Source organism: Rutidosis leptorrhynchoides, chromosome 4 (assembly GCF_046630445.1).
Source record: "Rutidosis leptorrhynchoides isolate AG116_Rl617_1_P2 chromosome 4, CSIRO_AGI_Rlap_v1, whole genome shotgun sequence".
In the NCBI taxonomy this organism is placed as follows: domain Eukaryota; kingdom Viridiplantae; phylum Streptophyta; class Magnoliopsida; order Asterales; family Asteraceae; genus Rutidosis; species Rutidosis leptorrhynchoides.
The window spans coordinates 121,412,230-121,484,318 of NC_092336.1; the positions used below are offsets into that span (position 1 = coordinate 121,412,230).

General features: G+C 33.2%; 2 protein-coding genes across 2 annotated transcripts; both read right to left on the reverse strand.

Moving 5' to 3' along the window:
* Positions 1-5,554: 5,554 nt before the first annotated feature.
* LOC139840959 (uncharacterized) lies at positions 5,555-7,382 on the reverse strand. The gene is made up of 4 exons (XM_071831199.1): positions 7,139-7,382; positions 6,539-7,069; positions 6,204-6,446; positions 5,555-6,129 (listed from the first exon to the last, which is right to left on the reverse strand). The coding sequence occupies exons 1-4, from the start codon at positions 7,380-7,382 to the stop codon at positions 5,555-5,557; spliced, it is 1,593 nt and encodes a 530-aa protein (XP_071687300.1).
* A 378-nt stretch (positions 7,383-7,760) lies between these two features.
* LOC139840960 (uncharacterized) lies at positions 7,761-52,402 on the reverse strand. The gene is made up of 9 exons (XM_071831200.1): positions 51,950-52,402; positions 51,759-51,855; positions 50,986-51,492; positions 33,474-33,605; positions 33,175-33,367; positions 32,616-33,004; positions 31,752-31,934; positions 31,524-31,688; positions 7,761-7,798 (listed from the first exon to the last, which is right to left on the reverse strand). Exons 1-9 carry the CDS (start codon positions 52,400-52,402, stop codon positions 7,761-7,763), a joined length of 2,157 nt encoding a protein of 718 aa, XP_071687301.1.
* Between the last annotated feature and the right edge of the window lie 19,687 nt (positions 52,403-72,089).

The window sequence follows — 72,089 nt, forward strand, 5'->3', positions numbered from 1 at the left end:
ACGAGAAAGGTGTATTGTATTTAAAAGATATCGCATGTACATTACAGGTGGGTGTAGGATTCGGGCTCATTTGTACCATGCAGCATTTAAATCTTGTGGTCTATCAAAATGATGAATTTTATTATTTTATGATAAACCTATGAACTCACCAACCTTTTGGTTGACACTTGAAAGCATGTTTATTCTCAGGTATGAAAGAAATCTTCCGCTGTGCATTTGCTCATTCTAGAGATATTACTTGGAGTCATTCATGACATATTTCAAAAGACGTTGCATTTGAGTCGTCGAATTTATCAAGATTATTATTAAGTCAATTATAGTTGGATATATTATGAAATGGTATGCATGCCGTCAACTTTCGATGCAAAGAAAGTTTGTCTTTTAAAAACGAATGCAATGTTTGTAAAATGTATCATATAGAGGTCAAATACCTCGCGTTGTAACCAAATGTAATGTATTCGTCCTGATGGATTAGGACGGGTCCTTTAAAGATATAACAAAATACACCGCTACGGTCGATGCCACGTTACCGGTGCCACAATAACGCGCCCATGAGACCTCCATGGATAGGTTACTCTTAGGCATATTTTATTAAAACGTTTTAACCGACATAGGATTATAAATTCCAAATATTTTCCCAAAATATTAAAGGAATTTAAAAAAAAATTATTAATAAAGTGAGCTTAAACATTCTACGTTCAAACAATTCTTAAAATATTTTATATATGAAAAAATGGTATGTCTTATTATTTAAAAGATCGCGTGTCATCCCCACCATTCGGTCTAACCTTTATCAAGAGTCATGATACATAATATTAATATTTTAGCCCTTCACGAATTATCAACTTAAACGGGACTTAATGGGACATGTAAAACCACATGGAATGAGGGACACTCGATATGAATCACCGTACCACTCGCCATACTCACACATGTTCTTTACCAGAATGTTTTCGACATTTTTCGAGGCTATTTCGAGGCAATAATGGGCTGTTTTCGGACTGAAAATAGCAGCTGTTCGGGACAGTTTCACAGCCGTTTTGGGCTGTTTTCGGGACTGATTTGGTGGGGTTTTCGAGACACGGTTTTGACACAATTTTCAAAGACCAAAATATTATGATTCCTCAACTATCATACACAATTAGTAACCTCGTTAGTACATCCAAAATGAGGAAAACATAACACATTTCAAAGGCTAATAGACAAACATTTTTAAACAAGCATCTCATACAATAATACTTATACAATTCGAAACAAAGTTTTGAGAGGAACGATTTACCGAAGCGATCCTAGAACCACCTAGAATATCCGTACCTTTTGTTGAGTGATGAAATTCCAAAGACAACAAAACACTACCAATGATGCGATCACCAAGCCAAATCTAAGGAACACACATGTATGAGCACAAAATGTATTCAAATAGGGAGTATGTAATATCCTTTATTTAATTAGTGTTACCATATGATTCTCATGTGTTTATTTCTAAATAAATAGTTTCATGGATATTATATTAATGATATAGTTATGTCATTATATATTACTAAGACTTCCATTTTCTAAATTATTAGTAACTTACATATTTTTAAGACTCAAAATTCCCGCTATCGTAATCGAAAACATAGATTCTACATCAATTTTATTTCCTTTCCATATTACACGTGAGTTTAAAATTCTCTATAAATTATAACACGTAACTACTCAATTTTGTGTAAGTTGTAGCAAGACTCCAATTAATTAACTCTTGTATATTCTTAAATTGTAGTTATGTATCATTAGATTCATAGTCATTTTAAGACACCTCAACTTTATTAGAATGAAATGTGTGACTAACTGACTTAATAAGTTTTTATAGTACTTCATAGTTCTTCGTATAATCACTTATTGCAAGTTTTATTACAAGTTTTATTACAAGTTGTATGTGAATTCACATATATTAACTGTATAGATAAGAGTTAAATATACCAAGCCATTTCTACAATATATCCATCTTATACTAAAATTTTAACATCTCAACTCTATAAAAAAATCCATGTGATATGTAGTCAATCTAGACTAGTAAGTTGATTAAGAAAACAATAAACAATTTATACATCTATAACAAAGATGGTAATTAGTAGTTACCTTTAAACCGTGTTCGTGTTAGAACCAAAACTAGACCCGCAAATACTCCGTATTCCTTCTTTGATTACTCTACCGTCTATATCTTCTTTCTCTTAATATTATGAGTAATATGACTATCAAGTTGGTGAGTATGAATATCTCATTTCATTTGATTTAGTTGTATTTCATTTGATCTAGCCAAGAAAGTGACAAATGAAACTTGTAAGATATATAACTTGATGAGACTATCCCTATCCCCTTTCAATAAATAAAAGGTCACACAAATTCCACTGATACATTGGCCGTCCATGTTAACATTGATTTTAGTCATTTACTTTTGAGTATTAATACAAGGTAGGTTACTAGTGTTTGTTAATCCCAATTAATGCATACCATTATATAAATTCAAGTTTGTATAAATCATGTTACGTTCTTAACCATACTAGATAAGAGGTCATGTTAATTAATTTACTAATTAACTTATTCACCACTAATTACTTATGTATTAATCTTACAAATTTTATTTACTTTAATTTGGGTTATTATAACACTAGTTATGAGTTTTATATTCTTTAAGTTTTATAGGATATTACAACTCCACCGACTTAAAAAAATTTCGTCCTCGAAATTGAAAGAAGTTATAGAATCGAAACGCACCAATTAGCAAACAAATGAGGGTGCTCGGCCCGCATGGTTTCCTCTAGTTCCCAAGTGGACTCGCTAGGTGAATGATTCTTCCATTGAACTTTAACGAAAGGGGTGGAGCTTTTACGAGTTACTCGCTCCTCGCATTCTATAATAGCCTCGGGCTCCTCAACATAAGAAAGATCGGCTCGAATTTCAGAAAAAGGATATTGCACCACGTGCAATGGATGATAGTTGTAACCCCGTAACTGAGATACGTGAAATACATTGTGAACATGAGATAACTGCGGCGATAATGCTAAACGATAAGATACTTCACAAACTCGATCCAATATCTCAAACGGGCCAATATATCGAGGACTGAGCTTTCCTTTCAAACCAAAACGCCGAATACCCTTCCAAGGTGACACCTTTAAAAACACCTTATCACCCAAAACAAACTCTAACGGGCGTCGGTGTTTATCGGCATACACTTTCTGTCTCGATTGGGCTTCCTTCAGTCGATTCGTAGCTATAGCGACTTTTTCATTAGTCACTCTAACCAACTCAGGTCCTTCAATCAGTTTTTCACCCATTTCATTCCAACAAACTGGCGCTCTACACTTTCGACCATAAAGCATCTCAAATGGAGCCATACGGATACTAGCCTGCCAACTATTATTAGAGGCAAATTCCACCAAACATAAGTACTCATCCCAATTTCCCTTCCAATCTAGGGCACACACTCGAAGCATATCTTCCAAGATCTGTATTGTACGCTCAGACTATCCATCAGTTTGTAGATGAAAAGCAGTACAAAGCTTCAATCGCGTACCCCAAGCTTTGTGTAACCCCTTCCAAAGTCCAGATGTAAACTGAGGATCACGATCGGATACGATGGAAGAAGGAACCCCATGTAATCTCACAATTTCCTGCTGAAAAAGTTCGGATAGCTTACTTACGGAATAATCCATGCAGATACGCAAGAAATGAGCCGATTTGGTTAATCTATCAATCACCACCCAAATAGCATCATGCCTTTTACTAGTTTTTGGTAAACCACAGATGAAATCCATTGAGATATCATCCCACTTCCACACAGGAATGTCCAACAGCTGCAGCAAACCACTAGCACGTTGGTGCTCGATCTTTACTTGTTGACAAGTAAGGCACTTCCCAACATATATAGCAACGTGTTTCTTCATGCCACTCCACCAAAAGTGCTGCTTTAAATCTTTATACATTTTGGTCGAACCAGGATGTACAGAAAAAGGTGAGCTGTGAGCCTCAGACAACAGAGCCTCACGAATAGCATCATCATTAGGAACACACAATCGACTCCCACACCAAATAACCCCATCATCATCTTCTATGAACTCTTTAACTTTACCCTCTTCCAAATTTTGAAACACTATCCACAAATCCCCATCATCCAATTGAGCCTCTTTTATTCTAGTAATTATATCAGACTCGAATTTTAGATTTGCCAACATCCCCGATGCTCCTCTTTTACTAAATCCCATACCAAGTCTTTCAAATTCTCGAATGTGAGTAACCAAACATGAGATACTACCGAATGACTTTCTACTCAATGCGTCGGCTACCACATTCGCTTTTCTAGGATGGTATTGAATGTTTGCATCATAATCCTTCAATAACTCAAGCCACCTTCGTTGTCTCATATTTATCTCTTTTTGCGTGAATATGTATTTGAGACTCTTGTGATCGGTGAAAATATCACAAGTTTCTCCATAAAGATAATGCCTCCATATTTTCAACGCAAAAATCACAGCAGCTAACTCCAAATCATGAGTAGGGTAATTAACCTCATAGGGTTTCAACTGCCTTGAGGCATAAGCAATTACCTTACCTTGTTGCATCAAAACACAACCCAAACCATGCGTAGAAGCGTCACTATAGATTTGAAAACCCCTACTCCCTGATGGCAATGCATGAATAGGAGCGGATACAAGTCTTTTCTTTAACTCACCGAAACTTTTTTGTCGTTCATCGGTCCACACAAAATTTTCCCCTTTCCTCAACAACTTGGTAAGCGGCAAAGCAATTGTCGAAAAACCTTCAACAAATCTTCGATAATAACCAGCTAAACCAAGAAAACTTCGAAACTCAATAACAGAAGTAGGTCTTGACCAATTTGTAATAGCCTCAACTTTCGCTGGATCCATCATTATACCCTCAGCCGATACAACATGACCCAAGAAGGCAACCTGTTGCAACCAGAATTCACATTTAGAGAATTTCGCAAACAATTTCTTACTTCAAAGGGTTTCAAGTACAACACGAAGATGATTCTCATGCTCTTCTTTACTCTTTGAGAATACCAAGATATCATCAATGAATACGATCACAAACTTATCCAAATACTCATGGAACACCCGGTTCATCAGATCCATGAAAACCGCGGGAGCATTAGTTAATTCAAAAGGCATCACTAAAAACTCATAGTGCCCATAACGAGTGCGGAAAGCAGTCTTAGGGATATCTTATTCTTTAACACGGAGCTGATGATATCCAGACCTAAGATCAATCTTAGAAAAATACTTCGAACCTTGCAGCTGATCAAACAAATTATTAATACGTGGAAGCGGATAACGGTTTTGAATAGTAATATGATTTAACTCGCGATAATCAATGCAAAGTCTCATGCTACCATCCTTCTTCTTGACAAACAAAATCGGCGCACCCCAAGGTGACACACTTGGCCGAATAAAACCATAATCTATCAATTCTTGCAATTGCTCCTTGAGTTCTTGCAACTCGAGTGGTGCCATACGACAAGGAGCTTTTGATATCGGTTGAGAACCAGGAATCAGATCAATCGAAAATTCAACTTCACGAACTGGAGGCAAGCCCCGCAATTCGTCAGGAAATACATCGGGAAACTCTCGAAATTTTCAAGCGAAGGACTCTCGATAGACAAATTCTGAATCAAAGTTAAATAACCAACACAACCATGTGAAATGAGCTTTTGCGCCTTAAGCGCTGAGATAACCTTAATAGATTTTACAGGAAGATCACCATTAAAGACACAATCGAGTATAGAATGATATCCAAACAAAATGCTCTTAGAATAACAATCGATAGTCGCGTGATGGCGAGATAACCAATCCATGCCAAGAATAATGTCAAAGTCATGCATGGTCATAGGAAAGAGATTTGCGGGAAACATGCAGTCATTGAATTCCAAACGGCAGTTTCGAAACACACGATCTATAATTTCAATACTACCCATTGGGGTGGAGATCGACAAAGGAGTAGGCAACCAAGTTGGAGACACTTTCAAATATTTCGAGCTCTTAATAGATACAATCGAGTGCGTAGAGCCAGAATCAAACAGAACTAAGAGGGCACGATGGTGTACAAATACATGACCAGTAATAGTACCTAATAATATCAAGAATGAATGAACAAATAACTCAAAGGAAATATTGTTAAAATGAACAGGGATCGAAATATACCTGACACGTCAACAGCCTGAGCAGCAGTCATAGCAAAGACGCGTCCACCAGGAGCTGGCGCCGGAACCCTCGGAACAAACCCAGGTTTAGGATTCTTGCAATCCTTAGCTAAGTGGCCAACCTCTCCACATGCAAAACATGAACCCGCACTACGATAACAAACTCTCCCCAGATGATTCTTTCCACAAGTCCCACATGGTGCATTGGCATTAACACCACCACTTCCATTACCCCTTTGCTGCCCTTGGGGACGGTACACTTTAATTGACCACGGTTATTATTATTTAGCCCGTTGTCAATCCTTAACTGATTTCCTCTATTATTCCAATTATTACCACAATACCCTTGGTTGCCAGATTGCTGACCATATTTGCTAGTCGGCGGAGGCACAAATCGTAGTGGTTGTGCAATCTTAACCCTCTTGTTTTTACCATCATCATTTTTAGTAGCCAAATACTTGGCTCGCTCCATCTCCAAATTCCGAGCATAATCGGCTGCCTCAGCGACATCGAAACATTTCAGATTAATCATTTTAGAGTGGTAGCACCCATGAACAGCCCATTTGTACTTACGAGATTGGTCCTCAGCAGACCCAGCCACAGCCCCAATCAAACCCACAAGCCTCAAAAACCTCTTAGTGAAATCATTAATAGACTCATCATTCCCTTGCTTAATATTCGCATACTCCCGAATCACAGCCTCTTTCTCCGCCTCAGAAAAGTACTGACGGAAAAACAACTCCTTGAAATCAACCCAATATAATGAATTCTCAAATTCGATACCCCCTTTCTCTTGTCTCAAAGCGATCCACCAACACTGAGCATCCCCCTCTAGCTTATAAACAGCCAATGGGACCCAAAATCTCTCTTCACAACCAAGCACTCAGTAAATCTTCTCGATGTGAGTGATCCAATTCTCAGCTTCAACAGGAGTACTAGCAGTACTGAATGACAAAGGACGTTGTTTTTGAAACCGTTCTAGCCAAACATGAATAGCATCTCCCATTACAGTTCTATCCTCCTTATATTCATCCTCTTCTTCATGCTTAAAAGTCTCGCCACCTTGCTTACGCATGGCGTCAATAGCTTGAGCTACAATGTTGGGTAACAAATTCGTGATAGTTTGGTTAATCTTGTTTTCTACTTCTTCCTCAGACATTCCTTTTCTTTTATGTGCCATCTATGAACGAGATGAGGATATAACGGTTATGATTAGTACGAAGAATAAAAGAGAATATTCAAAGTGGAAATAGAATACTATAGTGGAAAGAAAATCCTAACCAAAACGTCTACCCAAATCTCACAGGCCATAACTTAGGACTAAAGTTTCTACAGGAGGTAACCTAAGCTCTGATACCATCTGTAAAGACCCTAACCTTACGAATACCAATACTTATAAATAAAGGTAAATTAAAAGATAAATGAGCGTTATTCTTATTCGAATTCAACCATAGTCCAAACCAAAGTTGATAAACTTATTCAAAAGTACTACTAAACCAAAATATGCTACTAAATCTTGAAGGGAATCTCTAAGGCAAGGTGCTAAGTTCACTCCACTCTACACTCTTCCTTCGTTCCCAACACCCCCTTGATTACCTGTCGTATAAGAAGGAAAACAAAGAATACGACTGAGCCAAAGCCCAGTGAACGGATATAACGAATAATGGAGTATAGTATGACATGAAAAATTTATATTCAAAATGAACTTATTTTCAAAATAACTTAGTTGCAAAACAAAGCGCGAATATGTATAGATCCACAATACCATATATCATGATGCAAATTTCATAAAATAATGCACTAAGAGTCAAAACAAATATGTAACAAAGTATCAAAATGAAATCATAGGGTAGCTACTCCACTAATCATCCATATCGGTGACATTTCGTATGACACTACGATGAACGTACACCGTCAAAACAAAATCCTAGGATCGATCCATACGCCTCCTATCAAAATATAATAATAAAGAGCTCGTACCAACTACCGGGTAATCAAAAGGAGACGCCGTAGATATAACAAAATACACCGCTACATCGATGCCACGTTACCGGTGTCACAATAACGCACCCATGGGACCTCCATGGATAGGTTACTCTTAGGCATATTTTATTAAAACATTTTAACCGACATAGGATTATAAATTCCAAATATTTTCCCAAAAGATTAAAGGAATTTTTAAAAAAAAATTATTAATAAAGTGAGCTTAAACATTCTACGTTCAAACAATTCTTAAAATATTTTATATATAAAAAAATGGTATGTCTTATTATTTAAAAGATCGCGTGTCATTCCCACCATTCGGTCTAACCTTTATCAAGAGTCATGATACATAATATTAATATTTTAGCCCTTCACGAATTATCAACTTAAACGAGACTTAACGGGACATGTAAAGCCACATGGAATGAGGGACACTTGATACGAATCACCGTACCACTCGCCACACTCACACATGTTCTTTACCGGAATGTTTTCGACATTTTTCGGGGCTATTTCGAGGCGATTACGGGCTGTTTTCGGACTAAAAATAGCAGCTTTTCGGGACAGTTTCATAGCCGTTTTGGGCTGTTTTCGGGACTGATTTGGTGGGGTTTTCGAGACACGGTTTTAACACAATTTTCAAAGACCAAAATATTATGATTCCTCAACTATCATACACAATTAGCAACCTCGTTAGTACATCCAAAATGAGTTAAGCATAACACATTTCAAAGGCTAATAGACAAATAATTTTAAACAAGCATGTCATACAATAATACTTATACAATTCAAAATAAAGTTTTGAGAGGAACAATTTACCGAAGCGATCCTAGAACCACCTAGAATATCCGTACCTTTCATTGAGTGATGAAATTCCAAAGACAACAAAACACCACCAATGATGCGATCACCGAGCCAAATCTAAGGAACACACATGCATGAGCACAAAATGTATTCAAATAGGGAGTATGTAATATCCTTTATTTAATTAGTGTTACCATATGATTCTCATGTGTTTATTTCTAAATAAATAGTTTCATGGATATTATATTAATGATATAGTTATGTCACTATATATTACTAAGACTTCCATTTTCTAAATTGTTAGTAACTTACATATTTTTAAGACTCAAAATTCCCGCTATCGTAATCGAAAACATAGATTCTACATCAATTTTATTTCCTTTCCATATTACATGTGAGTTTAAAATTCTCTATAAATTATAACACGTAACTACTCAATTTTGTGTAAGTTGTAGCAAGACTCCAATTAATTAACTCTTATATATTCTTAAATTGTAGTTATGTATCATTAGATTCATAGTCATTTTAAGACACCTCAACTTTATTAAAATGAAATGTGTGACTAACTGAATTAATAAGTTTTTATAGTACTTCATACTTCTTCGTGTAATCACTTATTACAAGTTTTATTACAAGTTGTATGTAAATTCATATATATTAACTGTATAGATAAGAGTTAAATATACCAAGCCATTTCTACAGTATATCCATCTTATACTAAAATTTTAACATCTCAACTCTATAAAAAAATCCATGTGATATATAGTCAATCTAGACTAGTAAGTTGATTAAGAAAACAATAAACAATTTATACATCTATAACAAAGATGGTAATTAGTAGTTACCTTTAAATCGTGTTCGTGTTAGAACCAAAACTAGACCCGCAAATACTCCGTATTCCTTCTTTGATTACTCTACCGTCTATATCTTCTTTCTCTTAATATTATGAGTAATATGACTATCTAGTTGGTGAGTATAAATATCTCATTTCATTTGATTTAGTTGTATTTCATTTGATCTAGCCAAGAAAGTGACAAATGAAACTTGTAGGATATATAACTTGATGAGACTATCCCTATCCCCTTTCAATAAATAAAAGATCACACAAATTCCACTGATACATTGGCCATCCATGTTAACATTGATTTTAGTCATTTACTTTTGAGTATTAATACAAGGTAGGTTACTAGTGTTTGTTAATCCCAATTAATGCATACCATTATATAAATTCAAGTTTGTATAAATCATGTTACGTTCTTAACCATACTAGATAAGAGGTCATGTTAATTAATTTACTAATTAACTTATTCACCACTAATTACTTATGTATTAATCTTACAAATTTTATTTACTTTAATTTGGGTTATTATAACACTAGTTATGAGTTTTATATTCTTTAAGTTTTATAGGATATTACACAAAGGGTCAAACCCCATCCTCCTCCACTCATTCACCTCCCCAAACTTGATACTTCCATCTTTTTGCTCTCAACACCCAAATCAAAGAATCATCATCCGTTTCCAATTTAGCAAGCGTTCTTCAAAACAAATTACATATTTAGAATCCTTGCAACTTCCTCTTCGATTCTATACCAACTTCATCTCTTTTGAGTAACATTCTAAAAACTCTAGATTCCTCGTTCTTGATGTTTTTGACTTATAAAAGTGTGTTAATTAGTGTCTATGGCTCAAGTCTTACATTATTATGTGATTTAATTGCTTGTTCTTGCTATTTTGGTGTAACTAACTTAAACTTGAAAAGTGACTAGTTTGATCTTGAGATTTGGTTGTTAAAATGTTGTTAGATGTTAAAAGTTCATGTATTAAATGTGTTACTAGCATCACTAGCTTCATTTTGATGTGTAGGTTGACTAAGAAAACTTCACTAACATGATTATTGATTTTGTGATTTTGATTAGGGTTTGATAGACTTAAATATGAAGTTTTGATGCATTGAATGCTATAAAATGTTGTTGGTAAGTGTTTAGTTGCAATGTATGTTTAAATACCTTCGAAACGGCATGTCATATATGTAAATTGGTTGCCCGAATCATGAAACGTATTTAATGAACTTGGAGTAATTATGTTGAGCATAAATGTTGGACTTTGGTGTAATAAATGTTGGATTTAGTTGATGATATATGTTTAGTTATTTTCCTCATCAAAATACATTTTCAACGATATAAGATACATGTTTTGATTGTTTCCGGATCATAAATTGTGATTGTTTGAAGTTTGGTTCGTGCACTTGTGAAATTTCAGCAAGCAGAAATCTGTACATTTTTGGATGTCGTCCCATTCCTTGGACGCCATCCAGTCCTTCACTGCTGGACGCCGTCCAGCCTTTTTGGTCATTTTTCGTTTAATTCTAACTATGCTACGTACCTCCGATTAACATGTAACGTACCTCCGATTAACATGTAACTTGTTCTAACATGCTCACATATGATTATATAACTCAGAAAAATTGTTCGAGACCCGACCCGAACGTGTTGACTTTTTCGTTGACTTTGACTTGACCAAAGTTTGACTTTTAGTTAAACTTAACCAAATACTTATGCAATCGTTCTAACATGCTTTTATACTTATATTTTGCATGAAACTTGACAACGTGATTCACATGCTATATAATCGAGTCGTAACAAGCCATAGGACTAACTGAACAACTTTGACCGACTTCATACTTTACCGATATTGATACAACCTATTGTTTAGGTCGAGACTAGCATTCGTTCTTGCACACGTTACTTTGTGAAGTACATTTATATTCGTGCACTCAAGGTGAGATCATAGTTCCATCTTTTCCACAAATTTTTATGCTTTAAATCATGGGATGAGAAACATATACGTTTTATACTTTTATACTTTGAACACAAGTACGGAAACAAACATTCCACATGCGAGTTAGAATAAAAAACCTCAATTCAATTATCATTAGTTACACTTGTAGGTGTAAACGTGAACTTATGTTATGTGGATCCATACGGGCTTGACGCGCCCTCATTCGGACGGTTCGATACCGTTAGTGGATGAAATATATTTTTGAGTATAGTGTAGGTTCTAACACTATGATAACGGGGTTCGTAAAATAGTTAAGTCTTGATAATTGGGTGCTCGCGAACGTACAACAACTTTGGAATGAAAACGATTTGGATAATCAACTTTATATTAAATCTTGCGGTTCAATACAATACTTACTAAACCTATGATTTCACCAACGTTTTTCGTTGACAGTTTCTATATGTTTTCTCAGGTCCTTGAACGCTAAGTGATTCATGCTTTCGCACACTATTTTGATACTTGGTTGGATGTCGAGTATACATGCATACATGGAGCGTCTTTTGACTTTACTTTAAATTGTGTCGCATAGATTTCATTTGTACTTTAAATGTTGTAATGTAACTAGTTGTTAAACTACTTTGTAAACTTTAAAATATCTAAACATTTGAAATGAATGCGATATATTTTGGTCAAACTTGGTTTCAAAGACTTATGACCACGTTACGGGACCTAAGTTGACGACGCCGTCTGTAGTGACCCAAACTTTTCCATGTTTATATATATTAAATGAAGTTGATATTTACATGATTAAATGTTTCCAACATGTTAAGCAATCAAACTTGTTAAGACTTGATTAATTGAAATAGGTTTCATGTAGACAATTGACCACCCAAGTTGACCGGCGATTCACGAACGTTAAAACTTGTAAAAACTATATGATGATATATATATGGATATGTATATAGCTAACATGATATTATGAAAAGTAAGTATCTCACTAGGTATATTAATAATGAGTTATATACATAAAATGAGACTATTGAATTATGAAACTCGAAACGATATATATAACGATTATCGTTATAGCAACGCCTTACTAAATACATATGTATCATATTATGATATATTCATTGTTGGTGATTTGTGTCACCAATATGATTTAAGTGTAATGGGATTAATTTGTTAACCAAAATAACCTTGATAAATATCGAACAAGTTTGGGAAAGTGTGGAGTGCACACTTGTTTGAACTTATCTTGATTATGACGGGGGTTCGGGGGCAGCGCCCCTGATAGCAGGGTCCAAGGGGTGGCAACCCCTTGCGGGGTCCAAGGGGCAGAGCCCCTGGCTGGGATCGAGCTGCCAGGTCAGCTCGGAATTTTTTTTGTTTGGGTTAATATCGCTTTATTAAAAATGTGTTAAAATTTGATTTAAAGCTTTCAACAACATTAAATGAGATCGTTAACTTAAAACATTCAAAAACAACACTTACATGTAATGACTAACGATGACTTAACGACTCAGTTAAAATGAATATACATGTAGTGTATTAAGATGTATTAGTACACTTTTGAAAGACTTCAAGACACATATCAAAGTAATTCTACTTAGCAAAAATGCTTACAATTACATTTCCATTCATTTTCATCAACAATTCTACTCGTAGTCATTCAGTATTCGTATCCTTATTATACACAGCTTCTAGACGTACTTACTATGAGTATATACCAATAGAAACTAGCATGGGATTCCACTCTTGATTATGTCATGCATGACTAATCAAATTTAACTTCTACCATGAACTAGTCAACTAACTAGAACTCCTTTTAACCCCACTCACCACTCATCATTCACCACTCACCAATCAATCCATTTCACTTCCAATTCTCTTTCTAATTCTCTCTCAACACCTACACACACATATGAACGAATTTTTCCAGAAAACTAATCATCATCTTCATCAAAAATTACTTGAAGAATCAAGCTATAATCATCATAGGAAGAATAATTCAAGAACACTTCAAAAATCCTTTCAAGTTTACTAGTTTACTTCCAAGCTTTCTAATCCATTCCACATAATCATCTAAGATCAAGAAACCTTTGTTATTTACAGTAGGTTATCTTTATTATTCAAGGTAATATTCATATTCAAACTTTGATTCGATTTCTATAACTATAAACTATCTTAATTCGAGTAAAAATCTTACTTGAACTTGTTTTTGTGTCATGATCCTACTTCAAGAACTTTCAAGCCATCCAAGATCCTTTGAAGCTAGATCATTTCTTGTCACTTCTAGTAGGTTTACCTACTAAACTTGAGGTAGTAATGATGTTCATAACATCATTCGATTCATATATATATATATATATATATATATATATATATATATATATATATATATATATATATATAACTATCTTATTCGAAGATTTAAACTTGTAATCACTAGAACATAGTTTAGTATATTCTAAACTTGTTCGCAAACAAAGTAAATCCTTCTAACTTAACTTTTAAAATCAACTAAACACATGTTCTATATCTATATGATATGTTAACTTAATGATTTAAAACCTGGAAACACGAAGAACACCGTAAAACTGGATATACGCCGTCGTAGTAAAACCGGGGGCTGTTTTAGTTTGGATAATTAAAAACTATGATAAACTTTAATTTAAAAGCTATTCTTCTGGGAAAATGATTTTTATTATGAACATAAAACTATATCCAAAAATCATGGTTAAACTCAAAGTAGAAGTATGTTTTCCAAAATGGTCATCTAGACGTCGTTCTTTCGACTGAAATGACTACCTTTACAAAAATGACTTGTAACCTGTATTTCCGACTATAAACTTATACTTTTTCTGTTTAGATTCATAAACTTAAGTTCAATATAAAACCATAGCAACTTGAATCTCTCAAAACGGATTTAAAACGAAGAAGTTATGGGTAAAACAAGATTGGATAATTTTGCTTGTTGTAGCTACGTGAAATTTGTAACAAATCTATACAAATCATAACTTAACCAACTTATAATGTATTATACATGTATTCTAACATATATTATGTAATCTTGGGATATCATAGACACGTATACAATGTTTTGACATATCATATCGACCCATCTATATATATTATTTGGAACAACCATAGACACTCTATATGCAGTAATGTTTGAGTTAACTATACAGGGTTGAGGTTGATTCCAAAATAATATATATACTTTGAGTTGTGATCGAGTCTGAGACTTGTAGACACTGGGTCGTGGAATGATTCGAGATAATATATATTGATTTATTTTTGTACATCTAACTATGGACAACTAGTTGTAGGTTACTAACGAGGACTGCTGACTTAATAAACTTAAATCGTTAAAACGTAATAAAAAATGTTGTGAATGTATTTTAATCATACTTTGATATATATGTACATATTTGTTATAGTTTCGTGAATCGACCCGTGGCCAAGTCTTATTTTTCGACGAAGTAAAAAATCTGTGAAAGTGAGTTATAGTCCCATTTTTACTATCTAATATTTTTGGGATGAGAATACATGCAGTTTTGAAAATGATTTACAAAATAGACACAAGTATTGAAACTACATTCTATGTTGAATCTTTATACCGGATATCGCCCTTTTTGAACTTGGTAGCCTAAGAATTGTTGTTTATTATAATTGCCACCAATTGACGCGAATCCTAAAGATAGATCTATGGGCTTTGACACACCCCAGTCAGAGAATTTGAACTGCTTTAGTACTTTGATATTTATATATGGGGATATTCTAGATGCATTTGTTAATGTCGGTTACCAGGTGTTCAACCATATGAATGATTTTTATGCAGATTGCATGTTATTGAAAGATGAAATCTTGTGGTCTATTATTACAATTTGATATATAGGTTAAACCTATAACTAACCAACATTTTTGTTGACGTTTAAAGCATGTTTATTCTCAGGTAATTATTAAGAGCTTCCGCTGTTGCATGCTAATTTATGGACAAGAGTTGGAGTCAGCATGCTTGTATAATATTGTTTAAAAACTGCATTCGAAGACATATATATTGTTGTGTAATATTATTGTAAACCGTTATGTAATGGTCGTGTGAAAACGCTATATTTTAGATTATCATTATTTGATAATCGTCGTAATATTTTAAAGGTTATGGTTTGTTTTAAAAATCGAATGCAGTCTTTGAAAAACGTCTCATACAGAGGTCAAAACCTCGCAACGAAATCAATTAATATGGAATGTTTATAATCGATATGAACGGGACATTTCACCGTCAATGACGATTTTGTCGGGTCGTCACAAAAAACCTAATAAAAATCCATTTTTAACACAAATTCAAGTATGAAAACACACAAATCTTACCTTGTTAGATTCACAATGACACAAGGAACAGATTTCTAAATTAATTCAAACACAAAAACGAGATTGGATGATTTAGGGTTTCAAGAATGGGAGGAAGTTAGGTACGGGGTGTTAGGAGATATTTTTAGAGAGAAGGTGAGAAATGAGATAAAGGAGCAGCTCTTTGACACTTATTTGGGTTAAAAGCCATACCCCTCAACAAACGGGTATTTATCAGTTATATGAAATCTTACGTACCTCGTTAGGCGGCCCTAACGTATAGTGACCCGTCCTAATCCACCTGGACGAAGTCTTCAACAGCTGATCCCATTGCGAGGTACTGACCTCTATATGCCATGAATGACTCCATGTAATATCTTTAAAAATGAGCAAATGCACAGCAGAAGATTTCTTTCAGACCTGAGAATAAACATGTTTTAAAAGTGTCAACCAAAAGGTTGGTGAGTTCATAGGTTTATCATAAACAATAAAATTTATCATTTTGATAGACCACAAGATTTTAAATACAGTACACCTATCTCGTGTAGAGTAGGTTCGTATCGTTTTCTCCCCCGTAGGTTGCCTCGCGATTTTTAATAATCGTACACATATCTCGTGCACAAAACTAATACACATAACCTGTGTATAAAAATCATTCTCCCGATACATAACATTCATTTTGATTTCATTGCTCAACATGGTAACCGACCTTAACATATAATGCGCATCAATAATATCCCCAAAACATAACATCTCATCTGTATAATATATAAACTTCGAAGTACTAAACACCACGCCCACTAGCTCTTCCGTCTAGTGAACATTCTGGGTGGGGGTGTTAAACCCGGTAGCTACCTTTAGGATTCGCGTGAATTAGGGCTATATCCGTTTCTAATTCTTAGGTTACCAAGAAATAATAATCAGAGGAAATATTCGCAATAATTAGTGACAATTATAACGTCCAACTAATTCAATAATCATCCACATAACTTCTGTCTGCATAATAAGAATGTTTTGCTTGTGTCTATATCGTCAAACATTTATAAAAGCATCTCAGTCTAAAAATATAGATTTCAAAGGCATTTAATAAAGCAGTTGTAAAACCAGCGCATGTATTCTCAGTCCCAAAAATGTAAAGAGTAAAAAGGAGCAAATGAACTCACGATACGATATTTTGTTGTAAAAATATGCATATGACGATACTGAACAATGCAAGGTTGGCCTCAGATTCACGAACCTATATCATTTATATATATATTAACACATATAATTGAAATCGAAAGAATTTATATATTATTATTGATATACTTGTTATTTTAATAAATTATGTGTTTCATTAATAACTTAATTAAATGTATTTATTTTATATACATTAAATAAATAAAAATTTTAATATAGTTTAGTTAAGTATATTTCTATATGCCTAATTTTTATTGTAGTAATGATAATAATATTAGTAGTAATATTGATAATAATAATAATAATATGGTTTTTATAAAAATGATAACGATACTAGTAATAATAAAAATGATAATAATAATAATTATGATCTAAATTTTAATAATGATAATAAGTAATCTAACAATAATAATAATAATAATAATAATAATAATAATAATAATAATAATAATAATAATAATAATAATAATAATAATAATAATAATAATAATAATAATAATAATAATAATAATAATAATAATAATAATAATAATAATAATAATGATGATGTTGAAAACTACCTTCCAAAGCTTTTCTAAAAAAAATAATGCCCTAGTCCGGGCTCGAACCCGCAACCTCCCGCTAACCCGATAATACCCCAAACCACTCATCTATTTCTGGCTTTCTGATTTAATTCATGATCCTAAACTATATAACCCGTACAAACAACCCCTTCAATATTCAAGCCCAAAAGCAACTAGCCTAAGATGTTAGTCCATTTAAATTCGAGAAGCCCAATGATACGGCCCAACAAGGGAGTCCAACATATTGGAAGGAGATTTATCGAGCAACAGTAAACTAATCAAATAGGTGTCGTGGATTTGTGGGTTCTTGTTGTCAGGAATAAGGGAAACAGTTACGACATATATCATTATCATAATCGCTATACATTGCCTTCTTAATCATCATCTCATGTACATGATCATGATTATTATCATCATCACACTTCTCGACATCATGCATCATCTTTCATCACAACAAGTGGTTGTGTGTTGATGTCTTCGGGCCACCAGAAAGAAAAGAAACGGCATAATCAATAAAACTAAGTGGATGTTTATTAATCGAAAGTAAAGAATAGAAAAAGCATTATTATCATCATTCCTCATGACATTTCTCCTATTGTTCTTATCATCTTTTATATCAATATATCATCATCGATCCCATCTTAAACATAAACGAAAATGAAGAGAAATAGAGCAGCAGCGTGGTCTGCAGAAATAGTAAAAGAAGAAAAATAAATATGGCGGTACGGTGGTGGTAGGAGGGGCAGGAGATGGTGGTTACTTGTGGTGGCGAGGGTAAACAGTCGCAAACAGAAATGAAGTGCAGTTTTGATCGAATTATTATGGGTTTCGCATGTTAAACAGAAAAATAATAGATGTAGCAATTGCAGCGAATAAGCAGGATGATGGTGATGAACTTTAAATAGAAATAGATTACGAGTAGCAGGATTAGTGAATTATGGTGGTGGCATTTTGGGTTTGTTATGGATCGAATAGAAAACAGCAAAAACAGTTGCAGGTGTGTTTTGGTGGTTCACGGTGGTTGTTTGTGGCGACCAAAGACAGCAGCAGTAACGGTTATTTGGATGGGTTATCGAGTTGTTGAAGAAGATAGAAACATAGATGATGGCTTCGGTTTAGTTGCAGGTTATAGAGTGGTAGATTGTAGAGAAGTGAAGCAAGAGTGATGAAGGTGTAGGGGTTGTTTCACGGTGAAGGTGGTGAGGGTAACCAGTGGTGATTCGAGCAGTTACGATGGTGGTGGTCGATGAATGTGATGATCAAGTGGGTTTGATGATGATTCTTGGTGATAATTAAAGTTGTATCGAAAGTAGAGACACTGATGAGTAAAAGCTTATGAAGGTTGGTCATTGATGTTTGATTTTGTGTGGGTAGTATTCATAAATTATAAAATTAGTCTGGAACATATATAAAAGAAATCTCTATGAAATTTGTATGAGTTGGAAACTTGGAATTAAAGCCAAAAGTGGTTGACTCGATAAGTCGTTGTCCAATATCCCGTGAGTGAATAGTCAAAGTTGATTGGTACTTTCTTACAATAATGATTAATGATTGAAATAAAGAACGCGCTAATTAAAAAGGAAAAACAGTAAGGCCACAGTAACATTCACATTCATAAAGTTAATTACGGATTAAATAAGTCAGTTGTGTCCACATGCATGTATCAATATATATATATATATATATATATATATATATATATATATATATATATATATATATATGTATATTCGAAAGTGATTAGAATTACAACAATGAAAAGGAAATGAATATAATAATAATAAATGTAAATATCTTGACTCAATTAAACGCATGAAAATGAATCAACAGTCTCCATTTTATACTAACTGCCGACAGTTTTAACGCGAATGTTATATCGTACTCTTTTGTTAATCAGTGGCGGATAAAAGTCTTCTGAAAAAAATCCCAAATTAAATATCTTTGTTTATTCTAATTATTATTTTATAGAAACATTTATTAATTGTTTAAACTTATTAAATAAAATTAAATCAACTGTCCGCGCTCGATCCTGGGTAAAATATAAAAAGTGCTAAAATTAGATCTTAAATATACTTTTAATAAGCCTATAATTTATATAACCATTTTTGGATCACCGTTTATTTTAAAAATCACATAAGTTCGTATTAAACTTGTTTAATATTCATCGAATGGTAATTGAGTGTTACTGTCGTTTACTAAATAGATTCGAAATCACAAAATGTATATTTAATATACATTATTTATATATTTAGATATGTTTTAAATAATAATGATCATGATATCATATTTTTATTTTATTTTACATAATTAAATTTTAATAACAATAACATATAATATTTCAAATTATATTTTCAATTACTATATATATAAATATATACACACACACACATCTATTTACAATTACTTGTTCTGAATCGTCGAAACTGGTCGAGGTCAAATGAATTCATGAAATAGCTCAAAATTTTTGAGACTCAACCTAATAGACTTTTCTTATCGTGTCAAAAATATTAAATCGTATCGAGAGTTTGATTTAAAATTAGTCAAAATTTTCTGGGTCGTCACAGTACCTACCCGTTAAAGAAATTTCGTCCCCAAATTTGATCGAGGTCGTGATGGCTAACAATAAGAATGTTTTCATGATGAATATGAGTTGATAAATAGAGTTTTATCATCATTGAGTAATATAGATAAAACGATTTGATTATGTGAAGCGTACAAGTGAAGCTGTCACAAAAGATTGAGATAGAGATTTAACTTTTGACGTAGTCACGGTGGATTTCTGGAATTCACGGAATTTAGAGATAATCTTCGAAATCTATAAAAGATTTGATTTTTCGGTAATTAAGGAAATTAGTATCCTATATAATTAAATGTGGTAATCTGTCTTGATTGATATGTCTCATATCTTACTATAAATTCATCTCTTCCGTTCCATTATTTTCACCACTCCTCTACTTCCTTCTATTTTGAAGCTTCATGCTTTTGTTTATCTTCCCGACTTTAAGTAAAGTGATTAAGACATCTCGATTTGTAGGTATGAAGTTTGAAAGAACATAACTAAGATTCTAAGCAGAAAGGAAAGGTAATAGCACGATATGATTTTTAAATTACCAGAATCATGGAAGATAGAACTATCAAGAATATATTTTTTTGATATGTTTGGAGGTTAAGTAGAATGAAAGAGTTATGTAACATGGCACATGATGAGGGTATGATCTGTGAACCATCATCACGTTCCATTAGAACTTTAGCATGACTTACTGTAATATAATCACGTTGGCTGGGCGTCATTATATTATACTAACTCATGCTTCAATTCCCAACACTTCTCCAGAAACCATTAATAAATTAACTCGATTTTTTACAGAAAGATAGAAACTAAAACAGTTTCTTTTATGATGTAAGATAGATAACGCAAAAAGATAAATAATTTCGGACGAGGATATTTATGAAGATATCTTCAGAAATATCGAGGATATTTATAATGAAAGATACAATGATATCTTAGAATTTAAAATATTTAAGATCAGAAGATGATGAAGAAATTTGTCCGCAAGGATTTAGAATAAGTAGAAGCAGATATTTGTTTAAAGGTTTCAGCAGATACTGAATCATCTGGAATCTTTAAGTAGAGGTTTAATCCTTGTGATTTGTCCATAGTCTCCTTCAGGGTTTACTCAATTCATTTTTTCAGTTCCAAATTTGAGTTTTTTCAACACACCATTCTTATTATCAAGCTTTTGACCATTAAGACCATTTATAGCTTTTGCTGCTTCATCAGCATTCTCAAGGTTAACGAATCTGAATCATTGGTTATCGATCTGAGGTGTTTTCAAGAATTGCGAAGGGTTTGAGCGTAGGTTGAAATCGTCATGATATATATGATTGTTTAAGATGAAATCAAGTGGCAAACTCGAAGAAATTTTTAGTCTAATATGTTATAATCAATATTTTAATACTTTTTAATTGTCCAATGTTAGTAGTCCAATAGTTTAACCAAAACTAGTATATTATAAGGAAATAGTCATAACTGATATAGGGACAGTTAGCTAGGATATTGTTAGCGTGGATTCTTAACAAAATTTTTACATACGTAATTAGTTTGTTTCTAATAAATTTTATTTTGTCCAATATTTTCTTCATTATGCCACTTGTCAAATCTTGACTTGGATTCTGATTTGTCAAAATCAGAATATGTAATTGAATGAAAATGATTGTTCTTCGGTGAACGGATACATATATTTGCGGATGCAAATAGGATAATTAATGACCGTTGAATCAGAATTGAAGAATGTACTGTGTAATATATTAATGTGAAATCTAAATATTCCTCGGGTATTACCTACCCGTTAAAATATTTTTACCATTAACAGTTTGTACAAAAGAATTTTTAATTACAATCTTTATGAAAATATACTTACATATATATTTTCTTCAGATGTAATCATGGATTTAATGAGTTAATATGATATTAAACTCATTTGATTTACGATTAGAACTAGAATAAATAATCTCTAAAACATTAGAGATTACATAATCGACAGGTCGAACGGAGATAAATGATGTAGAACGATAAGTAGAACGAAGATAATCGATGTAGAACGATAGTTATGCTCGAGGTACGAATTGTGATGTTGAGGCGTATGATGTTGAGGCGTATGATGTTGAGGCTACTAGTGCTATTGATGCTGGTGGTACTGTTGATGCCGGTGATGTTGCTGGTGCTTGTAAGTTTTGCACCATATTCTCCAAAGTCATTACTCAAGCACGAAGTTTATTGACTTCTTCCATTACTCCGGGATGATTGGCGGTTGGAAAGAGCGGATGAATAAGGTTTTGAATTTGAGGTAGTATATAATCATGGTGAGATATTCGGAAGATGAGGGTGAAAATGGTGTTTCGGACTGGTTCGCCGGTAAGTGCTTCAGGTTCATGGCCAAGAGGTGAATTCGGTTGGTGGAAGGGATCGCCTTCTTCTCGTCTCCATTGATTAAGTCGACTACGAACCCATCCCCCAATTCATCCAGAATTGAAGATGACTAATTGGTTGATCCATTCTGGTTACACTGCTTTCGGAGCTCAGGTGAATATCCATGTCAGAATAACTATTAGAATCCAAGGAATTTGAACTAGATGCGAGTTTCATCTTGCACGGTCAGATAAAGTATTTTCGATATGAAATGATTTTCGGATATCGGATGATACTCTAATTACATAGAATACCTATATATAGTACAGAAGATCCCGTAGATTATGGAGGGAATTAAGGAAACGTGTCAGAAAAGGTCTAATGTGATGAAATATGAATTCGTCTGTACACCATCTATGCAATAATTGCAATAAGACGTGTCGAGACTGAAAATGATAGGTAGATATTTTTCGACAAGGAATGATATGCAAAAATTTTGACATGCAGACAAAGTCCAAGTCTAAACTCATTAATGTATCCTAACAACTACTAAGTCGAAGTCCATACTCACTAATGCAAGACCTGGTTCGCTAAGACCACCGCTCTGATACCACCTGTAGTGACCCGTCCTAATCCACCTGGACGAAGTCTTCAACAGTTGGTCCCATTGCGAGGTACTGACCTCTATATGCCATGAACGACTCCATGTAATATCTTTAAAAATGAGTAAATGCACAGCGGAAGATTTCTTTCAAGCCTGAGAATAAACATGTTTTAAAAGTGTCAACTAAAAGGTTGGTGAGTTCATAGGTTTATCATAAACAATAAAATTCATCATTTAGATAGACCACAAGATTTTAAATATAGTACACCTATCTCGTGTACTAAACCATTTTTCATAAAGCTTGGCAGAGTAGTTTCGTATCCTTTTCTCCCCCGTAGGTTGCCTCGTGATTTTTAATAATCGTTCACATATCTCGTGCATAAAACTAATACACATAACCTTGTATAAAAATCATTCTCTCGATACATAACATTCATTTTGATTTCATTGCTCAACATGGTAACCGACCTTAACATATAATGCGCATCAATAATATCCCCAAAACAGAACATCTCGTCTGTATAATATATAAAATTCGAAGTACTAAATACCACGCCCACTAGCTCTTCCGTCTAGTGAACATTCTGGGTGAGGGTGTTAAACCCGGTAGCTACCTTTAGGATTCGCGTGAATTAGGGCCATACCCGTTTCTAATTCTTAGGTTACCAAGCAATAATAATCAGGGGAAATATTCGCAATAATTTATGGCAATTATAACGTCCAAATAATTCAATAATAATCCACAGAACTTCTGTCTGCATAATAATTCATTCGAGGAATGTTTTGCTTGTGTCTATCTCGTCAAACATTTATAAAAGCATCTCAGTCCAAAAATATAGATTTCAAAGGCATTTAATAAAGCAGTTGTAAAAACAGCGCATGTATTCTCAGTCCCAAAAATGTAAAGAGTAAAAGGGAGCAAATGAACTCACGATACGATATTTTGTAGTAAAAATATGCATACGACGATACTGAACAATGCAAGGTTGGCCTCGGATTCACGAACCTATATCATTTATATATATATATATATATATATATATATATATATATATATATATATATATATATATATATATATATATATATATATATATATATATATATATATATATATATATATATATATATATATATATATATATATATTAACACATATAATTGAAATCGAACAAATTTATATATTATTATTGATATACTTGTTATTTTAATAAATTATGTATTTCATTAATAACTTAATTAAATGTATTTATTTTATATATATTAAATAAATAAAATTTTTAATATAGTTTAGTTAAGTATATTTCTATATGCCTAATTTTTATTGTAGTAATGATAATAATATTAGTAGTAATATTGATAATAATAATAATAATATGGTTTTTATAAAAATGATAACGATACTAGTAATAATAAAAAAGATAATAATAATAATTATGATCTAAATTTTAATAATAATAATAAGTAATATAATAATAATAATAATAATAATAATAATAATAATAATAATAATAATAATAATAATAATAATAATAATAATAATAATAATAATAATAATAATAATGTTGAAAACTACCTTCCAAAGCTTTTCTAAAAAAAAATAATGCCCTAGTCCGGGCTCGAACCGCAACCTCCCGCTAATCCGATAATACCCCAAACCACTCATCCATTTCTGTCTTTCTGATTTAATTCACGATCCTAAACTATATAACCCGTCCAAACAACCCCTTCAATATTCAAGCCCAAAAGTAACTAGCACAAGATGTTAGTCCATTTAAATTCGAGAAGCCCAATGATACGGCCCAACAAGGGAGTCTAACATATTGGAAGGAGATTTATCGAGCAATAGTAAACTAATTAAATAGGTGTCGTGAATTTGTGGGTTCTTGTTGTCAGGAATAAGGGAAACAGTTACGACATATATCATTATCATAATCGTTATACATTGCCTTCTTAATCATCATCTCATGTACATGATCGTGATTATTATCATCATCACACTTCTCGACATCATGCATCATCTTTCATCACAACAAGTGGTTGTGTGTTGATGTCTTAGGCCCACCAGAAAGAAAAGAAATGGCATAATCAATAAAACCAAGTGGATGTTTATTAATCGAAAGTAAAGAATAGAAAAAACATTATTATCATCATTCCTCATGACCTTTCTCCTATTGTTATTATCATCTTTTATATCAATATATCATCATCGATCCCATCTTAAACATAAACAAAAATGAAGAGAAATAGCAGCAGCAGCGTGGGCTGCAGAAACAGTAAAAGAAGAAAAATAAAGATGGCGGTACGGTGGTGGTAGGAGGGGCAGGAGATGGTGGTTACTTGTGGTGGCGAGGGTAAACAGTCACAAACAAAAACGAAGTGAAGTTTTGATAGAATTATTGTGGGTTTCGCATGTCAAACAGAAAAATAATAGATGTAGCAGTTGCAGCGAATAAGCAGGATGATGGTGATGAGATTTAAATAGAAACAGATTACGAGTATCAGGATTAGTGAATTATGGTGGTGGCGTTTTGGGTTTGTTATGGATCGAATAGAAAATAAAGAAAACAGTTGCAGGTGTGTTTTGGTGGTTCATGGTGGTTGTTTGTGGCGACTAAAGACAGCAGCAGTAATGGTTATTTGGATGGGTTGTCGAGTTGTTGAAGAAGATAGAAACATAGATGATGGCTTCGGTTTAGTTGCAGGTTGTAGAGTGGTAGATTGTAGAGAAATGAAGCAAGAGTGATGAAGGTGCAGGGGTTGTTTCACGGTGAAGGTGGTGAGGGTAACCAGTGGTGAATCGAGCAGGTTACGATGGTGGTGGTCGATGAAGGTGATGATTAAGTGGGTTTGATGATGATTCTTGGTGATGGTTGAAGTTGTACCGAAAGTAGAGACACTGATGAGTAAAAGCTTATGAAGGTTGGTCATTGATGTTTGATTTTGTGTGGGTAGTATTCATAAATTATAAAATTAGTCTGGAACCTATATAAAAGAAATCTCTATGAAATTTGTATGAGTTGGAAACTTGGGATTAAAGCCAAAAGTGGTTGACTCGGTAAGTCGTTGTCCAATATCCCGTGAGTGAATAGTCAAAGTTGATTGGTACTTTCTTACAATAATGATTAATGATTGAAATAAAGAATGTGCTAACTGAAAAGGAAAAACAGTAAGGCCACAGTAACATTCACATTCATAAAGTTAATCACGGATTAAATAAGTCAGTTGTGTCCACATGCATGTATCAATATATATATTCGAAAGTGATTAGAATTACAACAATGAAAAGGAAATGAATATAATAATAATAAATTTAAATATCTTGACTCAATTAAATGCATGAAAATGAATCAACAGTCTCTATTTTATACTAACTGCCGACAGTTTTAACACGAATGTTATATCGTACTCTTTTGTTAATCAGTGGCGGATAAAAGTCTTCTGAAAAAAAAATCCGAAATTAAATATCTTTATTTATTCTAATTATTATTATATAAAAATAGTTAATAATTGTTTAAACTTATTAAATAAAATTAAATCAACTGTCCGGGCTCGATCCTGGGTAAAATATAAAAAGTGTTAAAATTAGATCCTAAATATACTTTTAATAAGCCTATAATTTATATAACCATTTTTGGATCACCGTTTATTATAAAAATCACATAAGTTCGTATTAAACTTGTTTAATATTTATCGAATGGTAATTGAGTGTTACTGTCGTTTACTAAATAGATTAGAAATCACAAAATGTATATTTAATATACATTATTTATATATATAGATATGTTTTAAATAATAATGATCATAATATCATATTTTTATTTTATTTTACATAATTAAATTTTAATAGCAATAATGTGACGATCCGAGAATTTCCGACCAAATTTAAACTTAATCTTTATTTTATTTCGACACAATAAGCAAAATTTGTAATGATGAAGTCTCAAAAACTTTGAACTGTATTCATGTGTACATTTGACCTTTGACTATTCTAGACGATTCACGAACCATTGTTTGTAAATAAAAATATTTTTATATGTGAAAATAAATGTAAATGTATATATAATAATTGAAAGAAATAAAATAATTAAGTGTAGTTTAAAGTGAATCTATATATAAATATATATGATTTCATAATCATTACATGTATATTATAATTTTTAAATAATAATTAATCAATAAAAGTTATGATATAATATTATATGATTATTAAATACTACAAGTTAAAATATAGTTATTATAGTAATATTATTATTACTTTCATTATTATCAATATTAGTTATATTATTATAAATAATATGTGGATATGAAATTTAATGCATTTAATTTGTTATCTTTACTAATATTATTATTACTCTCATTACTATTATTAGAATAAATATTTAATATAAATATCAGTGTGATTATTATTATTATTATGTAAAATACTTAAATATGAAATTTGATACAATTGATTTGTTAAATTATTATGAATAATATTATTATCCATGTTATAATTAGAAGTAAAATTACAATTGTAATTATTATTAATGATTATTTATTATTATCTTTATCAATATTATTATTATTAATATCATGATAATTAATTAAAAAAATAATTATTATGATTATTATTATCATATTTATTTTTTTTAAAAGTATTATTACTAAAAAAAATTTGTTAGTTTGATTATAGTTATCATCATAATACGAATTATTATTTTCATATTATTATCATTATCATAAATACTATTATTATTATTATTAATTAGTTATTATTATTATAATTAGTAACAACAATATTATTATTAATAAGTTTATATTTATTATAAATAATAATAACAGATATATATATATATATATATATATATATATATATATATATATATATATATATATATATATATATATATATATATATATATATATATATATATATATATATATATATATATATATATATATATATATATATATATATATATATATATATATATATATGAATACAATCATATAAATACAACTAAATGGATAGATATATATACAAATATAAAAACCCAGTTATATATATATCTACAGAGATATAAAAATTCAGTTCAAGGATATATAATACAGATATATATACGCAATAATAATAGATTCTGTTCTTTATTTTTATTTTCTGTCTTTCTGTTATTCTCGTGAACTTGGTTTGACATCTTCTTCGCAGCTAAACAACAAATAAATCAATTATATATCTTACGTGATCCTTCAAACACTGAGAGATATCATCTGTTATTATTATTCAAGGATATTAAACCAAAAACTCAATTAAATAAAAAAAACCCTCGTTCCCTCTGTTCTTCAACTCAAACTATCATAATTCGATTTCAAACCTTTTTCAAAAATGTAAAAGTGCAGTTCTGTTAGGAATCATCCATTGAAACTATCTGGAAAGTTTCAATTTCTAATTTTTCGTATCGAATTCGAATTTTCGAGTCAAAGTTTTGAAGTCAAAAGTCAATCGAATTGTTCTTCGTAAAATTCAGGATTTTCTTGATGTTTCAAGATCAATTGTCGATTTCAAATGTTTCTAGGATTGATTTGCAAGGTATCTTGTGTTATAATCTTTGTCTAAAATATTATATAAAATGAAATCATTTTTTTTCCTCCTTTCAAACAGCGGCAGCAGGAACTTGTATTTTTTTTATTTTTTTTTCTTTCAATCCATTTAATCACTTATATTTGTTTCTGTGTTGATCATTAAATCCTAAACTAATTAATAAACTCATTGATTGAATGGTTTTGGGCTTTGGTCGATTTGTTGTGATGAAGAAGAAGGACGTATAAGTTTAAGGGATAAATATATTTAGTTATCATATAAATCAGAATAACAGATTAGACTGGATGGTTAAGCAGAGTGTCGGGTTTCGAGAGGTCACGGGTTCGAGCCCTGCAGTGGGCTATTTTTTTCAGAATTCGTTTTTAAGAAGGTAGTTTCCATTTTTAATAATTATTATTATCATTATTGTTATTGTTAGTATTACTATGATTGTTAGTAAAATTATGATTTTAAGTATTATTATGATAATAGGTACAAGTATGAATATTTTTATTATTATTATAATTATTATCATTATTAGTTGTGTTATTACTATAATTATTATGATTAGGATTACTATTATTATTGTTATCATAACACTAGTTACAATTATAATTATTATTATTATCATTGTTATTATTAATATTATTATCAAAATAGGTATTAGCATTAAATAATATGATTATTAATATTATCTTTATTAATCTCAAAAACTACCTTTTTAAACAGATAAATATTTTGTACCTAAAATGTACTTGTTACATATACTATAATTATATTAAAATTTCACATAACTATATATAACAAACCTATTAATATTATCATATGAATACATACAAATAATAAACTATCGACTTTTAAATATAACATTAAACAATTATGTATATAAATATGAATATATTAATATAACTATATAAATATTAACCATTATGAATATATACACCGATTAAACATACATAATATATAAATTAAAGATATAATAAATAAATTTATTCATTTACGATTATATGTTTTAATATATATACAAATGATATAGGTTCGTGAATGTGAGGCTAACCCTGCATTGTTCAATATAGTCATATGTATTTTTACTACAAAATACAATAGGTGAGTTTCATTTGCTCCCTTTTAAATGCTTTTGCAATATATATTTTTGGAACTGAGAATACATGAGCTGCTTTTATAACTGTTTTACGAAATAGACACAAGTAATCGAAACTACATTATATGGTTGAATGATCGAAGCCGAATATGCCCCTTTTGCTTGGTAACCTAAGAATTAGTAAACCGATCTACTAATTGACGCGAATCTTAAAGATAGATCTATTGGGCCTAACGAACCCCATCCAAAGTACCGGATGCTTTAGTACTTCAATGTTGTTTTTATCATGTCCGAAGGATTTCTCGGAATGATAGGGGATATTCTTATATGCATCTTGTTAATGTCGGTTACCAGGTGTTCAATCCATATGAATGATATTTTTTGTCTCTATGCATGGGACGTATATTTATGAGAACTGAAAATCTTGTGGTCTATTAAAATGATAGAAATGATTTTATGATAAACTAATGAACTCACCAACCTTTTGGTTGACACTTGAAAACATGTTTATTCTCAGGTATGAAAGAAATCTTCCGCTATGCATTTGCTCATATTAGAGATATTACTTGGAGTCATTCATGACATATTTCAAAAGACGTTGCATTCGAGTCATCGAGTTCATCAAGATTATTATTAAGTCGATTATAGTTGGATTTATTATGATATAGTATGCATGCCGTCAACTTTCGATGTAATGAAAGATTGTCTTTTCAAAAACGAATGCAATGTTTGTAAAATGTATCATATAGAGGTCAAGTACCTCGCGATGTAATCAACTATTGTGAATCGTTTTTAATCGATATGGACTTCGTCCAGATGGATTAGGACGGGTCATGAAAAATAACATATAATATTTCAAATTATATTTTCAATTACTATATATATATATATATATATATATATATATATATATATATATATATATATACACACACACACACACATACACACACACACACATATCTATTTACAATTACTTGTTCGTGAATCGTCGAAACTGGTCGAGGTCAAATGAATTCATGAAACAGCTCAAAATTTTTGAGACTCAACCTAACAGACTTTTCTTATCTTGTCAAAAATATTAAATCGTATCGAGAGTTTGATTTAAAATTAGTCAAAAATTTTCGGGTCATCACATAACGGAGTCCAAATTAAATAAGCAAACCTGTTCTGTGACCCTTGTCACAAACTAGTCTTAACCAAATAATAAAATAACAATAAACATTAACTTAAATTAAAAGTATATATAACTACACATATATGCCTAAGGGTAAAAAGGTCATCTTACATCTAGCCCAGATTTCTGTCTGTTAAAAATCCACCCCCTTAAAGAGATTCTGTCCTTGGAATCTGGTCTTGGTCAAACAAACGAGGGTAACAGTTTCTCATCAACTCTTCGGTTTTCCACGTAAGATTCGACCCCAAACTATGCTTCCACTCAATCAACACCATTGGAATCTGTTTCTTTCTTAACTTAGTTATCTTACGATCAACTATACGAATCGGCTCTTCCACCAACTTCTTACTCAAATCAACCTTTAAATCTTTTAACGGTAAAAGTTGCATCTCATCTTCTACCTTACGTTTACGTAGATAACACACATTAAAAGTATTATGAATACCGGCTAATTCTGGCGGTAGATCCAAAACCACTGTTTGATCATTCAAAATCTCACTGATCGGAAACGGCCCAATAAACCTTGGTGCAAGCTTACCCCGTTTACCAAATCTGATAACCCCTTTCCACGGTGAAACTTTTAGATACACATGATCACCTACACTAAAGGTTACTGGACGTCTACGTGGGTCAGCATACATTTTCTGCCTGTCTCTAGCGGCTTTCAATTTTTCTCGCGCAATAGCAACCTTTTCGGCAGTCATTTGAACAATTTTCGGACCTACAAATTATTTCTCCCCGGCTTCTAACCAACAAGTCAGAGTTTGGCAATGACAACCGTACAACATTTCATAAGGAGGCATCCCTATACTTGAATGATATGAGTTGTTATACGCGAATTCAACTAACGAAAGATGTGAATCTCACGAACCACCGTATTCTAGCACACAAGCCCTTAACATATCTCCTAGAGTCTGTATCGTTCTCTCACTCTGACCGTCTATCTGGGGATGATAAGGTGTACTCAAATTGACACGTGTACCCAAATTCTGTTGTAGACTATTCCAGAAGTTTGACACAAATCTAGAATCTCTGTCTGATACAATCGATAATGGCACACCATGTCGACTAACAATCTCTTTCACATACAACTGAGCGAGTTCACTTAATGACGCTGTTTCACGAGTAGCTAGAAAGTGAGCACTTTTGGTCAAATGGTCAACTATTACCCAAATCATATCGTGTCGTTTCTGAGTTCTTGGTAATTTTATCACAAAATCCATCGTAATATGCTCCCATTTCCACTCGGGAATTTCTAAATGACGTAACGAACCATAAGGTTTTTGATGTTCTGCCTTTACTTGTGCACAAATATGACATTTTTCAACAAAACTAGCGATCTCTGTTTTCATAGTCGGCCACCAATACACAGATTTCAAATCATGATACATTTTATTGCTACCTGGTTGGACTGTCAGTCTAGATTTATGCGCTTCTGTCAAGATTAAATCCCTTAAGTCTCTGAGCATAGGCACCCACATACGGTCATGAAAGGTCTTAAGTCCACTTGAGTCATCGTCTAGGTCAAATTTTCGTTTAGTCATAAGTTCAGATTTAACATGTTCATCTTCCAAAGCAACGACTTGAACAGTTTTCAATTGGTCGATTAAATCTGAAGTTATACTCAAACGCAGGAATTTAACATTCTCACTAGACTTTTTGCGACTTAAAGCATCTGCAACGACGTTTGCTTTACCCGGATGGTATTTAATTTCACAATTATAATCCTTAATCAATTCTTGCCACCGACTTTGACTATTTAATTCTTTATATACTGTAAACTCTTGTGATCTGTACATATAACACAATGGGTTCCATACAAATAGTGTCTCCACAGTTTCAAAGCAAACACTACTGCAGCCATTTCAAGATCATGCACTGGGTAATTCTTCTCATGAATTTTCAACTGACGCGAGGCGTAGGCAATTATTCTGTCTCTCTGCATCAATACACAACCCAACCTGGCAATTGAAACGTCACAGTATACCACAAAATCATTTGAACCCTTTGGTAAGGCTAACATTGGTGCCTGACACAACAATTGTTTCAACGTCTGAAAAGCCTTTTCTTGTTCATCATTCCATCGAAAGGCTATGTCTTTTCGAGTCAATTTAGTCAACGAACCCGCTATTTTTCGAGAAATCCTTGATAAATCTGCGATAATAACCGGCCAATCCCAGAAAACTCTTAATCTCAGTAGGAGCCCTCGAAGAATTCCAATTCATTACCGCTTCTATTTTAGATGGATCCACTTTGATACCCTCAGCAAAGATAGCATGACCCAAAAACTGAACCTCTCGCAACCAGAACTCACACTTTGAAAAATTAGCAAACAGTTGTTCTCGTTTCAACAGATTCAAAACCTGTCTCAAATGCTCAGCATGCTCAACCTCTATTTTTGAATACACCAATATGCCATCAATAAACACAATCACAAACTTGTCTAAAAAAGGACGGCACACTCTATTGATGTTCTGCGAGGTGTATATAAAATAGCTTATATTTTACAAGGAAATACTATTAAATACGATACAATTTTACTCAAGATATTTATTTATTTATTGAATGGATATACTTAAACCTTGCTGCAACACTTATAGGCAGTGTACCTAATCATACAGTAGTGTAGTTTTTAGTAAGTCCGGTTCGTTCCACAGGGAAAATCTTTTAATCAAAGCTTAAAGCTATATTAGTTTTATTTTATAAAAATACAAATATATATATATATAAGTAATATTATTATTATAAAGGGGGTTTTTACCGTTTAATGACCGGTTTGTCGATTTTAAAACTTTAGTCGCAGTTAAAATAAAATGTAAAATATTAAATAAATAAAAGACTTAATTTAAAGCGTAAAGTAAATAACGATAATAAAATTGCGATAAAAAAAAGTGCGATAAAATAAACTTGCGATAATTAAAAAGTACGATAATTAAAAGTGTAATTAAATACAATAACAATAAATAAAAGTGCTATAATTAGAAGTGCAATTAAATATAAAATAAAGGAAATTAAATATGAAATAAAAGAATTATGCTTATTTAAACTTTCGTAATCATGATGTTTGACGTGTTGATTTTAGTTTTATGCCCATGGGTTAATTGTCCTTTGTCTTGGATTATTTAATATGTCCGTCTGATTTTTGTCCATAACAGTCCATCAGTCATAAATATAAAGTGCGAGTATCCTCATCAAATTATCCTTATACCCGAAGTTAAATATTTCAACTAATTGGGGACTTAAACTTTAACAAGATTTTAATACTTTGTTTAATAATTACACCAGGATGTCGACTGAATGTAACCCAAGGTTTTAATACTTTGTTATCAATTATGCCAAGTGTCCTTGTACATAATTTCACCCCTATTTTAATAATTCTAGTGGTTATTAATCCATTCCCGTGTCCGGTTAAATGAACGATTATTCGTACATATAAATACCCCGCCCATCGTGTCCGATCGAGTGTATATGGTTATTTATAGGGACGTCCAATTGTAAATCTTTATATTAACATTAACAAATTATCATTTAGTTAAACAAATATAAAGCCCATTAATAGTCCATAGTCTAATTTTCACAAGTGTCGTTCTTTTGTCCAAACCCTAATTATAGTACAAAGCCCAATTACCCAATTTTAATAATTAGCCCAACATCATGATTACTTCGGATTAAATAAGCATAATAATAACTTAGCTACGAGACATTAATGTAAAAAGGTTGAACATAACTTACAATGATTAAAAATAGCGTAGCGTTACACGGACAGAATTTTGACTTACACCCTTACAATATTCGCTAACACACCCTTATTATTAGGATATAAAATTAAAATTAAAATATAAATATAAATTATATATACATATACTACGTTTGAGTGAAGAAGAAAAAGATGTGTTTTTGTGGTGCACCAAAGCTCGATTTTTATAGGCATGTGGGCTGGAACTGTGCACCATGCGATCGCATGGATTTATGCCTTCCAGGCCATGCGATCGCATGGCCAGCTGGGGAGAGCCACATTTGGTTGTTTTCTTCTGCCGACGTTTATTTAAATATAATATAATATATATATATTAATTTTAAGAATTAATTATATATTATATTATATTCATATGCATAGTTGACTTGTAATTTTTAGTCCGTTGCGTCGAGCGTTGAGAGTTGACTCTGGTCCCGGTTTCGGATTTTCGAACGTCCTTGCGTACAATTTAATATCTTGTACTTTTCGTTTTGAATCTTGTACTCTTGTAATTTTGAGACGTTTCTTATCAATAATTGGAACCTCATTGATTGTATTTTGTACTTTTGAGCTTTTTGGTGGTTTACGTCTTCAATTCGTCGAATCTGTCTTTTGTCTTCACCTTTTATTATTTAAACGAATATCACTTGTAAATAGGACAATTGCAACTAAAAGCTTGTCTTTCTTGAGGAATAATGCTATGAAATATATGTTCGTTTTTAGCATTATCAAATATTCCCACACTTGAGCGTTGCTTGTCCTCAAGCAATATAGTCTTGAAATACTAGAATCACTTCTTTATTCTTCACACTTTGTACATCAGTAATTTCTTTACGGCGGTATAAACAATGGTAGAAACGATGTGGTTTACAGTCCCACATGACTATAAAATTTAGATCCATTAAGGAAATTAGATCTTTATGAAAACATTTGATCTTTTGAAAATTAAATCTAGTTTTTACCCTAGATAAGTTTTCTGGAATAACCCTTCACCGGTGTTTGCAAAATATTTTTGTGGGCTTGGTGGGTTTCAGATTTGAAAATTTTAGCTCAAAACTTGTGGTTTTGTGTCACCCACTTGCTAACCTTGTATTAGAAAAGAAACACATCCAGTATACTTGCTCCGTATATTACCTTTCGGTAAACTACCGTCCGGTTATAAAGGAAAGCGTTGAACAAGCAATTGTTAAGGCAATGTCCCCTGACATGCTTTTAATTATGGTCTATAACGTGTCAGACGCAATTACTATCCTTTGTAGGAGCAATAGTAAAGCTCACCCTTATGATTTTTCGGTCTGGCACAAGGTCCTGTCTTCGACCATGCTATGCAACCACCGTTCTTACAGTTGACACCCGATTTGGTTCAGATGACCTAATGAATTCCAGGTGAATTGCTAGGATTTTACGTTCAATGGTAATGAACGCATTGAAAATGGGTTTTCAGAAAATAAATCGGTTTATAATTTGATCAAAATATTTTCTCGTTCAAGCTCGAGTTTAGATATCATTGAATTCCATGAGTTTGAATTCTCAATCTTTAAGGTCAATCTCTAGGATTGAGTAATATCAGGCTTAAAAGCTGATTTTTGATCTTTTAAGGAGATTATCCTTTCTGGGGATCTGATTTATTAGTCTTATCAAGCTAATTTGCACGGTGCCCCCCATTGTACGAGATAAATCCTTCTCATGGTTAGGATAAATCTGACCACTTGGCGTCCCTGTTTTATGATGAGGTCTGTGGATTTCCTGCTGATTTTAGAGATGACTTTTCTAGATTTTTCATCAACCTACAGATGGTCTGGACGACAACTTCATGACCTAAATCAAGAAGCGCGTGTCTTTTTCGAAAGACTTTACTTCCTTTTAACGATGGAATTGATTCATCGTGTAGATCCATCTCTTCGTTTCTTTTATCGGGTAAAACAGTTAATTATCGTCCAAAACAAAAGTATTTTCAATTATTTGTACAAAAATATGTGATATGTATTTTGAATAACTCGGTGAAAATTTCCCACACTTGGCTTTTATTTTCCTTTTTATTGTCCTCTATTCCATTTTAAATGAATTTTAACATTTTGGTTTGTTTCTCAATTTATGTCCTTTCCGAGGTAACAATAATTTCAGTGTTAACACCTAGTTTTATCGTTCATAAATATGTATAAACATGATTTTGAGTTCATTTAATTGAAAATTTTGAAAAATTTTCTAGAATTGGGTAGTCAGTATATAAGACTAGGGCAGTTCTTTATTATCAGAGAGCACTAGATTCTAATACAACTACTACTTTACTAGTATTTCTAATGGTAACCAAGTGTTTAAAGTAAAAAAAATTTAAAAAATCCGAAAGAATTTAACCCCTTCCCACACTTAAGATCTTGCAATGCCCTCATTTGTAAGAAATCAGTAACAATTTAAATTATTGAGGGTGATTAGCGTAGAAATGATTAAATTTTACCAAAGTTTCCAAACATATTGGCGTTTGTTTGCTGAATGATAAATGGTACATATCATTTGTCCATTCCATCTGTTGTTACATCACATTTATCTTGTCGTCAAAATTAGTAGCTTTTGCTGAACTTAATGCCAGTCTTTGAAAATGCGCTGTTTTACCCTGTTTTGTACAATTTACCATATACATACATACAAATATAAACATGCATGGCAATTTGAAATGGGACTTAATATCCCACTTTCAAATCCTAAATGTGAAATATTAGTACACAATAATAATAAAAATGATAAAGATTACATAAGTATATTCAATAACATAAGTTTAAACATGAATAAGTAAAAAGATAAAAACATAAAAATCATATAAATAACCAAATGGAACTAAATCAGTCTGGATATGGGTTCCAGTTCATCTCGTCAGGTGGGTTCCATTGTTGGTTATAGGTGTTCTGATAGGCTTGATTATAGTCATACCGGTTAAAGGGTGGTCGGATATCGGGGCTGTGTGGCGGAAAATGAGCAGGTCGAGTAGGTACGTAATTATTTGGTACCTGATATGATAGCTGGCTCATGATTTGGTGCTGATGAACTAACCAGCTATCATGTTGGCGTCGCCTATAATCCCCGTATACTCGCTCGGAGTTCCACTGCTCATACATACTATGTCTGGCCACGTTCGTCATTGCTTCCTCATCTATACGAACGTGGACGTCAAGAATAGCATCTCGAAAGACATCCCTAATGTCTTCCGCCTCCTCCATTTCCTCGTCTGAGCCTCTCTCTACCTGAGGATGAGATCCCTCATAGGGTACTGCCTGGTTACGTCTACTTTTCAATACCTTAGCACCCACATAAACTTTCAATCCTAAGGGCTCAACCTGTTCTCTACAAAGCTGTAATGAACCCCCTTGGTTCCTATCAACACCTAAATACTCTCCAATGAGAGTAACAAAAATATCTCCTCCTATTATACTCCCGTCCTGCATTCCCTCTACCATTTTAGATAAATAAAAAGCAACACAGTAAGGGATATTGACAAAGCTTCTAGGATCCCGAATACACTTTAGGTAGAATAAATCATGTAAGGTAATTTTTTTCTTTATTATGACCTCTCTGTGTAATCGAGTTAGCCAAAAATCTATGAATAATACGAAGCTCGGCTCTGTCAATATGTGTATAGGAGTGTCCTCCTGCTCGTGTAAAAACATCAAAATGTGACATACGCCTCCAAATGGCGTCAGCGTCAAAGTTACTATCTACCCTTTCACCATAATGAATCAAATTTGTACAATCGGGTAATAGCAACTCACCAGGAGTATATATCTGTAAGGCCCTGGCCATGTCCAGCATGGACATTCTGTACATCCTACCGCCAAGGATAAACCTAAGAAATCTTCTACCATCTATTCTAACTATATTTGTATCAAGTGATACAGTACTCATCAACTCAACACACCATTCCTTATATACAGGTCTACGAATGGTGAAAAGACGTTCCCAATCTGTAAAAGAAGAACTGTCATACCTTTGAACTAAAAGCTGTCTAACACGGTCAGCTAGATGGACCGTTTCCAAAGGGGCCCAATCGATTACCCTTGACACCTCTACATTTTTTGTTACCAATTTGAATTTGTTTCTTTGATATGTCTCGTAATCTCTCCATCTCCTATCAAATCTCAGATTAGGATGCAGAGTGTGCTCAGGAATCGTTGGGAATTCTACTGGCGGCCTCATTGGGAATACTATGAATTCATCAACAAACTGTACCGGATCATAATAAGGTACGTGCTGATCAGGCTGTTGTTGTTGTTCCTATTGTGGTTCTTGTTCGTGTTGCATTTCTGGTTCTGGTTCTGGTTCTGGTGCTGGTCGTCTAGATGATGATGCTCCTGAACCTCCAGTATCGGCTTTCTGTAAAACACATTAAACACAAAATTTGTGCATCCAAATATGCATTAGTGTTAGCAAAATAACAACTTAAAACAATCACTATAACATGTTAAATCAAAATTAAACTTATATACATTTTCACAATTTTTCACAATTCTACACTTTTCAAATAAGCAAATATGAGAATGTATACAAAGTTCATAAGCTTTTAACTCAAATAACATGTCAAAATATTCATTACTAATAATTAAACAAGTCTCAAATGGCAAATATATCAAATTAATCAAGTTCATGAATTTTGGACTTAAAAAGTCCACTTTAATCTCCAAAAATCATGTTTAGGATCAATGTTTGGATCATTTAACTATCTAAACATGTTACATTACTCAATTTAGCAATAATTCATGACAAAAATTGGCCATAACCTGTTTATATCAAAAAGCCCCAAATTGTTCAAGAACACAAACCCTAGATTTCTAAAAATTTTGAAGTTTTTGACTTCAAATCATGTTAAATAGCATCAATCTAGGTTATACATGCATAAAATACTAACAATTTAACACTAATTACACTAGAAATTAACAAAATTGCATTAGGTAAAAAATTGGAATTTATCACAAAAACTAGCAAATTTATGAGTTTAGGAGTGTAATTTTTACCATTTTGCTGAAGAATGAGAATCTAGGCATGATTAGAGCAAGAAAAATGACGAATTACGGTGGAAAATTGCGAATTTTAGAGGTGATTTTGGGGTTGGTTCGTGTTTGTGTGTGTGTTTTTTGTGCAGAACAGCGAGCTGTTCTTTTTATCAAACTGGCCTGGAAACCAGCCTCATGCGATCGCATGAGGTTGAAGAGTAAACCCCATGCGATCGCATGGAGTTCCGGGTACAGTACTTTCAGGTTTTTTTTTTTATAAAACCTAATTCTTAATAAAACATAAAATTAATAAAATTTTAAAAATTTATTTCTTTTTAGGATGAGGGCGTTTTGGATCGATGTCCTAGTCTGTCCCTCGACAAAATTTTTAAAATTTGTCAAATCAAAGCGCGGTTTTAAAAGTAAAGATTTTTGGATTTTTTAATGTTTTTGGCATACTTTAATTCAATAAGATTAAAAATAATGATAATAAAAGTTCTCGTCCCTCCCTCGGGTAAAGCAATTTCGGTTCAACGACTTATTCTTCAACTCACGGCGAATTTTAAAAATCATATTTTTAACTTAGCGAAATAAAGTAAATTTTTGTTTTTAAATTCACACAACTTAAATTTAAAATATGCATAAAATTAAAAATTCACATTTTTTAAAAATTAAAAATTCACACCAAACTTATATTATATTTTTGTTTTTATACATACAAACTTAAAAATATCAATTGTTCAAATATTTACAATTTTAAATATATTAATTTAAAAAGTTACCATATTAATTTAAGATTTATATATTAATTTTAAAAACATGGTAAAAATAAAATTAAAAATCTTTTTGGTCTTTTATCCCACTTTAATCAATCAAATATTATCAAAAATATGGGCCCCTCTTTTCGGTAAAGTAATTTCGGTTCCATGACGTAATTTAACTCATGATGAATTTTTGAAATATTTTGGGTTGATTGATTAAAGATATTTATACCTTAAGAATAAACGTTAAATTTCACAGTGATGTAATAAATTTTTGTATGATATCAATAATTTCGGTCGCCAAACCTAATTTTATTCAATACCAATTTAATACTTTATAGCGAACAAATTAGCATTTATTATCAAAAGGTTAAAAATAAAAATAAAAAAATAAAAACTGTACAGACTTACTTGTGAGATAGTATTCTTAGTTATATGATCTATCTCATTCATAAGATAGTTGGTTTAATTGGTTTTCCATAGCTACATAGGCGTAACCTCGAGCATTCAGTGTTTTTTCTTCTAAACATATGAACGGTCCGTCTCTGCATAAAGTAACAAATTCGGTATTTGAATAGGTTTGATTATTTGAACATTTACCTCCATGTGACCATTTTCCGCATTTGTGACATCTTTCAAGGTGTCGTACTCTTCTTTTCGCTGCGGATTTTGATTTTCCTTTACCAAATTGTAACTTATTATCTTCGCATCTGGATTCTTTTCTTACTCCGTCCAATCTTTCTCTGATTACTAATACTATTTCACTCGGAAGTGTGTCATTATTACGTTTAATGATCAAAGCGTGTAGCATTAGACCATGGTTTAGTTCACAGGCAGTCTTCATTTCCTAAAAAAAATAAAAATTCAGAATGGGGGGAGAAGACTAGTTCTTTAGGGTCTGCTAGGGAAAGACCATTCGGGTTCCATTTTCGAGAACTACACGAAAACAGACAATCTAACTCTAACAGAAATACATAAAATCCTTAAAAGACTTGATTCTCCTCACACTTAGTTAGCTGTGGTATCGAAATTGTGATTAACTTCATTGTCGACTTCCATCGGACTATATATGTAATGTTTAACTCTGTGACCATTAACTTTAAATTCAATTCCATTTGAATTTATTAATTCTATCGTTCCGTATGGGAAAACTCTTTTGACTATGAATGGTCCAGACCATCTTGATTTCAATTTTCCAGGAAATAGCTTGAATCGTGAATTGAAAAGAAGAACTCTGTCTCCTTCTTTAAATTCTTTTGAACTTCTGATTCTTTTATCATGACATTTCTTCGTTCTTTCTTTATAGATTAACGAATTTTCGTATGCTTCATGTCTTAATTCTTCTAATTTATTTAGTTGACTTAATCGTAGATGTCCAGCTTCATGTAAATCAAGATTACATGTCTTCAAAGCCCAAAATGCTTTGCGTTCAATTTCTACTAGAAGATGACATGCTTTTCCGTAAACGAGTCTAAAAGGTGTGGTTCCAATTGGAGTTTTATAGGCTGTTCTAAAAGCCCAGAGTGCATCCTCCAACTTAATGGACCATTCCTTCGGATTTGATCCTACAGTTTTCTCTAGAATACGTTTTAAAGCTCGGTTGGTATTTTCAACTTGTCCACTTGTTTGTGGATGATATGCGGTGGAGATTTTATGAGTTACTCCATATCTTTTGAGAACTTTCTCAAGTTGATTATTACAGAAATGAGTACCCCGATCACTTATTAAAGCTTTCGGTGTTCCAAACCTTGCAAAAAGACGTTTTAAAAAGTTGACTACAACTCGTGCATCGTTAGTTGGGAGAGCTTGTGCTTCCGCCCATTTAGATACATAATCAATGGCTACGAGAATATAGAGATTATTATGAGATTTTGGAAATGGACCCATAAAGTCAATACCCCAAATGTCAAATACTTCACATACTTGAATGACATTTTGTGGCATTTCATCACGTTGACTTATTTTTCCGGCCCTTTGACAAGCATCACAGGATTTGCAAAGAAGGTGTGCGTCTTTGTAAATTGTAGGCCAATAGAATCCAGCATCATAAACTTTTCTTGCTGTTAGTTGAAGCCCATAGTGCCCTCCTGTTGGTCCTGTGTGACAATGGTTTAAAATTTTACTAGCTTCATCTCCGAATGCACATCGGCGTATTATTCCTTCAGGACAACTTTTAAACAGATGTGGATCTTCCCAAAAATAGTGTTTTATATCACTGAAGAATTTCTTTCGTTTTTGGTACGATAATCCTTTTTCAAGGAATCCACATACTAAGTAGTATGCATAGTCTGCAAACCATGGTATTTCATTATAATCTATCTTCAACAGATATTCATCAGGAAAGTTGTCTTGTATGGCTGATTCATTTAGAACTTCTAATTCAGAATTTTCAAGACGAGAAAGATGATCAGCGGCGAGATTTTCTGCTCCTCTTTTATCTCGGATTTCAATATCGAATTATTGTAAGAGTAAGATCCAACGAATTAATCTTGGTTTGGCATCTTGTTTCGAAAATAGGTATCTAAGAGCAGAATGGTCGGTATAGACCACCGTTTTTGCTAGAACGAGATATGAACGAAATTTATCAAAAGCAAAGACAATAGCAAGGAGTTCTTTTTCAGTAGTTGTATAATTTGTTTGTGCTCCTTGTAACGTCTTACTAGCATAATATATAGGTTGAAATCGTTTTTCAATCCTTTGTCCTAAAACGGCTCCCATTGCAAAATCACTTGCATCGCACATTAGTTCAAACGGTAGATTCCAATTTGGTGTTATCATGATCGGCGTATTAGTGAGTTTCTCTTTAAGAATATTAAAATATTTGATACATTCATCTGAAAAGATGAATGGAGCATCCTTTTCTAGGAGTTTATTCATAGGAGTGGCAATTTTAGAAAAATCTTTTATGAAACGTCGGTAAAAACCGGCATGCCCTAGAAAACTCCTAACTCCTCAAACATTGGTGGGATGTGGAAGTTTAGCAATTATATCTACTTTAGCTCTATCCACTTCAATTCCTTCTTTTGAAATTTTATGTCCAAGAACGATGCCTTCTTTAACCATGAAATGGCATTTCTCCCAATTAAGTACTAGATTTGATTGTTCGCATCTAATAAGCATTCGTTCCAGATTAACTAGACATGATTCAAATGTATCACCGAAGACTGAAAAGTCATCCATGAAAACTTCCATGCATTCTTCTATCATGTCGTGAAAAATCGCCATCATGCACCTTTGAAAGGTTGCAGGGGCATTGCAAAGTCCAAAATGGCATGCGTTTGTAAGCAAAAGTACCATAAGGGCACGTGGATGTGGTTTTATCTTGATCTTCGGGTGCTATTGGAATTTGAAAGTATCCGGAAAATCCATCAAGAAAACAATAATAACTATTTCCGGCTAATCTTTCCAACATTTGATCAATGAAAGGTAAGGGAAAGTGATCTTTTCTGGTGGCGTCATTTAATTTTCTATAATCAATACATACATGCCATCCTGTTACAGTCCTTGTAGGAATAAGCTCATTTTTTTAATTTGTATTGACAGTCTTGCCACCCTTCTTAGGCACGCATTGAACTGGGCTTACCCATGGACTATCAGAGATTGGATAAATTAAACCTGCATCTAGCAGTTTAATAATTTCTTTTTTAACTACATCTTGCATATTCGGATTTAGTCTTCGTTGGCGTTGCACATACGTTTTATGACCTTCTTCCATAAGGATTTTATGTGTGCAATACGAAGGACTTATTCCTTTAATATCATGAATCTTCCATGCAATGGCTGGTTTATGAGCTTTCAACACAGAAATGAGTTGTGATTTCTCATTTTCAGTAAGAGAAGACGATATTATTACAGGTAATTCAGATTCACCATGTAAATAAGCGTATTCCAAATGGTTTGGAAGTGGCTTTAACTCTAATTTCGGAGGTTCTTCTATCGATAATTTATATCGATATCTGTCTTCTTCTTTTAGCATTTGAATTTCTTCTGTTGTTGGTTCATATCCATTAGCTATAAGTGTAGCTAACATTTCAGCTTCATCAATTTGTTCAGTTCCTTCTCCTAAAGAACATTATCCTGTTCCTTGTAATTCTGGAAATTCTTCTAACAATTCTGCATGTGAATCTATAGTTTAAATATAATAACATGTATCATCTACAGATTGCGGTTGTTGCATTGCTTTATCAATTGAAAAGGTAACACTCTCGTCCTCTATACTTAGGGTCAATTTCTTACCAAACACGTCTATCATTGCTTTAGCCGTGTTTAAGAATGGTCTTCCTAATATGAGAGGAACTTAAGAATCTTCTTCCATGTCCAGAACAACAAAATCTACTGGAAATACTAAAGTACTAACTTTAACTAGCATATTCTCCATTATCCCTCTAGGATATTTTATTGATCGATCGGCTAGTTGTATGCTTATTCTTGTTGGTTTCAATTCTCCAAGGTCTAGTTTAGCGTATAGTGAATACGGCATTAAATTTATACTAGCACCTAAGTCTGCCAATGCTTCTATTGAACTAAGACTACCCAGAAAACATGGAATTGTGAAACTTCCTGGATCAGATAGTTTTTCTGGTATCTTATTCAACAGCACTGCTGAACAATTAGCATTCATAGTAACAGCCGAGAGTTCTTCCATTTTCTTTCTATTTGAGATTAGATCTTTCAAGAATTTAGCATATCTAGGCATTCCTGAAATCACATCAATGAAAGGAAGATTTAAATTTATCTGTTTAAACATATCCAAGAATTTGGATTGCTCGGCTTCAAGTTTCTCTTTCTTCATTTTACTCGGGTAAGGAAGTGGTGGTTGGTATGGTTTAACATAAGGTTTATCCTTAACTGTGTTATCTTCATTAACCTTTTCAACTACCGGTTCTTTTTCCTTATCTTGTTCAGGTTGTGGTTCTTGTGGAGTAAGAATAGCTTCATCAGAAGTTACAGGTATTTCAGGTGGTTTAAGTGTTGTACCACTTCTTGTGGTAATGGCTTTAGCTGTTTCATTTCGGGGGTTAGAATTTGTATCACTAGGTAAACTTCTCGGTTTTCTTTCACCTATTAACCTTGCTAGGTTACTTACTTCTTGTTCCAAATTTTGAATAGAAGCTTGTTGATTTCTAAATGCTTGAGCATTTTGTTCATTAGTTTGTTTCTGAGATGTGAAAAACTGCGTTTGAGTTTCAACTAGCTTCGTCATCATATCTTCTAAATTCGGCTTTTTATCATTGGTTTGTGGTGGTTTGTTTTGAAAATTAGGTCTTTGCTGGTTGTAAGTATTATTGGATACTTGTTGATTGCTAGGACCTTGTTGGTTGTTGTATGGAATATTTCAGTTATAATTCTGATTTTGATTGTAAATCGGTCTTGGCGGTTGATAATTATTCTGATAATTATTTCCAGGCCTTTGGTTTATGTATGAAATATTCTCTCTTTGTTCCATTGTTAATTCAATACTAAGACAATGTTTTGTCAAATGTGGTCCTCCACACTGCTCACAACTAATTCGTATTGAGTGGATATCCTTAGTCATCTTTTCCATTCGTCTCTCGACAGCATCTATCTTTGCGGAAATGGAATCTAAGTCATGGCTAGAATCGGCTCTAGCTGCTTTAGATGATCTAACGATATCTTTTTCTTTGTGCCAATCATGTGAGTGGGAAGCAGTGTTATCAATAATTTTGTAAGCATCAGTTTCGATTTTCTTCATAATGGAACCACCAGGTGCAATATCTATGTCTTCCCTTGTAGTGATGTCGCATCCTTGGTAGAATATTTGTACTATTTGACAGGTGTCTAAACCATGTTGCGGACATCCTCTTAATAACTTTCCAAATCTTGTCCACGCCTCATATAGAGTTTCATTTGGCTTCTGTGTGAACGTAACAATTTCTCCTTGAAGTCTTACGGCTTTAAATGCCGGAAAGAATTGTTTAAGAAATTTTTCAACTAAAACATCCCATGTATCGATCGCCCCTTCAGGTAACGATTCCAACCAATCTTTGGCTTCTCCCTTTAAAGTTCAGGGAAATAACATGAGATATATCTGTTCATCCTCAACTTCTCTTATTTTAAATAGTGTGCAGATCCTATTAAAGGTACGAAGTTGTTCATTTGGATCTTCCTTCGGCGCACCACTAAATTGGCATTGATTAGTCACCATATGTAGAATTTGTCCTTTGATTTCATAATCTGGCGCATTAATGTATGGATGAGTAATTGCGTGACCTTGGCCAGTGCGTTTAGCTCTCATTCGGTCTTCCATACTTAAAGGTTCCAGATTTTCCATGATTGAATTTGTTGAATCCGAATCACTAGAGGATTCTGATTTAATGGTTCGTTCCTCAACAATCTCTGTTTGAATGATTGGTGGTTCCGGAGGAAAATTTAATGGTTCAGGATCTATGAATTGTCCCTGAATATTATCCGGATTCTCAATTGTGAGGTCGGGTTCAAAAAATGGATTATCGGAAATTTGTATTGGAGTACTTGGTCGACTGGATGATGATTCTAAAGGAAAATCAACGGCGATAATATTTACTTGATGTCTTGATCTAGTTACAGGTGGTGAACGTACAAAAGGTGGTGAACGTCTTGCTCGGTGCATTCACTGAATATCCTATTAGTTTTTAAAATGAAAGAAAAAATTATATAAGTTATCCAATTAATAGACTTTTCTGATTTTGCTCACGTTTCGAATAGCCAAAAGATGCAGCAGAGGGGCAGGATTCGTTTGGTCTCAATATAATTGAGGACTGTTTGGCTCCAATAACCCGGTCCACGTACAAATTCAACTATTACTATGAACCAGAAAATTTTGATGTCTATCAATTTAACCACTTAAAATAAATTTTCGTAATTTTAAGAAATATAGATAAGAAGTAGAAAAAATTCTAAGTCCTAAAAACTAGAATGACGAGAAATAAGAAAGAAAAAGAGCGCGTTGAAAAAGGTCGAAAAAGAAAAGATCGAAAAATAAAAGGCGTCGAAAAATAAGAAAGAAAAAAAAATGACTATAAAACTTAAAAAAAAACTCGACTAACCCAACCTTATTACTATCACTAACTTAAAATTATAATCGCAAATTGAGATTACTAATTGGAATGATAATTGATACATAGGTAAAAGGTGTATATAAAATAGCTTATATTTTACAAGGAAATACTATATCCCAAATGGAAATATCTCAAAAAGGTATTAAAACTTAAAAAAACGTCGCAGAATTCTAAAGCACTTAAATCTTAGTCTAAAGAAAAAGCACTTAAGGGATTTTACGGCAAAGCCTAAAAATCTAGAAATAAAAATAAATACGAGCAAAAATTACAAAAGTTACGCTAAAACAATTAAAAAGGGATAAAATATAAAAATATACTAAAAGTTGTAAAAAGTACAATTTTTATAAAAATATTATTTTTATATTATTTATTTTTTAAAACTATTAATTTTATATTTTATAAAACTAATTAAACTTAAAAATACAAATTAAATAAATAACTAAATTAAATATTTAACTAATCTAACCTAATTAGGGTTTAAATATAATAATAATAATTATAAACCGTAATTAATGCAGTACTCAGTCAACTGTGGCATGTCAGACGGGCTCATGCGATCGCATGAGTCCTAAGTTATCCAGCCATGCGATCGCATGGGCTAGGTTTTCGGGCCACAGAGTGGGCTGCTACAGTACTGGACTCGAGTGTTTTTATTTTTTTATTTTTTTTTTTGCTGTGTTGAATTTTCTGTTTTATATATTTATGTAATATATTTATATAAATTAAATAAAACTTATATTTTTATAAAATAAAGATAAATAAACTTTTATAGAATTTAAATATTTAACAAACTCTTAAAAATATTTATATTTTTGTTTTCTTTTTATATTTTCGAATATATTAAAACGTATTTTTACAAAAGCGTAAATTTTTTTTTTTTATATTAGCGTTGCGCTTCCGGCTTTTAAGCTAGATGGTTCCCCGGCAGCGGTGCCAAAAATACTTGATGTTCTGCGAGGTATATATAAAATAGCTTATATTTTACAAGGAAATACTATTAAATACGATACAATTTTACTCAAGATATTTATTTATTTATTGAATGGATATACTTAAACCTTGCTACAACACTTATAGGCAGTGTACCTAATTGTACAGTAGTGTAGTTTTTAGTAAGTCCGGTTCGTTCCACAGGGAAAATCTTTTAATCAAAGCTTAACGATATATTAGTTTTATTTTATAAAAATACAAATATATATATAAATAATATTATTATTATAAAGGGGGTTTTTACCGTTTAATGACCGGTTTGTCGATTTTAAAACTTTAGTCGCAGTTAAAACAAAATGTAAAATATTAAATAAATAAAAGACTTAATTTAAAGCGTAAAGTAAATAACGATAATGAAATTGCGATAAATAAAAGTGCGATAAAATAAACTTGCGATAATTAAAAAGTACGATAATTAAAAGTGCAATTAAATACAATAACAATAAATAAAAGTGCTATAATTAGAAGTGCAATTAAATATAAAATAAAGGAAATTAAATATGAAATAAAAGAATTATGCTTATTTAAACTTCCGTAATCATGATGTTTGACGTGTTGATTTTAGTTTTATGCCCATGGGTTAATTGTCCTTTGTCCTGAATTATTTAATATGTCCGTCTGGTTTTTGTCCATAACAGTCCATCAGTCATAAATATAAAGTGCGAGTATCCTCTTCAAATTATCCTTATACCCGAAGTTAAATATTCCAACTAATTGGGGACTTAAACTGTAACAAGATTTTAATACTTTGTTTAATAATTACACCAGGATATCGACTGAATGTAACCCAAGGTTTTAATACTTTGTTATCAATTATGCCAAGTGTCCTTGTACATAATTTCACCCCTGTTTTAATAATTCTAGTGGTTATTAATCCATTCGCGTGTCTGGTTAAATGAACGATTATTCATACATATAAATACCCCACCCATCGTGTCCGATCGAGTGTATATGGTTATTTATAGGGACGTCCAATTGTAAATCTTTATATTAACATTAACAAATTATCATTTAGTTAAACAAATATAAAGCCCATTAATAGCCCATAGTCTAATTTTCACAAGTGTCGTTCTTTTGTCCAAACCCTAATTATGGTACAAAGCCCAATTACCCAATTTTAATAATTAGCCCAACATCATGATTACTTCGGATTAAATAAGCATAATAATAACTTAGCTACGAGACATTAATGTAAAAAGGTTGAACATAACTTACAATGATTAAAAATAGCGTAGCGTTACACGGACAGAATTTCGACTTACACCCTTACAACATTCGCTAACACACCCTTATTATTAGGATTTAAAATTAAAATTAAAATTAAAATATAAATTATATATACATATACTACGTTTGAGTGATGAAGAAAAAGATGTGTTTTTGTGGTGCACCAAAGCTCGATTTTTATAGGCATGTGGGCTGGAACTGTGCACCATGCGATCGCATGGATTTATGCCTTCCAGGCCATGCGATCGCATGGCCAGCTGGGGAGAGCCACATTTGGTTGTTTTCTTCTGCCGACGTTTATTTAAATATAATATAATATATATTAATTTTAAGAATTAATTATATATTATATTATATTCATATGCATAGTTGACTTGTAATTTTTAGTCCGTTGCGTCGAGCGTTGAGAGTTGACTCTGGTCCCGGTTCCGAATTTTCAAAAATCCTTGCGTACAATTTAATATCTTGTACTTTTCGTTTTGAATCTTGTACTCTTGTAATTTTGAGACGTTTCTTATCAATAATTGGAACCTCATTGATTGTATTTTGTACTTTTGAGCTTTTTGGTCGTTTGCGTCTTCAATTCGTCGAATCTGTCTTTTGTCTTCACCTTTTATTATTTAAACGAATATCACTTGTAAATAGGACAATTGCAACTAAAAGCTTGTCTTTCTTGAGGAATAATGCTATGAAATATATGTTCGTTTTTAGCATTATCACAAACTTGTCTAAAAAGGACGGCACACTCTATTCATCAAATCCATGAAAATTGCTGGGGCATTCGTCAACCCAAACGGCATGACTAGAAACTCGTAATGACCATACGTTGTTCTAAACGTTGTTTTCGGTATATCTGATTCTGCAACATGAACCTAATGATACCCTGCCCTTAAGTCTATATTTTAAAAGTTTGAAGCACCCTGCAACTGATAGAATAAATCGTCTATTCGAGGTAAAGGATAATTATTCTTCAGTGTTCTTTTATTCAACTCGCGATAATCGATACACATACGCATTGAACCATCTTTCTTTTTCACAAACAATACAAGAGCACCCCACGGAGACGAACTCGGTCGAATAAACCCACAATCTAACAGTTCTTGAATCTGAGACATCATCTCGGCAATCTCGGATGGAGCTAAACGGTATGGAGCTTTCGTAATTGGAGTAGTTCCTGGCATTAACTCAATCTTATATTCTACTTCCCTTACTGGAGGTAGACCTGGTAACTCATCTGGAAACACCTTCGGGAATTCAGAAACCACTAAAATATCGGAGACCGTTTTCTTCTTTTTTTTAGTATTGATAACATAGGCCATGAAGGATTCACATCCCTTAGCAAGTGACTTCTTCGCCTTCATCATTGAAATCAACTGAAAACTGAACCCACCCCGTTCCCCACGGGCTACAACACCGGTTCTAGCGGTCAAACGGAAGGTCACAATCTTCTTATCACACTTAATGTGGGCCTTATGTAGACTCATCCAGTTTATCCCTAACACTACGTCAAAACTAGGGATAGGCAGCACTAAACAGGACATAGCAAATGGTCTACCATCAATTTCTATACTAGCTCCAGACACATATGTTGTGACTGGAACTGTCTTACCATCAGCTACCTCTACTCTAACAGGCTCAGGCAGCACAGTAGCAGGTAACCCTAGCTTAGTATAGAAATCTAAAGACATAAACGTCCTATTCGCACCAGAATCAAACAATACTCTAACAGATATTGAGTTGATTAAGAACAGACCAGTGATCACATCGTCAGTTGTAGTAGCTGTCTCAACTGACATCTGAAAAGCCCTAGCCTCTGCTGATGGAGGCTTCTTCCTCTTCTGCCCACTCTAGGCAGTAGACCCTCCGGCTGATGCCGAACGCACACCTGACCCTGCCCCAGAACTAACACTCTTTCACGGACAACTTGCAGCACGATGCCCTGGTTGATGACAATTCCAGCACACACTACTCGGGAATGAACAAGCCTGCGGATCGTGACCAATAACACCACATCTTATACACCGCCTAGTTGCTTCTAAACACTGACCTTTATGCGAAGATTTACAATTGCTGCACCAATCCCCTCTACCAAATCCTGACCCAGAACTATTCTGGCCACTTTTACCCTTTGATTGAAACCCACCTGACTTCTTGAAGTTAGATCCCGACTGACTGAACGTTTGTCCACCTTGATTCACCACATTACCAAAAATCCTACTTCTAGTATCCTTGACATCACTTTTCGCCATCTTGGCTAGCACAATAGCCTGAGATAATGATGTAGCTGTTCTCACGAAGGTTCTGTACTCTGGTAAAATCACGTTCACAAAATGTTGAATCCGAGATGATTCATCTGGCACCCACTGTTGCACAAACCTTAGATTATCCATGTACTTCTCCACTACCTCATCAATTGTCATTTGAGGTGTCATCTTCATTTCTAGAAATTCAGTTTTTTTATGCGATTCATATCAAAAGGCTTATAGTACTGTTCACAGACCTTCCCATCAAATTGCTCCCATGTAATCATACTTATTTGTTCCCTTGTTATGCTTGATATCAAGGAATCCCACCAAACCAATGCCCGACCTTTCAACATCCTACTAACATACGTAGCTCTTAACTCGGGTTCACACTGACAAGCTTCAAATACCCACTCCATTTCCCACAACCAGTTAAGAGTTTCTGTTGGATCTGTACTTCCTAAAAACTCTGGGGGTTTGCAATCACGGAAATTCTTGTAAGAACACTTTTTCGGAGGTGGAATGAACTGTTGTGGAAACAATGGCATTTGATACTGATTCATCATATTGGGGTTTTGATAAGGATAAGCATTTTGAGGCGGTACATTGTATTGTTATGGAAACTGATTCTGCATCGGGTACTGAAATTGCGTCTGATTTATATTAGGAAATGTCTGGGCTTGTGCAGTTGGGAATCCCAGTGGTGTATCATCATTTCCCGAATGCCTCGCCAATTCAAGCTCATTAATTTTATCTTTAGCCTCTTTTAGCTTGCTTTCTAATTCGATGATGTAACTATTCTGATCATCATCAGACTCAACAACCCCATCAGGTGCTCTGTATGTTCCGGGGTTAGATGAGCCAGTTGCATTTCTATCAGCCATACCTATGCTACAAAACAACTCACACAAAAACTTAGTGGATAACGGTTAGTTCAAGCACAACTAACACACACATATCCTACATTCACTTAACCCCACCCCACAGACATGTTTGAGTAGTCACAAGGTTTGGGAACAATATACACGCATGTACTTGCTGCCAAACCTATGCTCTGATACCAACTTGTAACACCGGCCTTTTTTTATACACAGCAGAAGACTTTATTAACAAACACACAATAAGTCACGTTATTACATTAATCCGTGTAATTAAGTTTAAGTTTACACAACGGGGTTACGTTATTACAAAACATTATTTAAACAAAAGTCCACATCAGAGTAGGGTTGTCAAACATGTCTTCTGCATTAGCACCCGTCCCGACTAGCAGAACCTAAACCTGCAAGGGTGGAAATGTGGGGGATTAGCATAATGCTAAGTGAATGGAATCTATCTAACAGATATCACATAAGCACCACACATGCGAATGACCAACTAGCATACAACTAAAGACAATACGAGGATCGACGGCTTGTAGGAGCACACGACTCCAAGTTGATCGGGCTAGAGTCTACCGATAGTCTTGGCTACTCGATTCACAGTATGGTTATCCAAACGTAGGGGATGCGTCATTCAAAACTATACTTCACAATCAGCAGTCCTTGGACCCAACCTCCTCAGGCCCGGTTGACCTCATACGGACTCTAACCTCCTCAGGCCCGGTTAGAAGTCCCCAGCCTCCTCAGGCCCGGCTGGTATCAAACACAGTGCGCACATAATATCACATAATCACGGTAAGCATGCAATCATTATCTAAGTATGGCAGTATCACTATATCAAAGCATGGTAATAGGATAAATCACAGTAGCATGACATGCTACTTAAACTCTATCCGGAGATAGACCCACTCACTAATTACCAGCTTCAGCTCAGTTATCTAACTCCGAGCTTCCTCCTTGTTCTTATCTCCTGAGAACAATATAAACCAAGTTAGTATAATGCTCTAATTAAAATTAGAGTCAAATTATACTATAAACTATGTCATAACATCATATTATAAGCCTACAACATAAGCCCATTCAATATCGTCGTATAAGTGCGTGCAAAACGGGACATACACGCTAAAACTTATTTTCTCACCTCAAAAATAGTTTGATCCAGGTTCTTAAAATTTTACCATTGAAAACTAATCGTCAATATGATTTTAACGATATTTGGTTCATCGAAAACGGAGTTACGATTTGAAAGTTACGACCAAAACAATTTTTCCAAAACACAGGAGACCATAGGGTCAAGGTCTCTGACCGTCGGGAGTAGGTCTCGACCATCGGGAGTAGGTCTCAACCATCAGGAGTAGGTCTCGACCATTGGGAGTAGGTCTAGATGATCAGGAGTAGGTCTAGACGATCGGGAGTAGGTCTCAGACGATCGGGAGTAGGTCCAAGACGATCGGCCGATGGTGTTCTTCAGCAGCAACAGCTGCAAAAGTGACAGGTTTTGCCCAAAAATCACCAAATCTCTTTCCTGAACTCATATTTGACCTGAAAACCAACTACATCTTGTATATAGAACATTTTAGGACCTAAACCCACAACAATTTCACACAAACAACATCAAAATCGGCCAATTTGACACGAAAATCACTTTTGACAAAAACCTAATAAAAACCCATTTTTAACACAAATTCAAGTATGAAAACACATGAATCTTACCTTGTTAGATTCACAATGACACAAGGAATAGATTTCTAACTTGATTCAAACACAAAAACGAGATTGGATGATTTAGGTTTTCAAGAATGGGAGGAAGTTAGGTACGGGGTGTTATGAGATATTTTTAGAGAGAAGGTGAGAAATGAGATAAAGGAGCAGCTCTTTGACACTTATTTGGGTTAAAACCCATACCCCTCAACATACGGGTATTTATCAGTTATCTGAAATCTTACGTACCTCGTTAGGTGGCCCTAACGGAGTCCAAATTAAATAAGCAAACATGTTCTGTAACCCTTGTCACAAACTGGTCTTAACCAAATAATAAAATAACAATAAACATTAACTTAAAATAAAAGTATATATAACCACACATATATGCCTAAGGGTAAAAAGGTCATCTTACATCTAGCCCAGGTTTCTATCTGTTACAAAAGCAATCAGTATCATACAAAGTTGGTTTTAGAGTGAGCAACCGACTCCGTAGCCCAACTAACCAATTAAAGCGCTCGAACTCGATTGTGTTATCCACCTTAACCAGTATATTTTCTTCTTCTTTAAATGAATCGAGATCCATTCAAAGGATGTACGTTGTATTGCTAACAAGGCAGTCAGACCATTCCACGATTGGTTGGAGAAGACTTTAGCATTTCAATTTTTCCAAATCAAATAAGCACACGTCCATTCAACCGCTTGCCACATAGATGATTCTAGTTTTGACATTCTTTTAGAGCAATTACCCCGAAAACATTCCGATATACTCATATTTGACACCGCACCAAGACCCCACTATTTAAAGACTCTCTCTCGCACGTCCAAAGAAGATTTACAAAAAACGAAGGCATGGTCCAAAGACTCAATATCATCATTACATATTGGGCATCTAACGGTATGTAGGTCTATACCAAGTTTGTCAAGTTCAACTCGGACCGGGAGACTACGTTTTAATAACTGCCACATGAAAATCTCCACTTTCATAGGAACTAAATTATTTTTTATGGTACCAGACAGATTACAACCATGTGCTTGGACTTTTTCATCTATAATATTGTTTAGTACCTTTATAGTGAAGATGCTATTTGACGCGAGATCCCAGATCCAAGTGTCCCTCGACCCGCTAGGATTGGAAAAGGTAGACAAACATTCTGTTAACGTATGCAACTCACCAGCAGCTCTTCCACTAGGGTCTCGGCACCAACTCCACTTTGCTTCGAACCCATTTTTTCATTCCAACTGGCTCTATCGCGAACAGTGGCAGTTTTACAAGTATCTAAATGAAAAAGTCTTGGAAACTTTTCCATTAGGGTACCTTCCAACAGCCACTTATTTGACCAAAATAAGGTTTCTGAACAATCACCAATGCGTCGTTTGAAGGAAGAACAAAAACCATTAATCTTCTTATCTATCTCGATTCCTGCATGATAAATATTAGTCCAAACACCACTTGGGCCTTGCGGTCTAAGTGAGCTTGAGTTAAAAATTAAACCACCGGGCCCACGAATAGATTTGATAACCCTGACCCATAGTGAGTGTGGTTCAATTTTAAACCGCCACCACCATTTGCCAAGTAAAGAAAGATTTTTACCCAAAAGAGACCTGATATTTAACCCCCCATTTTCATAAGAAGATAAGACCTCACTCCATTTGACCCAAGGAATTTTTGTACACTCACCCGACCCGCCCCAAAAGAAATTTCTTCTAATACTCTCGAGATGATTTATAACACTCAACGGGGCTCTAAAAAGTGAGAAGTAGTATAGCGGTAGACTATGAAGGACGGACTTAACTAAGTTCAACCTTCCACCAAAGGAAATCGATCTAGCTTTCCACCCGGATAGCCTTGAATTGAATTTATCAACCACCGTTTTCAAATTCGCAACACGATTCATATTGCATCCGATCGGTATCCCGAGATAAGTGAACAGAAGTTTTTCACCCTTGCACCCATATCTAACGGCCATTCTGTCAACATCATCTAATGCAACTCGTAACCCAAATATCGAGTTTTTATGAAAGTTGATCTTTAGACCCGAAGCATTTTCAAAGCATTTTAAAATTTTGATGATATTTTTAAGATTATGATGGCTCCACTCCCCGAGAAAAATAGTATCATCCTCGTATTGGAGATGTGAAACCAAAACTTTATCCATATCAATCTCAACTCCTTTGTAAAGGCCATTTTCAACTGCAATTTTGGTGAGGATATTTAGACCTTCCGAGGCTATGATGAATAAAAAAAGTGATAGGGGATCACCTTGTCTAACCCCTCTTTGAAGCGAGAACTTGTTTGTTGGGGAACCATTTACAAGAATCGAAATAGATGCCGATTGTAGACAAGTTAGAATCCACTTTCTCCGTCTACACCCAAAGCCCATTCTTTCCTTAACATCCAAGAGGAAATCCTAACTTAAACTATCTGAAACAACCCAACCCGTATTCAACTGGATAAATATTTTTTTAACGATCATTACATGCCATTGGAATGATATAAACCATTCCATACAACCCATTGAAATGTACAACAAGTTTAATGTTTACAAGGGCACTACGGCCATTAATCGAATGTAATACAAGTTTGACCCATTTGAAATGATAGTTTTAATCCAAACTACACCCGAGCATGGTTTGGGGCTAACTACCCAAAAGCATTAGGTCATCTTCCAAAAGCTTTAACTAGCAAGTATCATGGGAATCTAATGCCCAATAACCCCTTTTCCTTTCTCCGTGTTCGCACCTAAAAATGTAAACAACGAGAGGGTAAGCTAAAGCTTAGTGAGTGCAATAGTTATACATATACATATATAACCTACTTACTTGCAACCACTTACACAATATCGTATACAAACTTGTAACTCAAATAGCATGTCATCATACTCGTAATACTAACAAGTTGTACAATATCACTGATAATGCTAAAAACGAACATATATTTCATAGCATTATTCCTCAAGAAAGACAAGCTTTTAGTTGCAATTGTTCTATTTACAAAGTGATATTCGTTTAAATAATAAAAGGTGAAGACAAAAGACAGATTCGACGAAGTGAAGACGCAAACGACCAAAAAGCTCAAAAGTACAAAAGACAATCAAAGAGGTTCCAATTATTGATAAGAAACGTCTCGAAATTACAAGAGTACAAGATTCAAAACGCAAAGTACAAGATATTAAATTGTACGCAAGGACGTTCGAAAATCCGGAACCGGGACCAGAGTCAACTCTCAACGCTCGACGCAACGGACTAAAAATTACAAGTTAACTATGTATATAAATATAATATAATATATAATTAATTATATTAATTATATATATATTATATTTATAAAATAAACCGTCGGTAAACAAAGAGCCAAAATGGAGTGAGCTGTAATTACAAACTCCGCGACTCGCGGAGTTTGAAGGCAAAAGTTGCCGCAAGTCGCGGAGCCCTAAAAACTGAAACTCCCTATAAAAGCAAACGAATTCTGATCGCAAAAAACACATAATATATATCCATCCATCTATCTAAACGCATATATTTATATTTATATTTTAATTTTATTTTTAATTTTAATCCTAATAATAAGGGTATGTTAGCAAAAGTTGTAAGGGTGTAAGTCAAAATTCTGTCCGTGTAACGCTACGCTATTTTTAATCATTGTAAGTTATGTTCAACCTTTGTAATTTAATGTCTCGTAGCTAAGTTATTATTATGCTTATTTAATCTGAAGTAATCATGATGTTGGGCTAATTACTAAAATTGAGTAATTGGGCTTTGTACCATAATTGGGGTTTGGATAAAAGAACGACACTTGTGGAAATTAGACTATGGGCTATTAATGGGTTTTATATTAACTAAACAATACCTTGTTAATTTAATATACAAACTTATAATTCGACGTATTTATATATAACCACATACGCTTGACTGGGTACGGTGGGCGGGATATCTATAAATACCAATAATTATTCATTTTACCGGACACGGAACTAGATTAATAGTTAATAGACTTGTTGAAACAGGGGTGAATTACATTCAAGGGTAATTGGTGTAATTGTTAACAAAGTAGTAAAACCTTGGTTTACACGCAGTCGATAACCTGGTGTATTCATTAAACAAAGTATTAAAACCTTGTTACAATTCGAATCCCCAATTAGTTGGAATATTTGACTTCGGGAATAAGAATAATTTGACGAAGGCTTTCGCTCTTTATATTTATGACTGATGGACTATTATGGACAAATCCGTATGGACATATTAAATAATCCAGGACAAAGGACAATTAACCCATGGGCATAAAACTAAAATCAACACGTCAAACATCATGATTACGGAAGTTTAAATAAGCATAATTCTTTTATTTCATATTTTATTTCCTTTATTTTATATTTAATTGCACATCTAATTATAGCACTTTTATTTATTGTTATTATATTTAATTGCACTTTTAATTATCGTACTTTTTAATTATCGCAAGTTTATTTTATCGCACTTTTATTATTCGCAATTTCATTATCGTTATTTACTTTACGCTTTAAATTAAGTCTTGTATATATTTATTATTTTACATTTGGTTTTAACTGCGACTAAAGTTTTAAAATCGACAAACCGGTCATTAAACGGTAAAAACCCCCTTTATAATAATAATATTACTTATATATATATTTGTATTTTTATAAAAGTAAACTAATATAGCGTTAAGCTTTGTTTAAAGATTTTTCCGGTGGAACGAACCGAACTTACTAAAAACTACACTACTGTACGATTAGGTACACTGCCTATAAGTGTTGTAGCAAGGTTTAAGTATATCTATTCTCTAAATAAATAAATATCTTGTGTAAAATTGTATCGTATTAAATAGTATTTCCTGCTAAAAATTAATAGTATTTTATACCCCTTAGCTTTAACTATCAAGTATTTTTGGCGCCGCTGCCGGGGAAAGTCTTAAACGCCGAAAGCGCAACGCTAAATATTTAAAAAAAAAAGATTTTTTTAGTTTACTTTTATTAAAATTCACTTTTGTAAAAATACGTTTTTAATTATTCAAAAATATAAAAAGAAAAACAAAAATTTATATATTTTTAAGATTTTATTAAATATTTAAGTTTTATAAAGTTTCTTTATTTTTATTTTATAAAAATATAAGTTTTTTTTATTATATAAATATTTTAGATTTTAAAACAGAGAACAGAAAAAAAAAATATAAAATAAAAAAAAACGCGTCAAATTTTAAACTGTACCTGAGTTAAAAATTGGAACCCCGCGACTCGCGGAGTTTGCTGCTTAGAATACCGCAACTCGCGGAGTTCTCTCTGACGCGCCTGACAGTACCCTAATCAGCATTTATTACGGAGTAATTATTATTATTAATTTTTAATTAAAACCCTAATTAGGTTTATAGTTTTTAATTAGTTTTTAGTTTTTATTATTATTTTGTATATTTAGTTTATTTAGTTAATTAAATTGTAAAATTAATAGTTTTATAAAATAAATAATATAAAAATAATATTTTTATAAAAATTGTAATTTTTACAACTTTTTGTTTATTTTTATATTTTGTCCCTTTTTAATCGTTTTAGCTTAATATTTGTATTTTTAGCTCATATTTAGTTTTAAACTTAGTTTTTGCCATAGTTATTTTTACTTTTAGATTTTTAGGCTTTGCCGTAGAATTTCTTAAGTGCTTTTTCTTTAGACTAAGATTTAGGTACTTTAGAATTTTGCGACGCCTTTTTAAGTTTTAGTTTCTTTTTAAGTTATTTCCATTTGGGATATAGTTTTTCTTGTAAGCTTTAATATTTTTAGACGACTTTTACCTATGTATCAATTATCATTTCAATTAGTAATCTCAATTTGCGATTATAATTTTAAGTTAGTTGTGGTAATAAGGTTAGGTTAGTCAAGTGTTTTTAAGTTTTATAAGTTTCTTTTATTTTTTCGTCACCTTTTATTTTTCAACCATTTTTCTTTTTTGACCTTTTTTGACACACTCTTTTTCTTTCTTATTTCTCGCTATTCTATTTTTAGGACATAGATTTTTATTCTACTTCTTATCTAAATTTCTTAAAATTACAAAAATTTATTTTAAGTGGTTAAATTGATAGACATCAAAATTTTCTGGTTCGTAGTAATAGTTGGATTTGTACGTGGACCGGGTTATTGGAGCCAAACAATCCTCAATTATATTGAGACCAAACGAATCCTGCCCCTCTGCTGCATCTTTTGGCTATTCGAAATGTGGGCAAAATCAGAAAAGTCTATTGATTGGATAACTTATTATAATTTTTCTTTCCTTTTAAAAACTAATAGGATATTTAGTGAATGCACCGAGCAAGACGTTCACCACCTTTTGTACAGTTCACCACCTGTAACTAGATCAAGACATTTAGCAAATATTACTGCCGTTGATTTTTCTTTAGAATCGTCATCCAGTCGACCAAGTACTCCAGTTCAAATTTCCGATAATCCATTTTTTGAACCCGACCTCACAATTTAGAATCCGGAGAATATTCAGGAACGATTCATAGATCCTGAACCACTAAATTTTCATCCGGAACCACCAATCATTCAAACAGAGATTGTTGAGGAACGAACCATAAAATCAGAATCCTCTAGTGATTCCGATTCAACAAATTCAATTATGGAGAATCTGGAACCTTTAAGTATGGAAGACCGAATGAGAGCTAAACGCACTGGCCAAGGTCACGCAATTACTCATCCAGACATTAATGCGCCAGATTATGAAATCAAAGGACAAATTCTACACATGGTGACTAATCAATGCCAATTTAGTGGTGCGCCGAAGGAAGATCCAAATGAACATCTACGTACCTTTAATAGGATCTGCACACTATTTAAAATCCGAGAAGTTGAGGATGAACAGATATATCTCATGTTATTTCCCTGTACTTTAAAGGGAGAAGCCAAAGATTGGTTGGAATCGTTACCTGAAGGGGCGATTGATACATGGGATGTTTTAGTTGAAAATTTTCTTAAACAATTCTTTCCGGCATCTAAAGCCGTAAGACTTCAAGCAGAAATTGTTACGTTTACACAGAAGCCAAATGAAACTCTATATGAGGCGTGGACAAGATTTGGAAAGTTATTAAGAGGATGTCCGCAACATGGTTTAGACACCTGTCAAATAGTACAAATATTCTACCAAGGATGCGACATCACTACAAGGAAAGACATAGATATAGCAGCTGGTGGTTCTATTATGAAGAAAACCGAAACTGATGCTTACAAAATTATTGATAACACTGCTTCCCACTCACATGAGTGGCACCAAGAAAAAGATATCGTTAGATCATCTAAAGCAGCTAGAGCCGATTCTATCCATGACTTAGATTCCATTTCCGCAAAGATAGATGCTGTTGAGAGACGAATGGAAAAGATGACTAAAGATATTCACTCAATACGAATTAGTTGTGAGCAGTATGGAGGACCACATTTGACAAAAGATTGTCTCAGTATTGAACTAACAATGGAACAAAGAGAGAACATTTCATACATAAACCAAAGGCCTGGAAATAATTATCGGAATAATTATCAACCGCCAAGACCTATTTACAATCAAAACCAGAACTATAACAGAAATATTCCATACAACAACCAACAAGGTCCTAGCAATCAACAAGTATCCAATAATAATTACAATCAGCAAAGACCTAATTTTCAAAACAAACCACCACAACAAACTGATGATAAAAAGCCGAATTTAGAAGATATGATGACGAAGCTAGTTGAAACTCAAACGCAGTTTTTCACATCTCAGAAACAAACTAATGAACAAAATGCTCAAGCATTTAGAAATCAACAAGCTTCTATTCAAAATCTGGAACAAGAAGTAAGTAACCTAGCAAGGTTAATAGGTGAAAGAAAACCGGGAAGTCTACCTAGTGATACAAATGCTAACCCCCGGAATGAAACAGCTAAAGCCATTACCACAAGAAGTGGTACAACACTTAAACCACCTGAAATACTTGTAACTTCTGATGAAGCTATTCCTACTCCACAAGAACCACAACCTGATCAAGATAAGGAAAAAGAACCGGTAGTTGAAAAGGTTAATGAAGATAACACAGTTAAGGCTAAACCTTATGTTAAACCATACCAACCACCACTTCCTTACCCGAGTAAAATGAAGAAAGAGAAACTTGAAGCCGAGCAATCCAAATTCTTGGATATGTTTAAACAGATAAATGTAAATCTTCCTTTCATTGATGTGATTTCAGGAATGCCTAGATATGCTAAATTCTTGAAAGATCTAATCTCAAATAGAAAGAAAATGGAAGAACTCTCGGCTGTTACCATGAATGCTAATTGTTCAGCAGTGCTGTTGAATAAGATACCAGAAAAATTATCTGATCCAGGAAGTTTCACAATTCCATGTTTTCTGGGTAGTCTTAGTTCAATAGAAGCATTGGCAGACTTAGAAGAATTTCCAGAATTACAAGGAACAGGAGAATGTTCTTTAGGAGAAGGTAATGAACCAATTGATGAAGCTGAAATGTTAGCTACACTTATAGCTAATGGATATGAACCAACAACAGAAGAAATTCATATGCTAAAAGAAGAAGACAGATATCGATACAAATCATCGATAGAAGAACCTCCGAAATTAGAGTTAAAGCCACTTCCAAACCATTTGGAATACGCTTATTTACATGGTGAATCTGAATTACTTGTAATAATATCGTCTTCTCTTACTGAAAATGAGAAATCACAACTCATTTCTGTGTTGAAAGCTCATAAACCAGCCATTGTATGGAAGATTCATGATATTAAAGGAATAAGTCCTTCGTATTGCACACATAAAATTCTTATGGAAGAAGGTCATAAAATGTATGTGCAACGCCAACGAAGACTAAATCCTAATATGCAAGATGTAGTTAAGAAAGAGATTATTAAACTACTAGATGCAGGTCTAATTTATCCAATCTCTGATAGTCCATGGGTAAGCCCAGTTCAATGCGTGCCTAAGAAGGGTGGCATGACTGTCATTACAAATGAGAAAAATGAGCTTATTCCTACTAGGACTGTAACAGGATGGCGTGTGTGTATTGATTATAGAAAATTAAATGACGCCACCAGAAAAGATCACTTTCCCTTACCTTTCATAGATCAAATGTTGGAAAGATTAGCCGGAAATAGTTACTATTGTTTTCTAGATGGATTTTCCGGATATTTTCAAATTCCAATAGCACCCGAAGATCAAGAGAAAACCACATTCACGTGCCCTTATGGTACTTTTGCTTACAAACGCATGCCATTTGGACTTTGTAACGCCCCTGCAACCTTTCAAAGATGTATGATGGCGATTTTTCACGACATGATAGAAGAATGCATGGAAGTTTTAATGGATGACTTTTCAGTCTTCGGTGATACATTTGAATCATGTCTAGTTAATTTGGAACGAATGCTTATTAGATGCGAACAATCAAATCTAGTTCTTAATTGGGAGAAATGCCATTTTATGGTTAAAGAAGGCATCGTTCTTGGTCATAAAATTTCAAAAGAAGGAATTGAAGTCGATAAAGCTAAAGTAGATGTAATTGCTAAACTTCCACATCCCACCAATGTTAGAGGAGTTAGGAGTTTTCTAGGGCATGCCGGTTTTTACCGACGTTTCATAAAAGATTTTTCTAAAATTGCCACTCCTATGAATAAACTCCTAGAAAAGGATGCTCCATTCATCTTTTCAGATGAGTGTATCAAATCTTTTAATATTCTTAAAGAGAAACTCACTAATGCGCCGATCATGATAACACCAAATTGGAATCTACCATTTGAACTAATGTACGATGCAAGTGATTTTGCAATGGAAGCCGTTTTAGGACAAAGGATTGAAAAACGATTTCAACCTATATATTATGCTAGTAAGACGTTACAAGGAGCACAAACAAACTATACAACTACGGAAAAAGAACTCCTTGCTATTGTCTTTGCTTTTGACAAATTTCGATCATATCTCGTTCTAGCAAAAACGGTGGTCTATACCGACCATTCTGCTCTTAGATACCTATTTTCAAAACAAGATGCTAAACCAAGATTAATCCGTTGGATCTTACTCTTACAAGAGTTTGATATTGAAATCCGAGATAAAAAAAGGAGCAGAAAATCTCGCCGCTGATCATCTTTCTCGTCTTGAAAATCCCGAATTAGAAGTTCTAAATGAATCGGCCATACAAGACAACTTTCCTGATGAATATCTATTGAAGATAGATTATAATGAAATCCCATGGTTTGCAGACTATACAAACTATTTAGTATGTGGATTCCTTGAAAAAGGATTATCGTACCAAAAACGAAAGAAATTCTTCAGTGATATAAAACACTATTTTTGGGAAGATCCACGTCTGTTTAAAAGTTGTCCCGATGGAATAATACGCCGATGTGTATTTGGAGATGAAGCTAGTAAAATTTTAAACCATTGTCACACAGGACCAACAGGAGGGCATTATGGGCCTCAACTAACAGCAAGAAAAGTTTATGATGCTGGATTCTATTGGCCTACAATTTACAAAGACGCACACCTTCTTTGCAAATCTTGTGATGCTTGTCAAAGGGCCGGAAAAATAAGTCAACGTGATGAAATGCCACAAAATGTCATCCAAGTATGTGAAGTATTTGACATTTGGGGTATTGACTTTATGGGTCCATTTCCAAAATCTCATAATAATCTATATATACTCGTAGCCATTGATTATGTATCTAAATGGGCGGAAGCACAAGCTCTCCCAACCAACGATGCACGAGTTGTAGTCAACTTTTTAAAACGTCTTTTTACAAGGTTTGGAACACCGAAAGCTTTAATAAGTGATCGGGGTACTCATTTCTGTAATAATCAACTTGAGAAAGTTCTTAAAAGATATGGAGTAACTCATAAAATCTCCACCGCATATCATCCACAGACAAGTGGACAAGTTGAAAATACCAACCGAGCTTTAAAACGTATTCTAGAGAAAACCGTAGGATCAAATCCGAAGGAATGGTCCATTAAATTGGAGGATGCACTCTGGGCTTTTAGAACAGCCTACAAAACTCCAATTGGAACCACACCTTTTAGACTTGTTTATGGAAAAGCATGTCATCTTCCAGTAGAAATTGAACACAAAGCATTTTGGGCTTTGAAAACATGTAATCTTGATTTACATGAAGCCGGACGTCTACGATTAAGTCAACTAAACGAATTACAAGAATTAAGACATGAATCATACAAAAATTCGTTAATCTATAAAGAAAGAACGAAGAAATGGCATGATAAAAGAATCAGAAGTTCAAAAGAATTTAAAGAAGGAGACAGAGTTCTTCTTTTTAATTCACGATTCAAGCTATTTCCTGGAAAATTGAAATCAAGATGGTCTGGACCATTCATAGTCAAAAGAGTTTTCCCATACGGAACGATAGAATTAATAAATTCAAATGGGATTGAATTTAAAGTTAATGGTCACAGAGTTAAACATTACATACATGGTTCGATGGAAGAAGACAATGAAGTTAATCACAATTTCGATACCACAGCTAACTAAGTATAGAGGGTTTATGTATTTCTGTTAGAGTTAGATTGTCTGTTTTCATGTAGTTCTCGAAAATGGAACCCGAACGGTCTTTCCCTAGCAGACCCTAAAGAACTAGTCTTCTCCCCCCATTCTGAATTTTTATTTTTTTAGGAAATGAAGACTGCCTGTGAACTAAACCATGGTCTAATGCTACACGCTTTGATCACTAAACGTAATAATGACACACTTCCAAGTGAAATAGTATCAGTAATCAGAGAAAGATTGGACGGAGTTAGAAAAGAATCCAGATGCGAAGATAATAAGTTACAATTTGGTAAAGGAAAATCAAAATCCGCAGCGAAAAGAAGAGCACGACACCTAGAAAGATGTCACAAATGCGGAAAATGGTCACATGGAGGTAAATGTTCAAATAATCAAACCTATTCAAACACCAAATTTGTTACTTTATGCAGAGACGGACCGTTCATATGTTTAGAAGAAAAAATACTGAATGCTCGAGGTTACGCCTATGTAGCCATGGAAAACCAATTAAACCGACTATCTTATGAATGGGATAGATCATATAACTAAGAAATCTATTTCACAGGTATGTTTGTACAGTTTTTATTTTTTTATTTTTATTTTTAACCTTTTGATAATAAACGCTAATTTGTTCGCTATAAAGTATTAAATTGGTATTGAATAAAATTAGGTTTGGCGACCGAAATTATTGATATCATTCAAAAATTTATTACATCACTGCGAAATTTAACGTTTATTCTTAAGGTATAAATATCTTTAATCAATCAACCCAAAATATTTCAAAAATTCGTCATGAGTTAAATTAGGTCTTGGAACCGAAATTACTTTACCGAAAAGAGGGGCGCATATTTTTGATAATATTTGATTGATTAAAGTGGGATAAAAAGCCAAAAAGATTTTTAATTTTATTTTTACCATGTTTTTAAAATTAATATATAAATCTTAAATTAATATTGTAAACTTTGAAAAAACAATATATTTAAAATTGTAAATATTTGAAAAATTAATATAAGTTTGGTGTGAATTTATAATATGAATTTTTAAATTAAGTTTGGTGTGAATTTTTAATTTTTAAAATATGAATTTTATTTTTATGCATTTTAAATTGTAAGTTTGGTGTGAATTTTTAATATTAATTTTGAATTTTATATTTAAATTGTGTGAATTTAAAAAAAAATTTACTTTATCTCATTAAGTTAAAAATATGATTTTTAAAATTCGTCGTAAGTTGAAGACTAGGTCGTTGAACCGAAATTGCTTTACCCGAGGGAGGGACGAGAACTTTTATTATCATTATTTTAATCTTATTGAATTAAAGTATGCCAAAAATATTAAAAAAAACTAAAAAAATCTAAGCTTTTAAAACAATCGCTTGAAAAAGACAAATTTTAAAATTTTGTCGAGGGACGGACTAGGACATCGATCCGAAACGACCTCGTCCTAAATAACAAGGGAAACAAAATTTTAAAATTAATTACTTAATTGTTTTAATTAGTATAAGATGTTTAACACCGCGACTCGCGGAGGGACCGAAATACAGAAAAAAAAATAAAACGCAAAAAAAACTGATCAGTTGAACACCACAACACACAAAACACTGCGATAAAACCCGCAAAAACTCGAAAAAACACTCCCAAATTCACAATTTTTGACCGTTAATCATCAAATCTTTTACTAAAATCATGTTGAGAAGGATGCTATCAAGGAATTACTCAAGAAAAAGGGTAAATTTCTACACCTAAACACCATTTAATCCGAAAATTAGTGTTCTTGAGCAATTTTATACCCAATTTGATTTTGATGCTTTTTAGTGTAATTATGCTTAAATTGTTTATGTATTATGCTTGTATAACCTAGATTGATGCTATTTAACATGATTAGAAGCCTTAAACTTCAAATTTTGAGTAATCTAGGGTTTGTGTTCTTGAGCAAATTTGGGGCTTTTTGATATAAACAGGTTATGGCCGATTTTTGTCATGAATTGTTGCTAAATTAAGTAGTGTAACATGTTTAGGTAGTTAAATGATCCAAACTTTGAGCCTAAACATGATTTTGAGAATTAAAGTGGACTTTTTCAAGTCTAAAAATTCATGAACTTGATTTTTGAGAAATAATGCCATTTGAAACTTGTTTAATTGCTAGTGATGATTATTTTGACATGTTATTTGAGTTGAATGCTTATGAACTTGGCGAACATTTTCGTATATGCTTATTTTAAAAAGTGTAGATTTGATGAAAATATGAAAATGAGCTTAAGTTTGATATAAATTGATCATGTCATTGTAATTATTTTGATTGATGATTTTGCTGACACTAATGCATATTTGGATGCACAAAAATTATGTTTGATGTGTTTTGCAGACTGAAAGGGGCGAATCTTCATCCCAAGCTCGCAATGCTCCTGCTGAGAATGCGGAACAACAGGAGGTGGATAACTACTACAAACAAGATATACCTCATCCAGTCATAACATTTTCTGATATGCACTTGGAAGATTTGCACCTGAACCTGAGATTTGACAGACTTTGGATAGATTATCCAAAATACCAAAGGGGTTTGCATACTCTTCATTCTAAAGTTGTTGAGGTACCTAGGGTCATAGAATGGGGACCATTAGAAGCTGTAGAATTGGCCGGGCCAATTAGGGAATTACTTGCACAGAGGTATGGTAATTCTACTTTTAACGATTGGGTAAGTTTATTCACCATGCGTAGACCTGTTTATAAAGTATGGTGTGAAGAATTGTTGTGTAGTATAGAATTAAACGATCGGGTAGCTAGTTTAACCGATCGATCTTTTATTAGATTTTTGTTAGGAGGTTCGATGCGCCACATGTCTTTACTAGACATGGCTCAGGCTTTACGTATATATACGCCTGAGGAGTTAGCATCTGCCGATTGTAGAGGGTTGATACTAAATGGTAGAAAGATAGATGAAAATTTTGATACACATGGTGTATGGAGTCAAATGACAAGCCATCACCGATTCAAAGGGGGAAATTACTCTTATTTGGATATAGATAGAGCTGAAATAAGAGTAATTCATAGGTTTTTAGCTAATTTGATTACACAAAGAGGTAAGAACAAGGAAAAGGTAAATGAACTGGATTTGTTTTACCACATGTGTATTCGAGACCCACAAAGCACTGTAAGTATACCTTATTGTGTGGGTTATTATTTATCAGCTATGGTTAGGGAGATGAGACCGCATAGCATAATAGGCGGTGGTATATTTATTACTTTGATTGCTGAATATCTCGGTGTGGATATAAGTCGGGGGGGATTATTAGTCGAAGAACCAGAACCCCGCGATACAATAGGTTTAAATGTATACCATGGTGTGAAAGTTTTGAAGAGGCGAAATAACGTCGCAGTACAATACCATGGTAGACATCCACAGGTTGAGAGAAACCAACAGCAAGGTAATGTAGGAGGGGGAAATGAAATGCAAGAAATGCAAAGGTTTATAGCTTCACAGGAGTACGAAAATGCTAAACATAGAGCATTTGAAGATTGGCAAGTTCATCAAAACCAAATCATAGCTTATTTCCAACATATAGGTAGAAACTATATTCCTACTCCAAAGCCCATATTCCCTCCCTGGTCTATAGAGATTCAACCACCGTATCCTACGTATAACCCAGCCGAAGCATTTTATAGCACCTATGGTTATGCATGGAACCCCTACTGGTATCAGTATCATCCCTAGTCTACTTAGTTTTTATTTTATTTTATTATTTGTAATGTTGATACGTTTAATACTTATTTAATATTGTAATAGTTTTTATAATTTTCTAACTTTTATTCTTAGATTTTAATAATTTTTGAATGTGGGATAATATACCAAACTTCAAAAATATGTATATATGTATGCAGTTTATCTTATGTACACAACAGGGTAAAACAACGCATTTTCAAAGACTGGCATTAAATTCAGCAAAAGCAACTAATTTTGACGACAAGATGCAAAATATATGTGAAATAACAACAAGACGGAATGAACAAATGATGTGCACCATTTATCATTCAGCAAACAAACACAAAAATGCTTGGAAACTTTGGTAAAATTTAATCATTTTCACACAAATCACCCTCAATAATTTAAATTGTTACTGATTTCTTGTAAATGAGGGCATTGCAAGATCTTAAGTGTGGGAAGGGGTTAAATTCTTTCGGATTTTAAAATTTTTATCTTAAACACTGGATTACCATTAAAAATACTAGTAAAGTAGTAGTTGTATTAGAATTTAGTGCTCTCTGATAATAAAGAACAGCCCTATTCTTATATACTGACTACCCAATTCTAGTAAAAATTTTCAAAATTTTCAATTAAATGAACTCAAAATCATGTTTATACATATTTATGAACGATAAAACTAGGTTTTAACACCGAAATTATTGTTACCTCGGAAAGGACATAAATTGGTAAACAAACCAAAATATTAAAATTCATTTAAAATGGAATAGAGGACAATAAAAAGGAAAATAAAAGCCAAGTGTGGGAAAATTCTCCAAGTTATTCAAAACATATGTCACATATTTTTGTACAAATAACTGAAAATACTTTTGCTTTGGACTAAACTAAACTGTTTTACCCGATGAAAGAAAAGAAGAGATGGATCTACACGATGAATCAATTCCATCATTAAAAGGAAGTAAAGTCTTCCGAAAAAGAAACGCGCTTCTTGATTTAGGTCAGGAAGTTGTCGTCCAGACCAACTGTAGGTTGACGAAAAACCTAGAAAAGTCAACACTAAAATCAGCAGGAAATCCACGGACCTCAGCATTAAACAGGGTCGCCAAGTGGTCAGATTTATCCTAACCATGAGAAGGATTTATCTCGTACAATGGGGGGGGGCACCATGCAAATTAGCTGGATAAGACTAATGAATCAGATCCCCAGAAAGGATAATCTCCTTAAAAGATCAAAAATCAGCTTTTAAGCCTGATATTACTCAATCCTTGAGATTGACCTTAAAGATTGAGAATTACAAACTCATGGAATTCAATGATATCTAAACTCGAGCCTGAACGAGAAAATATTTTGATAAAAATTACAAACCGATTTGTTTTCTAAAAACCCATTTTCAATGCGTTCATTACCATTGAACGTAAAATCCTAGAAATTCACCTGGAATTCATTAGGTCACCTGAACCAAATCGGGTGTCAACTGTAAGAACGGTGGTTGTATAGTGGTCAAAGACAGGACCTTGTGCCAAACCTACAAATTATAAGGGTGAGCTTTACTATTTCTCCTACCAAGGATAGTAATTGCGTCTGACACGTTATAGACCATAATTAAAAGCATGTCAGAGGACATTGCCTTAACAGTTGCTTGTTCAACGCTTTCCTTTACAACCGGACGGTAGTTTACCGAAAGGTAATATACGGGACAAGTAAACTGGACGTGTTGCTTTCCAAATACAAGGTTAGCAAGTGGGTGACACAAAACCATAAGTTTTAAGCTAAAATTTTCAAATCTGAAACCCACCAAACCCACAAAAATATTTTGCAAACACCGGTGAAGGGTTATTCCGGAAAACTTATCTAGGGTAAAAATTAGATTTAATTTTCAAAAGATCAAATGTTTTCATAAAGATCCAATTTCCTTAATGGATCTAAATTTTTATAGTCATGTGGGACTGTAAACCATATCGTTACTACCATTGTTTATACCGCCGTATAGAAATCACTGATGTACAAAGTGTGAAGAATAAAGAAGTGATTCTAGTATTTCAAGACGATATTGCTTGAGGACAAGCAATGCTCAAG

Coding starts and splice junctions, on each gene's coding strand:
- LOC139840959 (XM_071831199.1), bottom strand. CDS start 7,382: ATGGCACATAAAAGAAAAGGAATGTCTGAGGAAGAAGTAGAAAACAAG. Junction 6,447..6,538: donor TGGCAACCAAGGGTATTGTG/GTAATAATTGGA, acceptor ACCGTCCCCAAG/GGCAGCAAAGGGGTAATGGA. Junction 6,130..6,203: donor TCAGGCTGTTGACGTGTCAG/GTATATTTCGAT, acceptor TGATATTATTAG/GTACTATTACTGGTCATGTA.
- LOC139840960 (XM_071831200.1), bottom strand. CDS start 52,402: ATGAAGATGACACCTCAAATGACAATTGATGAGGTAGTGGAGAAGTAC. Junction 33,606..50,985: donor GTTTGTGAAAAAGAAAGATG/GTTCAATGCGTA, acceptor ATTCAAAAATAG/AGGTTGAGCATGCTGAGCAT. Junction 31,689..31,751: donor TATCAGATTTGGTAAACGGG/GTAAGCTTGCAC, acceptor ATGATCAAACAG/TGGTTTTGGATCTACCGCCA.